Consider the following 60,948-nt stretch of genomic DNA (forward strand, 5'->3'; position numbering starts at 1 on the left):
TGACCTGAGCAGAAGGCAGCCGCTTAACCAACTCAGCCACCCAGGTGCCCCTCTTATGCTTGTTTTATATACAGTGTCCAGGGTTTTTAGTTAGCAGGACAAAGAAAAGAAAGATCTGCTCTATCTTCTTGGAAGAGTGAGTAAAGTAGGGTCACTTGACGAGCACCCCCCAACCCGGTCTGCATTTTCCTGATTACATTCCTATGTAACTTATTGTGCCTCTCCCTCCCCTGCATTTTCCATCTATGGTGGTTACATTTAGAGGCTTTGGTTACATTTAGATCTGACTTTTGGACACGAATATTTCCCGGGTGTGCTGTGTTCCTTGGCCAGGAGGCTCACGATGCTGAGCGGTTTTGCCCGCCATTTGCAGCCTTTGTCGGCCCTCGTGCGGATTCATTAACTGATCAGGGATACAGATGGCTTTTATATTATTAAAAGATGCCAACCTCAATTACAGTTTTGCAAATTAAATTTTAAAGCATGGGATACTATTTTTTTCATCCGCCAGACTGACAAAGATCAAAGAGTGTGGACAGGGATGCTGGCGAGGGTGCAGGAGACAAGCAGTTCCGTGGGGTGACAGCTTCGGCTGTCTCCATCGACACAACAAACGCACAGATCTTTCGGCTCAGCGATTCTGCCTCTATGAACAGCCCGTGGGTATACATGTATGTGTGCAAAAGGATGGACACGCCAGGTTGTTGATTGTAGTACTGTCTGGATTAGAGAAGGAACTAGGAAATTGTCCCTCCCTCAAGGTGAGTGTCCCAGCCGGTGTACTTACTACACAGCTTCACAAGTTGTGGCAGATGTGTTGCTGCCCCGGCCACGAGCCCTCAGAAGTCCTGTGCAACTTTGGTGATGGTTCTCATTCAAAGAAACAGTCACCTTGTCTTTGAGACTATAGGCTCCTTTGTGCTCGGCGCAAGCATGGGGCAGGCAGGACGAGCCAAATGCTGAGGAGAAATCACACAGGAGTAGCCCTCAAGCAAAGAGAGATGGGAATTGGTGGAGATATACCTCGAAGGTCTTGTCCCTAGAATATTCCACAGGTCTTTCAAAGGATCCCCTGGGAAGGAGCCCCGTTGGCTGAGGTGGCCATGTGTCATTGCGCCCTGTCTTGGCTTCCTGTCCTTCCCACTTAAACTACTTAAACCTGAATCCTTACTTTCAGGCTTTGCTTTCAGGGGATCTGCGATAAGACGCAGAGCTTGGGGCAGTCAGAGCCCCAAGACTAGTCCCCTCAGGGGTCTGAAGAGCAGTGGTAGCGGGTGTGGGAATGGTCTGACAGCATAGCCTAATAACACATTTATGGGGCCGATGTCATTCTTAAGCACTTAAACATAAAACCTGCATTTAATCTGCATAGCCACTCATTACTATCATCTCCATTTTACAGGTGAAGAAACTCTGGCACAGAGATGTCAAGACACTTGTCTAAGGGCTCCAGCTATCCCAGGAAGTATAGTTTTGGAGCCCTGCTCCCAACCACTACATAGCCTGTCTCTCCTCTGGCCTCATTGCTCCACCAGGATAGAGTGGAGCATGGCCAAGGTTGGGCTCTTCCTGGACATCTACTGCAGGGGTCACCCACAAAGCACGTGGCCAGCCAGCTCCCCAAGGAGCCTCCACAAAGTCTGTGGAACCATGGAGGAGTTTGTTTTCCAGGTGCCCAACGAGCTTGGCATGAAGCCCAGATGTGCCTAAAAGGGATGGCCAACAGCTGCAGAGAGATGCCCGCCACATAAATGGTTCGCAAATAAAGCCTTTATCATTATTTTCATTTATTGCTATTATGTTTACAAGGCAATAGGACAGGAAACAGGTTTTTTGTTTGTTTGTTTTGTTTTGTTTTTGGCAGGGGGTGGGGGCACTGTTTTTCACAGCAGCACTGCAATTTGAGCTAAGCCTTCCTGATGTGGGGACTGGTCATTTCCCTGCTCAGCAACAAATTTACAAACTCTCTTGTTGGCTAGCCACTACATTGTTCATATTCCTCTTTATTTAAGTATTCTCTACACCCAAAGTGGGGCTGAAACTCACAGCCCCAAGATCAAATCTCATGTTCTACTGACAGCCAGCCAGGTGCCCTTGGTACTATAGTGTTTTAAGAGTGACTTCCTTAGCACCTGGCTGGCTGTGGGTAGGGCATGCAACTCTTGATCTCAGGGTCAGGAGTTCAAGCCTCACACTGGGTGTGGAGCTTACATAAAAAAAGGATGACTTCCTCGAACTTTAAGATTGACAAATACGGGGGCACCTGGGTGGCCCAGTGGGTTACGCGCGATGCCTTCGGCTCAGGTCACGATCTCAGGGTCCTGGGATCAAGCCCCGCATCGGGCTCTCTGCTTGGTGGGGAGCCTGCTTCCCCCTCTCTCTCTGCCTGCCTATCTGCCTGCTTGTGATCTCTCTCTCTGTCAAATAAATAAATAAAATCTTAAAAAAAAAAAGATTGACAAATATGATCTCAATAAATTTATGTCTTATTTGATTTTTTAATAAATGTCCATGTACTAATGTTAGAATTCTGGTCATATTTAGTATTAATTCCCTCCTAAATTATTTAAACCACCTCATTTCAGTAGGTTCATGCATGATTAGCTTGAATAATTTCATGTAAAAAGCCTTGTGAATTCTTATGAAATTTACATGGTCTCAGTACATAGTCTGTCCCTTTCTTCTTTCCCTCCTTTCATACTCTTTCTCTTCCTCCTTTCCTCTCTGTGCGCTATTTGGCCTTGCCCAGGTTTAGTAACAGTTATAATTTTCTCCAAAAAAAAAAAAAAAAAAAGGATTTGAAAGCTTTATATCATTTCCTGTGTTCTGGAACTTATCATTAATTTAAAATACCTGAAATGAAAAAGTTCATTTTGATTTGAAATTCACTTGAATACAGTATTATACTTGTCAATTAAGTAATGGGAAGAACTGTGGAACATTCAAATATAATTTCAATTTTAAGTTTTGGATGGTTAAAATTTTTATCACCTACTTGGGGCTATGAAGTCTCTTGTTGATGCTGACTACCAAGAATGTGAATCAGAGATCATTATTAATAAGCCTTGATCAGGAATTGTGTGAACCATTTTGATTATAAAAGTTCATATAAAATAATGTATTCGTTGTTTCAATCAAAGTTAATACTTCTATGAAATATATTTCATTTTCCTCCTCATAAAAATAGTATATAGAAATGAAATGGACTTTCCCTTAGGACCCACAGTCTGAAAACCCTCCCAACTTTCCCTCAGTGTGCAATTCCAGTATTTTATGCATGTGCCATGGCATGTATAAGGTTGGAAATCACCGAGTTTGAGGTCTGGGTAAAACACTACACAGCTAGAAAGAACAATGAAGCTGCCATGAGTGTTGATAACTTGAAGCTGCAGGATGAACACACAGGGATTCATGTATGAATATGGAAACTTCTGTAAGATACCTTATTTAGGGGGAAAAGGCAAAGCAGTGTGTATCTGCTACCATTTGTGTAAAAAAAAGGCGGGGGGTGGTGGTGCGGTGAGGATCAAAATATATATATATATATATTTTTAAAGATTTTATTTATTTATTTGACAGAGAGAAATCACAAGTAGGCAGAGAGGCAGGCAGAGAGAGAGAGGAGGAAGCAGGCTTCCCGCTGAGCAGAAAGCCCGACGCGGGGCTCGAACCCAGGACCTGGGATCATGACCTGAGCCGAAGGCAGCGGCCCAACCCACTGAGCCACCCAGGCGCCCCGGATCAAAATATATTTGTATCTATGTATTTGCCTGTATGTGAAAAGATGTTTCCAGAGGGGGCGCCCACTAAGCCACCCAGGCGCCCCGGATCAAAATATATTTGTATCTATGTATTTGCCTGTATGTGAAAAGATGTTTCCAGAGGGGGCGCCTGGGTGGCTCAGTGGGTTGAGCCGCTGCCTTCGGCTCAGGTCATGATCCCAGGTCCTGGGTTCCAGCCCCGCATCGGGCTTTCTGCTCAGCAGGGAGCCTGCTTCCTCCTCTCTCTCTGCCTGCCTCTCTGCCTACTTGTGATTTCTCTCTGTCAAATAAATAAATAAAATCTTTAAAAAAAAAAAATGTTTCCAGAGGATCAAAAATCTGAAGAGGGGGCCTGAGTGGCTAAGATAAAAGGGCAGGCGCAAGGGACTCATTGTGGGGGTAGGGGTGGGGGGGGAAGCAGTACTGGAGACTTTGGTGTTGAACTACGGAGGATGACCTTGAGTCCTAGGAGAGCCCTGTGAAGCTCTGAATACGGTACCCCAAGAGTGGAAGTGTAGAGATCCCTCTGGCGACCAGGACGGAGGAGACACCAGAGAAATCTGGCCCGCTGGAGAGAGGGGTCTGGGGCGCCGCGGAAGGGCAGCTGCAGTAGGCGTGGCTTCAGGTCTCACCCCCCCCGCCCCACCCCCTCGGCCACCAGAGGGCAGCCAAGCCCGCTCCTGAAAGCGGGCGGGGCGGAGCATCCGAAGCAGGTCCCCGCCTCCTGCCCCGCCCCCGAAATCCTCGATCTTTTTCCCAGACCACTCCGGGACCACCCGCTGCATGGAGTCATCGCTGCTGCGCCTCCCCATGCAGTCCCCTGCCAAGCTCTGTTGCGTTATTTTAGTCTTGACCACAATCGTGTGAGATGGGTACTGCCATTAATCCCATTTAGAGAGGGTAAAGTGGGAGCATAGAGAGGGTCGGTAACTTGCCCAAAGTCAAAAGCCCAGGAATGGTACCTAGGAAATACACCTGGCCTGCCCACCCTGAGAACCAGCGCCTTAATCAAACCATGGCTTCTTCATTGGTCTCCAGGTTTCCACTGGGCTCCCTTCTAGACCTTCTCCACATAGGGTGTTTCTGTTTTGGGGGCTCTAACGGGGTATATCACTCCCTGACTTACAACTTCCCTTTGGCTCTCACTGGCCTCAGGATCAAGTTCACTCCCCTCACCCCACCTCTCTGGCACAGTCTTGACCCAGGAGCCTCTTCTCAACTCCACACACCAGCTATCCTTTCCTCTGTCTGAAGAACACTCTTACTCATCCTGTGCACTTGCTGCTTCTTGACCTGGACCACTCTTCTGGCTTCCCCCTTTCTTTTAGTTAACTCATACACTCTTCCCGCCCTAACTCACCACTTCTTCTAGGGAGCCTAGACAAGCTCAGGTCCCCCTGTTAAATACTGTTGGGCACTCACTATGAGCCTTTTGGGTTGTACTGGCCTCAGACACGTGTTACACCTTTCTAATTATAATGGTGTCACATCCCCAAAACTCCAATCACCTTTGATTCCTCTTTCTTTCTTCAACTACCTCTAATCCATCAGTAAATCTTGTGGGATTTACCTCAAGTCTGGAGGTGCCCAGGTGGCACAATCGGTGGAGTGGTGACTCTTGGTTTCAACTCAGGTTAAGACTAGAGTCATGAGATGGAGCCCCACGTCAGGCTCCCCGTTCAGTGTGGAGTCTGCTTGAGATTCTCTCTCCCTCTGCCCGTCCTGCTCATGCTCGCTCTTAAATCTTTTTTAAAATTTTTAAGATTTTTATTTATTTGAGAGAGACAGTGAGTGAGAGACACAGAAACAGCATGAGTGGGGATAAGAGGCAGAAGGAAGGAGAGAAGCAGACTCTCCTGCTGAGCAGGGAGCCCAATGCAGGGCTCGATCCTAGGACCCTGGGGTCATGATCTGAGCTGAAGGCAGATGCTTAATGGACTGAGCCACCCAGGTGCCCCCATAAATCTTTAAAAAAAAAAAGTTACCTCAAGTCTGACTCCTTCCTACCTCCTTCCCACTAAGTCCTTCGTCAGTCTTGCCATTCTTTCCTCATGGTCATCCGGCTTCCACATTTGCCCTCCAATGGCTAGACCCATCCTTGTATTTGTGTGTTTCCCCAAGAATGGGAGTTCCATAAAGGAAGAGCTTTGTTCACTGCAGGGTCACCAGTCCCTAGGAGTGTGCCTGGGCAGAGCAGGGCTCAGTAAACACTTGCCAAGTGGCTGTTCCCCCAGAATGTCAGTTCCCGAGGGCAGGGACTGTGTCCATCCTGTTCACACACGCCCCAGTGCTCAGCACACAGCAGGTGCTCAAAAAAACCCCATCAGTGAGCAGGTGGAGAACTTCAGGCCCAGAATGAAGAAGGGACTTGTCCAAGGCCTCTCCTGAGGGCAGCAGAGCCAGCAGTGGTGCCCAGCTCCCCTGCAGCACGTGCAGCCAGCCGCACAGCCCCCCCTTCCCCAGCCCGGGGCACACAAGAGCCCAGGCCCTTTGCTCACTGAGTCAACACAGTTTATTACCGAACTGCACTTTCACCTTCACACAGACTATTTCAAAGAGCTGGAACAAGTGTGGGGTGGGGGCTGGGGGGGACAGGTGCCCCTCAGGAGCCAGGACCCCCAGCTGGCTTCCCCAGACCAGGGCAGGGGAGGGAGCATCAGGCCGTTCAGTCTCCGGGCACCAGCTCTCCACGTGCACACGCACAGCAAGCCAGCAGCTCCTCACACATAAATACAGTCACGCTTAACAAAAATAGTATATCATCTTCACAAGGAATAAAAACTAGTCTCGAATATGTACAGCAGAGAGCCCGGGATGGCCAGGGGTAGGCCGGGACCCCCAGGGATGAGACAGGCGGCCATGGGTGGAGTAGAGGAGAGGGAGGCCTGAAGGACACCGGGCCAGGCCACTCTGACCTTGGCAGCCCTGCAGCCCAGGCTGAATGGGGGTGGAGCACACATCTGGCCAGGTAGGACTGGCCCCTCCTGCCACCCTCACCTTCATCCTGTGCATCAGGGTCTCCCTCCTGCCCTTCCTGCCTGAGGTAGGGAAGACTCTAGGGCTTCCGCAGCTGCTCCCTGTAGCTCCCCTTCACCTCTGGGCCAAGGCCCCCCAAATCCCTAGACTCCATGGGTGACAGCCCAAGGCAAAGATGCCACAGGCTGATCTTCTCGCAGGAAGTGAGACAGCTGAGGCCATCAACAGCTCTGAGGCACCTGCCTTGGGCCCAGTTGGTCCCTCAGTCACGGTCATGGGAGCCAAGGAAGGGGAAAGGGAAAGGAAGTGGGGTGGTGCTAAACTGCAAGGGCCACCCCAGCTTTGGCATGGGGCGCTTCCTGCAGCTACAGCCCCCTCCTTCCGGGGTGGGGCTGGCCTCTAGCCAGAGGCTTCTGGAGGACGTGGGGGTTGGGGTCAGGGACTCTGGCCAGGCCAGAGGTGGGGAGGGGGTCCTGGTCCTTATTTCTTTATTCCAAGCAGCTTGAATCCCTAATTAGTCAGAAGTGGCCCCTAAGTGGCTCTTGGGAAAGTGGGGATAGAAGGGAGGGGTGCCTAGGTCCTGGGAGGGGAAGGGAATGATCAATTCTGAGGCCACAAACATCAAAACGAAGGCAATCTAGTCTCTCCTTCTGGGGAAAAAGGTCAGAAAACTCACCAACTCCCTGGCAGGAAAGCATTCTTGGGGAGGCTAAGGGGTCGGGGCTTCCACCAATCAGGCAGGGCCCTCCAACTCCTAGCTACAAACACCCCCACACCTGCCAGCTTCCATGGGGCAGATTTTGGGGAAACCTTGTGGGTTCTGAGGCCAGGAGAACTGACGTGTAGGGAAGGCAGCTCTCACAGAAGCATGGTAGATTCTAGAAAACTAACTGCAGGGGACCAGGTCTAAGCCCAACCCTGTTATGGGTAGGTGGCCATAGATGGCATGTAGTGGTTCTCCTGGTGGCAATGGTGGCTGGACAAAGGGATGTGGTGGGGGCAGGACAAGGGTGGCAGGGTAAGTGGGTGGTCAGTGTCTGGTCATTTCCGACTGAAGAGTGAGCCCAGCAGAACCACGCCAGCCACAGTCATGCCTGTCAGGAACCAGCGGTTGAAGCGCTCCTGGCCCTTCCGGCTCTCGGCTGCTGCATTGTTACCGTAGAGTTCCACGAAAGTGTCCTGCAGTGGAGAGAAGAGAGAGGAGGGTGCTGTTTGAGTCCTCTGTCAGTAATGTGGATGGGTGGGAGAAGGGGCCTGGCCACCTGCATGCAATGGTGATTTGAAGATTTTTATTTTTATTTATTTAAAGACTGATTTTAGGTGATTCACACACCTATACCCTTGTGTCAAATAATACTTTTTTTTTTTAAAGACTTTTATTTTTTATTTATTTATTTATTTTTTAAAGATTTTATTTATTTATTTGACAGAGAGAAATCACAAGTAGGCAGAGAGGCAGGCAGAGAGAGAGGAGGAAGCAGGCTCCCTGCTGAGCAGAAAGCCCAATGCGGGGCTCGAACCCAGGACCTGGGATCATGACCTGAGCCGAAGGCAGAGGCCTTAACCCACTGAGCCACCCAGGCGCCCCTAAAGACTTTTATTTTTTAATTTATTTGACAGACAGAGATCACAAGTAGGCAGAGAAGCAGGCTGAGAGAGAGGAGGAAGCAGGCTCCCTGCCGAGCAGAGAGCCCGATGCGGGGCTCGATCCCAGGATCCTGGGATCATTACCCGAGCCCAAGGCAGAGGCCTTAACCCACTGAGCCACCCAGGCGCCCCCAAATAATACATTTTATGTTAATAAAAATTTTAAAAAAAGATTGATTTTATTTATTTGAGAGAGAGAGAGAGAGAGAGAGAGACAGTGAGAGAGGGAACACAAGCAGGGGGAGTGGGAGGGGGAGAAGCAGGCTTCTCTGCCCAGCAGGGACCCAGAACCCTGAGATCATGACCTGAGTTGAAGGCAGAGGCTTAACCAATAGAGCCACCCAAGTGTCCCTGCAGTGATAATCTGAAAAACTAAAGCCATCTATGCCCACTCTGGGCCAGATAAAGGGTTCAAGGCCGCCCTCGTTCCCGCCACCCTGCTGGGGACGGTCAACGTGCATTATTCCTGAGGTAACGGTACAAAGCTGGGAAGGGCTTTGTCCAAGGTGAGCAAGCTAAAAAGTGCTACTGGAGAACCTGCAGTGGGAAAGAGGCTGGGGAAGGGAAGCGACAGGAGGTTAGGTTAACGAGAGCTGACCCGTGTGTGGTCTGAAAGTTGAGAGCACGGAACTGAGTCTGTGCATACTGTAGAACCATTAGGCCTTAGCCTTCCTGTGATGGGACTGAGGCAGGGAGGGAGAGGGGACAGGGCTAAATTCCCAGCGATTCAAGGGCAGGCCAGGTCTGGACACTACTGGCCTGCGGCTCCTTCTCCCCCTGGAGAATGGAGGGCCGGTTGATGGGTACACAGAGAGGGCAGAGTAGAGGGACAGCTATTCTGATGCAGGACTGGGATGGGATGGGGTTTGTGAGGCCAAGTCCCTGCCCCCCCACCCCCTCCACCCAGGTGTGACTTGGGGCCCAAAAGGAGGTGAGCAACAGCCCTCAGCCCTGAGAGGAGTCAGGAGGGACACACAGGATATGGGGAAGGTGGGGCTGTGGCTTAAACTACGCAGCCTAGGGAGGAGCCAGCCTGTGGGGCAGGGAGAGGAGGGCTGCAGCACCCTTTAATGGGTAAGCTTCGCACCCCATTTGTCCTTTAGTTCTCCCAACAATGCTGCAGTGCAGGCCGTCTCTCCCCATTTACAGACCAGGAACCCCTGGGCCTAGGGAGCATGTGTGTCTAGAGTGTGAATGGATCACAGATGAATGAACACAGAGCCCATGCGTCCTCATTTCCACCTGGTCCCAACTGGCTGAGGGGTGGCTGTTCCCTCAGACAACACCTGCCATCTCCAGTTGTTTCCAAGTTCCACCAGGCCAGTCTGCTCACTGTGAGACCTGCCTGGCCCTGCTTTTGGTCTTATTAACCCACTCAGTTCACACTCCACATGGAGGATTTTTAAAGTCCATAGATCAGACCACGGCACGCCTGGGCTTAAAAGTCCTCCAACAGCTTTGCCTTGCACTTAGAAAGCCAGTGTCATTTCTGCTCACATCCCTGGTACCTAGAAGAATGCCATGCGCACTGAACGGCCACGATGACTCAAACACTCCTCGATATTTATTAAGCCATTAGGGAGGCAGCAGCAGTAAGCCAGAGCCCTTACCAGAATGTTTACCAGGTATTGCGGAAAGAAACACCAGAAAAAGCCCCTCCATTCCGACCACATCTCTCCTTCCCATCTCATCCCACGCTCTCAGCCTTCCCCAGGCTTCCTATCACATGTTGAATGAAGTCCCCACTCCTGACCATGGCCAGTGAGGTCAAGAGGGACCTGCCCCCTCCTTCCCCACTGCACACTCATCACACCAGCCTCCTTGCTTTTTCCTCAAACATCTGCTCAGGAGCTCGCTGTTCTCGCTCCCTGGTGCACTTGACCCCAGATCACCACCTGCTTCACTCATTCTCCCCCATTTCGCTCCTGAATCTGCTCAAATGTCATCTCCGTGGGAGGCCTGCTTTGGTCACCTCTTCTAAAATGATACCCATCCTCATCTCTCTCTACCTTGTTTTATTTTTCTTCCCAGCACTTTTTATAACCACATTCGACACTCTGTTTTTGTTTTGTCTCCTGCACTAGGCGTGGCTTGACAAGCGCAGAGATCCTGTCTTGTCTCTGTATGCTCCGTGCCTGGAACAGTGTCTGGCACATGCTGGTGCTCAACAAACATACGAGTCGAGTGAAGGTACTGCAAGTCTGCCAAGTGCCAGGCAGTTACCCATCACCTTCACCAGGTAGATCTGAGCCCCACTGTCACATTGCATAGGGAAGACCAGTCCCCCAGCTAATAGGCAGCAGAGCTGGGATCAGAACCCAGGGCTGCTCTGTTCCAAAGGATGTATGCTATAGCAGGACTCTTCCCTATGTGGTGGGGCTGGGATGATCTGTCCTGTCAAAAGGGCTAAAATGGATTCTAGGGGAGCACCTGGGTGGCTCAGTCATTAAGCGTCTCCCTTTGGCTCAGGTCATGATCCTAGGATCCTGGGAATGAGCCCCGCATCGGGCTCCCTTTTCAGTGGGGAGCCTGCTTCCCCCCTCCCTCTCCCTCTGCCCCTGCATGTGTTCCCTCTCTTGCTGTGTCTCTCTCTGTCAAATAAATAAAAATAATCTTAAAAAAAAAAAAATGGATTCTAGGAAGAGGGATGTGGGGTGGGGCTGAGAGGGAGCCTTGGGTCTAGGGAGAGAAGGGCAGGGGTGTGGCAGCAGCCGGCCACCTAACTCTTTGGGCTTGTTGCTGCCCAGGCGCCGCTGGTGTGGATATGATTCCCTATCTTTTCCCCTTCATCCTGGCTAGCCTGGGTGCTGGCGGACACCATAGATAATTCTTCTAAGAGTTACAATTTTTTCTGGTCCTAAGTAAAGTAGGCCCAAATGGAATAACAAAAAAGACGGATCCACAATGGGGGCGAGTCCTGGACTACTGGGAACATGGGAGAAGTGAGACCAAGGCCAGAAAGACCTGGCTATCCCAAGGGGCCCAATGTCTCACAAGAAACCAGGGACACTGGGGTTGCAGCCAAAGTGGGAGAGGCCTGGCTCCCTCAATGGGAACTTTCCTAAAGTAGACGGCTGGCAGCCACAGGAAACTTTCCTCTCTGGGGCTGAGTTGGAGTAAACAGGCCCTGTCCCTGCAAGGGCACAAAGCACTCACTGTCCAGGAACAGTCATTCCAGGGTGGAGGGAACATTCTCAATTCGGTGTCATAGAGAACAAGACTCTGACCTGCCCAGCCCCTGACTCGCGCATTCCTGGCCAGGACAAACTTCATCTCCTCTTCAGGAGCTCCTCCTCCTGGGGAAGAGGGGAGTACAGTTTCCAGAGGCTATGGATTCTGGGGACTACTTTTGCAGACAGAACATGAGCAAAACGGGGTGTGCTATTCCGGGGCGGGTGCTGGGGAGGCAGTGGTGTGGGTATATTTAGCTCAAGGTTCACACGACACACTTGGAAACAAACACAGCCATTTTCTCAGTGGGCAGTTGCCCTGGATAAATAAACAGCATTACAGGGCAGCCCGGTTCTGGAAAAGCAGAGATAAGCCCCAGTGCTCTTCAATGGTTCCCACTAGTTTCAGCCAGAGCTGGCATGGTGGGCAGGGGGGTAAGATCCTAGGGGTGGGTTGCAGGAAAGTCTCTGATGTCACAGAGGCTTTCAGGAGACCTAGGCCTGAGGTTGTGACTGCTGACATGGGATGATCCATGCAGGAGTTTTCAGGGCCACTGGAGACAATGGCTAATGACCTCCATGGCAGGATCAGGGACCCCCAGTCAGGCAGACCCCACAAGTTATTAAGGCCAACCCACCTGTCTATTCTATAGTTTCACACAGCTGAACTGTGGTTGAGCTTGGACTCGGAATTGCCTTCTGACCTGACATAAGGGCCCCTCGGGGGTGGGGGAAGCCAAGAACCAGGGTCCCCACGAAAAACCTAGGGTGGGACCACTCTCAAGGTCCTGCCTCCAACAAACAGTCCTGGCCACATACACGGAATGGACCGACATGACATACTCCAAAGTGTTCCTCACCCCTGTGTGTCCTCTAACTGGTCACCCTCCCCACATCATCTTCCTCGGTACCAATCCCTCCTCAGCTTATGAGACTCTGCAATGAGTGTCTCCTTTGTGCTTGCAGGGTTTTGGACTCTCACTCACACCATAAATATTTCTGGAGTGCAAACCCTGCTCCGAGCCCAGCACTGAAGACACAGCAGTGAACAAGACAAACAAGATTTGCTTTTTCAGAGCTTACGCTCCAGTCTGCACGCTCTCCATGGAGGGCGATCTCCTTCAGTGGGGCAAAGCAAAAAATTCCTGGACACTACAGTGGTTTGCGGTGTTCCATGGGGCCACAGCACATAAAGAGATACAGAGTACAGCTGTGGTATTCAAGTGTCATGGGAAGGCAATTAGGACAAGAATGTAGAAAAAGATGCCCTGGGGGTGGGGTGGGGATAAGAAAAACAGGTTGAGAAACATTGTCCTAGTGGGAAGCAGAGAGAATACGGAACAAGACAATTTCAGAGATGATGGGGTTTGAAGACCGTAAGTCATGGGGAGGTGATAGAGAACACCTGGGACGGACCGATACGGGAGGAGTGGTCCGAAAAGGTCTCTCCAGGGAAGTGAGGTTTGAGCGGAGTGAGAGCTGAAAGTCAAGCTGGCAGTGGCTAAGGGAGGATCAAAAATCTTGGGTAAAAAAGAGCATGTTTCGCAGTAGCAACAAGTGCAAAGGCCCTGAGGTGAGAGTAGGAGGCAAAGTGTCCTTGAACTGAGGCCAATTGGTGTGTCGGTTCCCCCCCTCAGTCTGGGGGCTCAGTGTAGGCAGGGACCAAGTCTGACCCATGTCTGAAGCCAGGCCCATCCAGACAGGCACAGGCGGATTACAGTTAGATCTCTGCCCAGAGGCCAACTGAAGAATGCAGGCCACAACAATTCCCCGAAGGCAGCACCCCCCCCCCCACCTGCCAGGGGCTGAAGCACAGTGCTTACTTGAGTCTGATCAGTCCTCTGATCCCCACCCTTCTCTCTCACCTTGGTTTCCATGATGCTTCCTAATGTGACCTTGAGAAGCCCAGGATCCTCACTTGCTAAATAATAATAATATAATAACAAGAGCTATTATGGCAACTGACCTTCATTACACACTTGAATGCTTTAGTTGTGCTGAGCACTGAGCTAAAGCACTTTACCTTGACTAGGCCATATTCCCTGATTCCATGTATAACCACATTCATTTGAGTGATTTTTTTTTCCTATCTCCCCCACTAGACTGTGTCTGGTTTTGTTCCTTGTATCTCTAGAACCTGATGCTGTACCTGGAGCACAGCAGGTGCCATTCTTAATGAATCTATTTTATAACTTTTAAAAAGGATTTTATTTTTAAGTAATTTCACACCCGACATGGAACTCGAACTCACAACCTTGAAGTCAGGAATCACATGTTCCACCTACTGAGCCAGCCAGGTGCCCCTGTAATTTTTTTTAAATAAGCTCTATGCCCAACATGGGGCCTGAACTCACAGCCCCAAGATCAAGAGTCGCATGCTCTACTGATTGAGCCAGCCAGGTACCCCCTAAATAAATCTATTTTATTTTTTATAATTTATTTATTTAAATATTTTATTTATTTACTAGAGAGAGAGAGAGGGAGAGAGAGCAGAGTGGGGTGAAGGGAAGAGGGAGAAGCAGAGCAGGGAGCCCAATGTAGGACTTGATCTCGGGACTCCAGGATCATGATCTGAGCCGAAGGCAGTCGCTTAACCAACTGAGCCACCCAGGCACCCCTAAAATTTTTTTTGTGGAAATTTATTTACTTGAGAGAGCATGCTAGTGCACACAAATAGGGCGGGAGCGGGGGGAGGGGTGGCGGTGCAGAGGGAGAGAATTTCAAGCCCAGTCCCTGCTGAGCACAGAGCCCGATGCTGGGCTGTGGAGCTCCATCTCACAACCCTGAGATCCTGACCTGAACTGAAATCAAGAATCAGACGATCAACCAACTGAGCCACCCAGGTGCCCCTAAATGAATCTGTTTTAGATGAACATTTAAATGAGGGACTATTTTCATTTAACCCCCTAACATTTATCAATGGCCTTGTTCTACAGATGTGAAAATGGACTTTTCCGAGGTCACTCACCCTCTATCTAGGAAATGGTAGGACTGGGGCTTTGTCTGAGTTCTGACCTCTTGCTCATTCTGATGTCTGATCCTGCCATCTCAGTCCCTGCTGTCCCTACCCACAGAGAACCTAACCTACACAGTGGCAGTGGCAGCAGATGCTTCCTGAGCACTTACCCTGCAAGGAAAGCACTCTTCTTCTTAGCCCTTACGGAAGATCAGTTCACTGAAGTGTCTCGCACTGCTGGGCAGTGGGCACTGCTGTTAACCCATCATACCGCTCATGGACCTGCAGCCCTCAGATCATCTGTGACTTGCCTGAGGTCACACAGTGACAGGGTTGCCTGCACTGGCAGTCTGGCTCTAGTGTCTGCTTCCAACCTCCAAAAAGGACTGTGTTCACTTTCAAAAGGATGATACTTTTCAAGGCCCCATAGTGGGCCAGGTGCAGGCACTTCTCATACTGGAGGACCCCGGCCTACACCTGGGTAAAAACTGAGGTTCAGAGATACCTCCTGCCCAAAGAGGGTATGTAGGGAAGTCAGCCGCAAGGTCCAGTATATGCAGCAGCAAACCCCATATTCCGGGCCAGGGCTACAGCCTGAGTTCCTCTAGGAGGGGGAAGGTTGCCCGAGGCCACTAGCTGAATGAATGAGCTCTGGCCCCCAGCCAGCTGAGAGGAACTGGGTGCCACAGGAAAAGGATGTGACGAAGACCAGGAGGGAAAGTGAAACCCTTCCGTCCTGGCTTCAGTGGGGGGGACAAGTGCTTGTGCCAGACGGGCCCTTCCTTCCTCTAGGGTGACTCTGGATGGCCCAGGCCCACCACTTCCTTCCTGCTTGGTTATTTTGGGAAAGAGGTAGGTGGAGAAGAGGAAGGGGCTCCTTGCAGCCCGGGGAAAGTGCCAGCGCTGTACATCAGCTCTGTACCTTGCCTTGGCCTTGTCATGGCCCACGGGCAGGCCATGAGTCACTTGCAGAGTCACTTTCTGCTGCTAGCCTCAGTTTCCCTGAGGGAAAGGCTGATATATGCCTGCCGGATAGATAAATGAGGCCTTGTTAGGAGATCCCTGGGAGATGGCAGGAAGGGGGGATGGGGCACGTGGAGAGGCCTTATCACTCTCTTAGCAGGGAGGTGCAGGCGGAGACTCGGAAGAAGTGAGGTTTGTGGTTGGAATCCACTTCCCTTGGCTTTCCTGGGGGGAGCTGTTGGCTTCAGCAATGTGAAAGGAACACAGCCCTCTCTCCTCCACTGGGGGTGGGGGCGGATTTGGATGTGGGCAATTTAGAGAGACAGCCCAGTTAGGGCAGAGGCAGAGATGGGTGACCACACTGTGCTAGGGCAACGCCAGTCCATCTAGCCCGGCTGTGGGCACCACAGCAAACCTCTTGACTTTGGAGCCTCAGTTTCTCCTACTGACCCTCCAAGGCAGTGGTGGTAAGATCAGGAGATGAAAGCACTTAGTAAAGCAGGGTGACCTCCGTGTTACTGGCTGAAGTGGGTGTCATGGGGGGGGGCGCTCAAGCCATTTGGGCTTTAGGGAATATTTGGAGACATCCTCACAGCAAACTTCAAGTTAATCGTTTTCCAACTCTGCCCCCGTCAGCTGCTAGCTTCTCCTCCCCCGCCTCCTCCCTCACCATTAGTTCTCAGAAGCTAAGCCTGACAGATGTGCTCATTTCTCAGAAAAGGAAGTGGTTGTGCCGGGAGGAGATAACACCTCCGCTGGGGAATTGAGAAAGCTATCAGGCCCAGCAGTACGTGTGGGCTCTCTACCTCCTCAGCTCAGAGCCAGGGTGCCAGTCTTACAGGCAGAGAGAGACAATTCAGAGAAGCATTTACTGGGGGTACAGATGCTTATGTAGGGGTTCACAACCTCTTTCCCTGGGAGTGATGACTGATATTTACTGAGCACTTACCATGAACCAGGCATGGTGCTAAGAGCTTAGTTCTGGATACGAATTTACTTAATCCATGGGATAACCCACAAAGTGTTATTGTTATTTTCCATGTTTCAGATGAGGAAACATGGGCAGAGAGGTCAAGGGACCCTCCCAAGGTCATTATAGTTCATAAATGGCAGAGCTGGGATTTGTATGCTGCAGTCTGGCTCCAGAGCACAGCACTTAATGGCTCCTGGGAGGCAGCTACATGCTCATATGCATGCATTCTCTGGGATTCTGAGGCCTCCCGCATCTCAACTCTCTCCTCTCACCCCTGATGATGCTGTATTTACTCATGAGTAGATGGCCACAGCCTTTCATTCTTCTCCCAGTGTCCTGGGTGAGGACCAAGGCTCACACTTAAGAAGAGTCAGAGACTCAAAGTGATCTTATAACATAATCATCCAACTTCCCACGTGATGCACAAGCTCATTCCTAACATCCTCATTTCCTAGACAGGGTTGGGAAAGGTGGAGTGCCAAGGTCATGTAGTAGTTCTGTTTCACTCCAGATGGTCCATACTCGTGGGAGTTCACAGTCATCTCTAGGGCATCTCTGCTTGCACACTTGCAAAGCACTTCACTCTTGGACAGCTCTCTGAGAAAACATTTGCCTCTTTCACTCTACCTCCCCACACTGGCTGGCATCAAGTTTGGTCCTCTTTCTCTGCCGCTTTCCTCCAACTCTGTCCCAAGGGCTGCTCAAGAAGTCAGAGGAAGCTTTGCCGGCCTTCCTCTGCGCCTGGACCAGGTTGTGCTCCTCTCCCAGCAGAACTTCCTCACTGGTAAAGTGCCAGGGCTACCTGGATGAAGCCAAGGCTGGTGACAAATTAACTTCTATTTCTCTACTGAGCTGGGCTGCCAGAGCAAAGAGTAGGCAGGTACCCAGTAAGTCTTGCAACGAGACTTACAACGTGTTGGCTTTTGACATCATCTATAAAATGGAGATTAAAGATGTGCTTATTTCACAAGAACACCATGAGGATTCAACAGTAATACACGATAGGCTCTTACAACTCTGCAGGGCACAGAGCAGACTCTGAATAAATGTTGGCTATTATTACTGTTCTTATTTTTAGACCAGGGCCCAACTTCCACCTCAAAAGCTTTCTCCAGGGTCTATAAGACCCTGCAGGATTTCCTCAGCTTTGTCTGGGGCCAGACTGCTTCATTCCTCATATATCATGTTCTCTTCAGCCTCAGGACCTTAGCCCATGCTGCTCTCTCTGCCGAGGTCTCTCCTATATATCTCTTAAGTCTTCACCTCCAGGTCATTCTTCAAGGAGTACTCCTGCTTTCCGCCTCCCGGGCTCCTTGAGCTCTCTTGCCAGTTTGTTGAGCTGTTCATTTTTTAAGTGTTTTTGTTTACATTCTGGTTAACATACAATGTAATATTAGTTTCAGGTGTACAATATAGGGCTTCAGCACTTCCATACATCACCCTGTGCTCCTCATGACAAGTGTACTCCTTAACAAGTCACCTGTTCCACCCCCCACCCAACCTTCAGTTCTCTGTATGTTTTTTGGTTTGCCTCTCTCTTTCCTCTATGATCATTTGTTTCTTAAATTCCATACATGAGTGAAATCATATGGTATTTTTCTCGGACTTATTTTGCTTTGAGCTGTTCATTTTTGACCATGAGCTCTGTCTCTCAGGCCTAGCCCAGTGCTGGGCCCAGAGAAGGTGCTGATGATTATAGCTGCCTATGCGGATAGTGAGGAGGGTAGGGAAGAAAGGCCAGTTCCCTCTCTCTTCATCCCCATCCTCACTGCCCGGCAAAACTAGGGGGCGGCCCTGAGATACCAGGTGATTGGGCAGGGTGACCAGGACTCCCCAGATACCAAGTTCTTCCAGGTTCAGGGAGGGGGACAGAAGTTTATGAAAAGGTTCTGGAAAAGGCATCTTCTGCATTATGTTGAGGCAACAGGCAGAAGGCACTGGGGTCAGCAACCTACAAAGAATAGGGACTTGGTCTCTAGGGCCAACCCTCTTCCTAAAACTGTTTCCTTCTGGGGTCTATGCCTCCAAGTACTCCATGATCCAAAGGAGCCATTTGCTTCTCATTTCCACCCAAAGCTATCCCCACCACCTCATCTGTTGCTGTGAACAATGCTGCATGCTGTTAAGAAGGGAACACTAGGCAGAGAGTCAGCAGATGTGGTTTCGTGTCCCAGCACTATCACTGGCTTGCTTATGTTGAGTCTGTTCTCCTATCTAGGATAGGAGGAAAGTCTGGGACTTCCCCCAGCTGAAAAATGAAGGGGATCATCCCAAGCACTCCTACTAGTGCTGCAGCACGAAGAGGATGTAAGTGGCTCAAACATGGGTGGCTGAGTGACTACCTGAGTTCTGTCTCTAAAGGGTATTCAGCAGACCCAGTAGTTAGCATGGAACGTAAGAGGCAACATTCTGGAGTGAAGGACATGTTGCCATAACAAGAGTCTGATCCTTCTCCACCTAGAGGCCTGCTAAGTCTTGCCCTCAAACCTGTAGGATTCTAAGGGAAAGGGCAATGGGTACATCTGTGACCCAGGGCAAGCTCCTCAGAGAGGCCAGATCCTGCCGGACTCTGTCCCTGAGGCCTCAACCTCTTCACCCCAGCACCACCTCCAACTAGTCCAAACAAGTCCCGGGTATTTTCAGCCACCTTTATCTGATCGGAAATGTTTGGAATTCCACAGCAGAAGGCAACAGTTCTGGAGGATTTGAGGAAGGGAGCAAATTCCTCTAACACCCTTCCCTCCCCTCTATACATATGAATGCGCACACACACACACACACACACACACACACACACACACCCAGTAACCAAGAACTCAGAACTGAAGGTTCCTGCTGGGTTGCATTTCCTCCATTCTGGTTCCTTCTAGTCTTCTCAGTTCATCCCCACCCAAGTCCATCAGTCGCCTCAAGATACAGAATAGCAAGATGCCCGAGATGGTGCTAGAGCCAGCCGGACTATCTGCAACAGGGTGATGCAGGGGTGGGGGCCAGCAGGAGGTCTGCTGTTCAGTCAATACCCAGAGCACCCCTAACTGCAAAAGATCACCACCAGGAGGCCCCAAAGCAACTTGCTGTCCCACCTGATGCGACATGTGGATCACTCAAGAATTCATGGGTCATGATCCTGTGGTTCTACCTAGCTCAACTCCTTCCCTAAACAGATGGGAAACTGAGACCCACAGGAGGGAAAGGGACTCCTCTGCAAGGCCTCCTGCCTCCTGGAGGATGGGCTTTGGCCTCAGCTCTATGATTGCCTACTTGACGGACCTGGGCAAGACCCTTTACCTCCCCAGGCCAGAATTCCTGGCTGTAAAGTGACAGCACCATGGGGCACATGGGAGGCTCAGTCGGTTGAGCTTTGGACTCTCGATTTTGGCTCTGGTAGTGACCTCAGGGTCAGGAGATGGTGCCTGCATCAGGCTCTGTGCTCAGCAGGGAGTCTGCTTCAGACTCTCTCTCTCCCTCTCCCTCCGCCACACCCCCATCCCACCCGCAGCCGCCATGTGCACATTCTTTTTCTCACATAAGTAAATAAATAAATAAAATCTTAAAAAAAATAATAAAGCAAGAGCACTGTGCTTACAGTCACAGGCTTGGCAGCAAGAAGTAAATGGTTCACAGAACTCAATAAAGGCTGAGTGGCCTCATTTGTGGTTCCAATGGCGCATCTCAATTTTTACAGCTACAAACAAACGCGTAACACAGCTAATACCTACCAAACTCCTGCTTGAATTCTCAAAACCTTACAAGTAACCATTGTCCCCATTTTACTAACTAGGAAGCTAAGACTCAGAAAGGTGATGAGATTTTGCCTAAGTTGACCAGCTACTGAGTGAAGGGGTCTGACCCCAGGACGCGTTAAATTTGCCAGTGCAATAGGACGGATGCAGAGCGATGTTACCAAAGCTCTTCCATCCTTCCCCCTTTCATCCTTGCACCTGCCCACTATTTCATGAGGATCTGCTATTTTGGGGCCCTAGAAGTCAGAGATAATTCTGAGGACAGGGAAGAGAAGAGGCATGCTCCCTGGGTCCCTGGGTGCTTTGTGGGTGGGAAAGGGAGAGGTGTGCTGTGGCTGCTCAGAGCTGCCCCCAACCCAGCCTCTGTAGGGCCAGTCTCTCCCTTTATCTGCCATTATCTTGGAAATGAAAGTGATGTCAAGCAGCTCTGATGGAGCTCTTATCTGAGTTTTCTAAGACAGATCATGACCCCTTTGTGGGCTGAGCTGTGAGGTTGCAGGAAGGACCAGACAATCTGCCCTGCTAGCTCAGGACACTCATTCATTCCACGAATCTTTAAAGTACCCACTAAATGCCAGGCACTATGCTAAGTACTGGGAATAAAGCAGTGACTAAATCAGATGAAATTTCCCACCTGCAGAGTTTATAATTTAATGGGAGGAGACAGGCAATAAATGTATGTTGTCAGATGGTGATACGTGCTAAAAAGAAAAATAAATGAGAGAAAAGGGTTAGACAGAAACATGGAAGAGGGGAGGATTAGAACTCTAGTCAGGGAAAGCTTCTTGAGGAGGTGACATCCTATCAGAGCCCTGAATGAAGTGAGTGTACAGGCTCACAATTATCTGAGGAAAAGCAGTGGGAACAACAACTGCAAAGGCCCCAAGGCAGGAACACAGGCACTCCAGGAATGCCAGTGTGACTACAGTGAAGGGAATGGTGGCAGTGCGGTCTGGCAGTAGCGAAGGGACTATGCAGGGCCCTGAATGCCATTTAAGAACTTAGTTTTGTCCTTTGAATGACATGGGAACACAACAGGCGACATGCTCTAACTTTTTTTTTTGTTTTTTTTTTTTAAAGATTTTATTTGTCAGAGAGAGAGAGTGAGCATGAGCAGGGGGAGCAGCAGGCAGAGGCAGAAGGAGACTCCCCGCCAAGCAAGGTGCCGCATGTGGGACTAGAACTCTGGGATCATGGCCTGAACCGAAGGCAGATGCTTAACAGACTGAGCCACCAAGGCGTCCCACTTTGGTTTTAACAGGTTTCCTCTGGCTGCTGGGTGGAGACCTCCAGGGTCAAGGGTGGAAGCAAGAAGTCTGTGAGAAGGTGATACAGTCATCCAAGAAAAATATGATAGCAATTTAGCCAGGATGGTGCCAGGGAAACTGATGAGAAGCAGTCAGATTCAGTATTTATTTTTAAAAGTAGAGGGGTGCCTGGGTGGCTCAGCTGGTTAAGCACCTGCCTTTGGCTCAGGTCATGATCTCGGGGCTCTAGAATTGAGCCCCGCATCGGGCTCCCTGCTCGGCAGGGAGTCTGCTTCTCCCTCTCCCTTTTCCTACTTCAGGCTCTCTCTCTCTCTCCCCTGCTCATGCTCTCAAATAAATAAATAAATAAAATCTTAAAAAAGAGCTGAGGTTGGTAGAGCATATGGTTCTTGATCTCAAGGTCATGAGTTCAAGCCCCACTTGGGTATATAGCTTACTTTAAAAAAAGAAAGAATAAAAAAGAAAGAAGTAGAGCTGAAAGGATCTGCTGATGGACTGGTTGTGGGCTAGGAGAACTGCTAGTCTCTCTGACCTTGTTTCTCATCTACCAAAGGCAAGGCGAAAGGCCTCTAAGGAATTTCTTTTTTTTCCAAATTGATAACTATGGGAACTCTTTGGGATGAAGAGAGACAAAAATCACTGTCTCCCATGGAAGCAAAGCCATTTGCTCTCCAGGCCCTAAAGGGTGGATGGCAGGGAGAGGAGGAAGGCAGGGGCTGCCCAGAAACAAAGGAAGGGCAGGGGCTGCCAGGCCTGGGGGGGATGGAGGTAAAGCTACTTTGCTTTATGTTAAGAGAACAGGGGCATCAGAGCTGTGCCGTGTCCAGGGCTTACAAGGCAGAAGGTGCCCAGTGGGTGAGGGAGTGAATGAGGCAGTGCCTGCAGGCCAGGATATGTGCAAGAGCTTCCCAAGTCGTTCCAAGGGGTAAGCCTGACCCAAGGGATTCATCTCCTGTCATTCCTTCTGCATTGATCACATTGTACGCGGAGGCTCCAGTTCCCATGCTGCATGAACAGATGACTGCGCAGTCTGCAATCACCAAAGTAGCCTTTTAGGGCTGAAAGGAAGCACGGACACATCTGGTCCACTCTCCACAATTTCAGCCATCACGGTTTTGGCCTTATCCATATATCACTGTTCTTATTAACATTTTCCTACCAATTGATTTAATTAAAAATATGTAAATAAATGTACTGAAAATTCTCAACCCCCTGTCTCTACTCCCAAAAGAACCCTTTCTGTAATCTTTTCCCTTTTATTTATTTATTAAATTTTTATTTTAAATTTCTACACCCAATGTGGGACTCAAACTCACAACCCTGAGATCAAGGCTGCATGCTGCACTGACTGAGCCAGCCGGGTGCCATTGCAATCTTTCCCCCATTTAGCAAATGGTGGTAGTTTCACCCTTTCAGGTGCTGAAGCCTGGAACACCTTGGAGTCATTGCTAAATCCTTCCTGGTTCTGGTCTGTTAGCAAATTCCTTTGAATTTATCCAGAATCTCACCACTTCTCACCACCTCCACCACAGACATTTGGTTCAAGCCAATGCCATCTTCTGCCCACACTGTTACAACAACCTCCTTCCTGGCCTCCCAGCTTCTCACCTCCCACTATGGTCCTTCACCAGAGCAGCCACATTCTGTCTAATCAAAATACTCCACTGCCTTCCCATTTCACCCCAAGGAGGAGGAAACGTCCCACCATGGCTCACATAAACCTTCATCTTCTACCACGTTCTCCTCTGTTCACTCTGTTTAGCCACACTCACCTCCTCTGCTCTTCTTCAAACTTGCCAAGCTCATCCTTCTTAGCTTGGGGCCTCTGTAATTGTTCCCTCTATCTGGAATATTCTTACTGCAGATTAATAACATGGTTTATTCCCTCAGATCATGTAGATCTCTGCACATGTGCCTCCTCCTCAGGAAAGCCCCTCCCAATCACTCTTTATTTAAAACAAGAAACAAAAGGGACGCCTGGGTGGCTTTAATCAGTTGAGCATCTTCCCTCTGCTCAAGTCATGATCCCGGGGTCCTGGGATCAGGTCCTGCATCAGGTTCCTTGCTTGGCGGAGAGCCTGCTTCTCCCTCTGCCTGCTGCTCCCCGTGCTTGTGTTCTCTCTGACAAATAAATAAAATCTCTAAAAATAAATTTAAAAAAAAAGAAAAGAAACACCCCCCCCAAATGGTGCCTCGCCACTGTCCATTCCCCATGATCACTCAATCTTTTTAGACTATAAACTTCAGGAAGGCAGATATTCACAGTAGCTAGAATGGTGCATGGCATGGAGTAAGATACTTAGTAAATATTTGCTAAATGAATTAATGAAATGAAAAGGCAACATATGTTATTGCCACTGTAACTAGAACACCAGTATCATTTGCCACATATGGAAATCAACATAAAATAAAAACACTATTAGAAAAATGTCTATTTGCAGTTATCATATGATCTCCCTGATATGAGGAATCTGAGAAGCAACGTGGGGGGTTTGGGGGGTAGGGAAGGAAAAAATGAAACAAGATGGGATCAGGAGGGAGACAAACCATAAGAGACTCTTAATCTCACAAAACAAACTGAGGGTTGCTGGGGGGAGGGGGGTAGGGAGAGGGTGGTTGGGTTATGGACATTGGGGAGGGTTATGTGCTATGGTGAGTGCTGTGAAGCGTGTAAGCCTGACAATTCAGACCTATACTCCTGGGGCAAATAATGTATTATATGTGAATAAAAAAAAAAAAAAGAAAGAAAAAGAAAAATGTCTATTTGCATATCACCTATAAGTTACCTTGAAGGTCAATGGTACATGTATTGATCTTGGTCCCACACTTTTACAAAAGAGACACATGAGGTCCAGGGAAGGAAAAAGCTCAGGACAGAAGCAGCCAGCCAGTTGGGAGGTCAGTCCAGAGCAGCCACGCAAGTAACCCCTCAGTGTCTTGAAACCACAGCCCCTTCCCCCCAAAGCGTACACAAAGTGACTAAGTTCTTGGGAAGGGTACAGTAGGTTGAACCAACAGAGCCTGAGAGAGGGGACAGGAAAGCTCTTCTCCGGGCCAGGCATAGAACTGGAGGTTCTGTTGGAGAGAACAAAGGCCAAAGAGGAGTCTGCCAGGCTGGAGGAGTCTCATGGGGCTGCACTGTGGGGGACGGGCACGCACAAACCTGTAGGTGAGGTCCATGGAGACCAGACAGCTGAGAGCAGAAATGAAAACAGGCTGGGTCCCAAAGGGTAGCAGCTTCAATCCCGTAAACACCAGACAGGCATGGGGGTTCAGGTGCAGGACTGAGGCCCAGCTGAGCTCAGGGGGTTGGATGGGACCTTCCTACCCTCCTCTGTCAGTGATGATGACTCTAAGCTGAGTGGAGCAGAGACACTGCCAATCGTGCCACTAGTCACAGCTGACAGCAGACGTTTAGGCGGAAGAGACAGAGAGCTACCCTCCTAGTCCCCACATTCCAGATGGTCTTCTCCAGCACCCACTGAAGTCCAGCCAGCTCCACCCACATGGGCCCTTGAGGATTCAATCCCTGTTTGGAGGGGAACATCCTTTTCCTATTCTCATGGGGCTTAGCAAACATGGCTGCAGGTGCAAGGCGTAAAGCTACTGCTGTTGTAACTGCCAGGCCAGCAATGCCTGACCTACATCTCCACGGTTGGTTGCATGCAAAGAAAAATACCAGGGATTTCCGTTGGTGTTCACCGGCTGCAGCTGCCAGGGAAGGTGGGCCTTCTGAAGGCCGGCTGTGAGCAGGGCAGGACAAATAGTGAGCGGGCTGGGAGAGAGGAGGTGGCTGGCTTCTAAATTATTTTCTGGCTCTGAGGGCCTCTTTAGATTTCAGAGACTATCAAATGTTTATCTTTTTTCTACCAAGGTCTTCCACTGAAGCTTCTTCCCCCTCCTCTTCTAGTATATTGCCCTAAGATTTGAGGTAAAAAAAAGAGAAGGAGAGAGAGAATACGAGATTCTATTTGGGAAAAAAACTCCCCAAACTAAACAGTTGTTCCAACTGTAAATTATTGGCACTAGAGTGAGGCTTTTTAGATCTGCACGGAAAATAAGCAATTGGGAAGTTTTGCATGGCAGCATAAAAAGGCCCTGGGTATTCGGAGTCAGGACACATGACTCTTACTCTCGCTCTGTGGTGGTTCCATTTGGCTGCAGACATGTCAACTGAGGATCCTTGGCCTCACTTTCCTCATCTGCCAAGTATAGACAAAGGACCAGATGATCTCTCTGGCTCCAAAGGGCTGAGATCCTATTCCTAGGCCTTCGTTCTGATCCCTGTCAGGGGTTCAGTGTTGTGTAAGGAAAACCCTCTCTTAGGAGACAAGAGACTCAAGTTATAATCGCAGGGTTGCCTTTTAATTAACTTATTGTGTGATCTTGGGCAAGTCACTTCACTTTCTTCCTATGTAAACCAAGGACTTGAAAGTGCACTGAAGAAAAGCACCACAGGGGCGCCTGGGTGGCTCAGTGGGTTAAGCCGCTGCCTTCGGCTCAGGTCATGATCTCAGGGTCCTGGGATCGAGTCCCACATCGGGCTCTCTGCTCAGCAGGAAGCCTGCTTCCCTCTCTCTCTCTCTCCGTCTACTTGTGATCTCTCTCTGTCAAATAAATAAATAAAATCTTTAAAAAAAAAAAAAAAGAAAAGAAAAGAAAAGAAAAGCACCACAGGACCTCTGGTGTTATTATGTCTCCCTTATGTCATTCATCCCTTAGCATATGCTTGCTTCCCAAAGTGCTTGTTCTTTACTTGGAATAGCCCCAGTTTTGCAAACCTTAAGATCCCAGAGACACAAAATGGAGGAGGTAGGGGGTTCAAACCCAGGTCTATCTGCAGAGACTGTTCTCCCAATATAGAGATGTGGAGGATGGCATGGATGGTGGAAAGGGCTTGGGATTTAAAGTTAGAAGACCCCAGTTCCCTCAATGGTAAGAAGACTTTCTGCTTCCTAGCATAGTCGGAGGCTCAATGAGATAACGTGTGGATACAAAGTAGTACTAGACAAACCTTAATGATCCTGTGCTATTACTTTATGACCCAAGCCTGGGTTTCCCCACATTCAAAAGGAGAGCTTAAAGTGCAAGCCATAGTATTTTAGGAATATTACAGCTCCACATCTTAGCCTTTTATCCTACATCTTGACCTCCCTTCTTATCCATATGAGGCCCATCCTTCCAGACTCCCTTTACCTGGAGACCCTAGGTCACCTGGCATAGAGCACATAGTGCTCTGCCCTCTGAGGCCGTTTAGGGCGCAGAGTCCTCGTTCTAACATTTATTTGCTGTACAACTCTGGGCTAATCACTCAAACTCTGAGTCTCAGAGTCCATGTTTATAAAATGGGCAGAAGACTTATCCTCTCTCCTATGAACTCTTCTGATCCTTTTAGTTTTTTCCATTTACTTTGGTATTTGTGGTCTCATCATCTGAATTATTGAGAGCTAGGCCTGTACTTTATACTCCTCTCTCACTGAAGCAGTGAGCACATGACAGGTGTTCAAAGAACACGTGTTACACAATTGGGAGATGAGTCCTTTCTGAGGTAGTATCAGTGGGGGCCATCACCAACCCTGAAGTGTCACGTGGCAGCCTACTCTTTGGTTACCTTGTGCTAAGCACTGGTGGTAGGGGTGGGCGATATGGGGCAAATGGAAGCTAAAGGGCCATTTCCTCTAAAGCTTTCAGTGTGAACTGGAGAAGCCAGAGTCACCTTCTGGAGAGGGCACCAAACAATATGGACAATTAGAAGAGGCAGAAAGAGCCAAGGGAAACCCATGGACACCAGAGTGAGTGAGTGAGGGCTTGTGAGCCTAACAGACTGGATTTGGATTCTGTTCTTATTAGCATTTGACCTTGGGACTATCATTTAACTTGTTTTATTCCCACTTTTCTAATCTGGACAACGGGAACAACAGTATATTTCCCTGGCCTTTTACAAAGCATCTTACACATGGTAGGTACTCAACAAATCGCAGCAACTATACTGTCATTAGTATTATTTATCTTAGACGGGTTTTGTCTATGTGCACCTCTAACAGGTGAGCATAGAACCAGTGACTTATGGCTCTGCAAAGCAAGTGGAACTCTGGATGAGGAAAGTTCTTTTAACAGAATCCTAATGAGATCTGGACATTCTTTCCATGGAAGGGAGGCAGCTGAGTACATACTATAGGCCTTAAATGGACATATGCAGGGCTCCCCTGGGGACTCCAGAACTTTATGGCTGTGTGTTCTTTTGGACAGTTAGTTCTCTCCGAGCCTGATTCCTCACCTGTGTTAGACTCTGAGACCCTATGCTATTTCTCCTGAGAGGCAGTCAAGGGTCTTCTTCTTCTTCTTTTTTTTTTTAAGATTTTATTTACTTGAGAGATGGAGATCACAAGTAGGCAGAGAAGCAGGCAGAGAGAGAGGAGGAAGCAGGCTCCCCACCAAGCAAAGAGCCCGATTCGGGGCTCGATCCCAGGACGCCGGGATCATGACCTGAGCCAAAGTCAGAGGCTTTAACCCACTGAGCCACCCAGGCGCCCCTCAAGGGTGTCCTTTAAGAGCACAGGTGTTAAGAGGATTCAAACCTGCGGTTAAATCCTGCTCTGCCACTTACTAGTTTGGGTCAGTGGCCATGGCACACTATTTAACCTTTCTGAGCTTTAGTTTTCTCATCTAAAAACCTTCCTTGTTGGGTTCCTTGTGGTATTGCCAGATAACCGTGCTTGTGCTTGCTTGACATACAGTAACAATTTTATTTGATACGTGAAAGTGTTATCTTTTGTATCCAGTGCTTGGCACTCAGTAAATGTTTTGAATCAAACCCAGCCCCAGTGGAAGGGGTGCAGAGAGAAAAGATGCTCCTGTAAAGTGGCCTCACTGCCACACGCCCAGGTTAACAATATCTACCAAAATCATTAAGTGCGCACATCCTTTGGCCCTGCAATTCCACTTCTAGGAATTTATCCCCCATGAGCACCCTGTACTCACACATGGGCCAAATGACAAATACGACAGGGCTATTCACTGACTATCACTATTATAACTGCGAGAGACTGCAAAAGAAGGGCCTACCCATGGGACCTGGTTAAATACAGGACAGTACCATGTATGGAATAATATGCAGCTATCAAAAAGAATGAGAAACCTCTTGATGGACTGATACTGAATGATCTCTGAGACACTATCAAGTGAGAAAAATCAAGGCACCAAACTGTGTGCATTAGTACATGACTATCTGTGTAAAAACTGGATGAAACATACAGGTGTTTGCTTGTGTCTACCAAGGCTATTTTCCCAGGGAGGGAACTGTAGCTAGGAGACACAGGTGGAAGAGAGACCTTTTGAATTTTGAACCACATGAATATATTACCAATTCTAAGAAAATATATCAAAATTTAAGAGCAAGAGAGAAGGAGTTTGACTCTCCCATGATAAGCATTTGACAGAGACTGACGCTCTGGCCAGTTATTACACTATAAGAAAAATGACAACTCTGGTGTTTGCATGCTGTGAAGCCAAAATAACACCACTACTATGTGATTAATTGCACTAGGGTTACCATCATCTCTGGGACAAATCCCAGGATGCTGTTAAGATGGGGGAAGACCAGAATGCATAATGAGGCTCCACTATCTTCTGGGTTAAGGGTGTCCAGGTAGAATAACAGGGAAAGAAGGCTCTGGTTAAAATAAAAATTATCCTTAATAGCTTGGGGGGGGGGGGAGGTGGAAATGAACTTAGTCCTAGAAGGAGTGGCGGTGGCCTGGCTATTGCCTGATGATAATGGCACATCCCATCTTTCTTCCCCTGAGCCCCTCCTGTTTTCCTCAACAATTAATCTCCTGTTTGCCTGCTCAGAACACTCTACTGGGGACTCCTGGAAGTAGACAGAGACCACTGGCTCTGAAATAAATACAAATGGCTAATAAAGTATAAGAAAAGATGCTTTAAGGGACCTGGGTAGCTCGGTTGGTTGAGCATCGGACTCTTGGTTTTGGCTCAGGTCTTGATCTCAGGATCGTGCGACTGAGCCTCATGTTGGGCTCTGCACTGAGCGGGGAATCTGCCTCAGATTCTCTCTCCCTCTCCCCCTGCTCCTTCCCCGGCTCCCATGCACCATGCATGTGTGCTCTGCTCTCTCTTTTTCAAAATAAATAAATAAATCTTAAAAGGAAAAAAAAAAAGAAAAAGAAAAGATGCTTTATCTCATAAGTAACTCTGGAAATAGTCCCTGGATATTTTACACTTATCATAAGAATACTTAACATGTACAAAAGTAGAATGATAAAAACGAACCATTATGTACCTATCGTTCAGCTTCAATAATGATCAATTCAGTACCAATCTGATTTCATGTGTTCCCACTCTCTCAACCTTGTATTATTTTGCAGCAAATTCCAGATATAGTTCAGTATATGTATCTAAAAATAAGGAATACTAAATAGAAAAAAAATAACCACAATACCATTATCATTTCTAAAATCTGAAAAAAAAAATCTAAAAAAATCTTAGAAGGGCTTTAAATGTGATCACAACTCTTTCCCAAAGAGGGCACCTTTGTTCAATATGAAATTTTAATGCAGTATACATAATAAGCTCTAGCTGCAACCAAGGTATAAATAATTCAGGTCTGTAGATGTTTAAAACCTACTGAAATAAAGGTATCCCACCAACAAAAACAGTAAGGTGACATGAGTCAATTCCAGATTAAGGACTTAAATGTGAAAAGTAAAATCTTAAAAACTTTTTGAAGAAAATATAGGCAAATGTCTTTAGGACCACAGGTTTGGGGAAGATTTCATCAACAAAACATAAAAGGTGTAAATCAGGGAGTGGTGGGTGGCTTGGTTAAGCCTCCATCTGCCTTGGGCTCAGGTCATGACCCCTAGGTCCTGGGATTGAGCCCTGCATCCAGCTGCTTCTCCCTCTCCCTCCTTCCCCTTCTTGTGCTCCCCACCCCATCAAATAAATAAACAAAATCTTAAAAAAAAAATGTATAAATCATAGAAGAAAACACTTAACTAGAATAAATTAAGAAATCTAGGCGTGAAAAGACACATATAGAAAGTGGAAATACAATCTATAAACTGAGAGCCTATATTTGTTAACACATGAAGACAAAAGATCAGTATTCATGTATATATTCAATATACAAAGAATATATTCAATATATTCAATATACAAAGAATTTCTACAAATTCCTAAGAAAAAGCCAATCAAAAGAAACAGCAATGACCTGAAGAAGTATTTTACAAAAGACAAAACATTGAATGGTCAATAGAAGTAAGGAAAGATTCTCCACTCGACTTGTAATCTGAGAAATGCAAATTAAAACCACAAGACACCATCTCACACCTACCAGCTCTATAAAAATTTTAAAGTCTGGCCTTACCAAGTATTATCAAAGATGTAAAGCAATGGAAACTCACACGCAGCTGGTGACAGCGTAAACTCTTAAAAACACATAGGAAAGCAATCCAGGCATTACCTTCCATCAAGCAATTCCAATCCTGGGTGTACACCCTACAGCAATGATTCTCATGGGGCGCCTGGCTGGCTCAGTCGGTAGAGCATGCAACTCTTGATCATAGGGTTTTAAGTTTGAGCCCCATATTGGATACAGAGATTACTTAAAAACAAAAACAAAAACACCAGAAATACCAGCCCTCCAGGTGATTCTGATAGGCAATCTAGGCTCTGAACCACTGTGCTAGAGAACACGAGCATGTGGAGGAGACATACACAGAATGTTCAAAACCACATCTGGATAGCAAGAACAGGGACACTTGGGTGGCTCAGTCAGTTAAGCGCTTGCCTTTGGCTCAGGTCATGATCCCAGGGTCCTGGGATCGAGGCCTGAATCGGGCTCCTGCTCAGCAGGGAGCCTCCTTCTCCCTCCGCCTGTTGTTCCCCCTGCTTGTGCTCTGACAGATTAAAAAAAAAAAAAAAAAAAAAAAAGATAGCAAAAACAAGGGAACAACACAAGTAACTACTGACAGTGGAATGGATGCATAAACTGAGACATAATCATACAAGGGGATATGAAAATGAACAAACTAAAGCTATACACTTAACACTGATGAATAAAAAAAGGGAAATTACAGATGAATACACAGTGTGATACTTAAATGAAACTGAAAAGCCCACAGAATATTCTTTACTTATAGGATAACTATTATTATTTTTAAAAGATTTTATTTTTTATTTATTTGACAGAGAGAGAGAGAGCTAACAAGCAGGTGAACAGCAGGCAGAGGGAGAGGCAGAAGCAGGATCCCTGCCGAGGAAGGAGCCTAATGTGGGGCTCGATCCCAGGACCCTGAGATCAAGACCTGACCCAAAGGCAGCTGCTTAACTAACTGAGTGACCCAGGCGCCCCAGGAAAATTACTATTTTTAAAAGGCAAGGGAGGGGCACCTGGGTGCTCAGAAGGTTGAGCATCTGACTCTTGATTTCGGCCCAGGTCATGATCTCAGGGTTGTGGGATTGAGCCCTGCATGGGGCTCTGTGCTCAGCAGGGAGTGAGTTTGAGATTCTTTCTAAATGAATAAAGAAAATCTTTAAAAAAAATAAAAAATAAGGCAAGGGAACAATAAACACAAATCTCAGGAGGATGGGTGGGGGATGGCTGTGACTAGACAGGGGCACACAGGAGTTGAAGGTATTCATAAATGTTTGATTTCTTAAACTGGGTGGTAAGTTTACAGGTGATAATTTTTCCCATTCCTAAAACTTTATACATGCGTTACATATTCTGTTGTATTTATAATAACTTTCTTAAAAACAGTGTGCTGGGATAGTGCAATACTCAGTCTGAACTGCAACCACTAACTCTGGCTACATGTGTGGTATCCAAAGGGTTAAGCCTGTTTCTCTCCCTGTGGGTGGGAGGGCAGGCAGCAGCTGGGGCACAAAGGGAGTCCCCGGCTCCAGCTGGCTCCAGGCTCCAGCTGGCTCCAGCCTGGATCTGCCTGGATCAAGCACCACGCCCAGGATCTGGCACCTGGGGGATGGTAGGGCTCTGGACAGGTGGCACCTGAAGCCCTTGGTGACCTGATACATGGGAGGGACTCAGCTCAGTCAGATAGATAGATGGCAGCTTCCTCCTTTTGGAGCTTCTCCATCTGGTAAGGAAGTGTGCTGGTGACAGCTGGAGCTGGTGAGAGGGGGAAGAGGGTCTGGGACTCATGGTGGGGACGGAAAAGGAACTGGGTGGGCTAGTTTCAGATACCAAGGGAGGCTGCTGGGATTAGCACCTGCTGAGAATGAGATTAAGTTTCTTGGGAAGGGCTCATCTATCTAATGCCCCCTGAAAGCTGTCTCCCTGTGGCTTTTCTCTGCTGGACAGATGGTGTCTGAGCTGCCTCTTGGAGGGTGGGCTCCTTGAGGGGTTGGTGGAGGTGGGGTGGGACCTGCTCCCTGCTTGGTCATGGGATTCCCTGCCTCCTACAATAACAATAAGAGCTAACTCTTACTGAGGACGTAGTATATGCCAGGCAGTGTCCTAAGCCCTTCAGAAAAATCAGCTCCATTTAGTTTTCACAGCACCTAAATGCCAGTGGCCCAGAAAGTAGGTTTACATTTGAGGAAACTGAGGTTTGGAGAAATCAAACACTTGCCGTAAGTCAAACAGCAATCAAACTAGGACTTGAATGTAGGCAATCTGACTCTACAGTCCTTTCAGGAACTACTACTGGTCATGACATCTTCCCATTCTCATTAAATGGAAGGAAGCTCCTTCCCGTTGCTCAGGCCAAAAATTTGGGGACTCCTGTCTCACACCTCTTATCCAATCATCAGCAAACCCAGTTAGCCCAACCTTTAAATTATATCGAAGCTCTGACCACTGCTCCCCACTTCTGCCACACCTCCACCCTGATACAAACTAGCACTATCACCCGCCCAGCTTCTTCTTTTTTTTAAACTTCAAGGTTCTTAAAGATTTTTATTTATTTGACAGACAGATCACAAGTAGGCAGAGAGGCAGGCAGAGAGAGAGGAGGAAGAGGAGAAGGTAGGCTCCCTGCTGAGCAGAGAGCCCGATGTGAGGCTCCATCCCAGGACCCTGGGATCATGACCTGAGCCGAAGGCAGAGGCTTTAACCACTGAGCCACCCAGGCACCCCGACCTGCCCAGCTTCTTACTGGTCTCTTGCTCCTGCCCTTGCTCACCCACCCATTTTTTTTTTTTTTTTTTTACGTCTCCTGCTTCTGCCCTCACTTGTACAGTGAAAACAGGGGCTTTGGTTAGTTCACACTGTATGCCCAACCTATAGTGTAGTGCCTAATGCATGGCAGGCACTCAATAAATATTGGTTAATGAACAAATGAATGAATGACCAATATTTCTCAGGAAATGACTCAAATACAGAGGGGAGGAAGGCCTTCCTGAATGCCCTCGGCTTTCTCAGCCCTGATGACCTTCAAGAGTCCCAAGGCAGTGATCAATGTCCTTCCGTATTGTGAAATGTCCTGGGTACACAGCATCATCACTGTGTCATCCACTTGTGCCTGCACACATGCACACGCGCAGGGACATGGGAGCCGGGCGGCATCTGAGAAGGCATAAGCCTAGGGCACTTATTTCTAGGGAACTGTCCTCCATCTGTCTCTGCACTGTATCCACTTTTATTCTTGCGAATGATGAGTCACTGGAGGGTCTTGAACTGAAGACAGACAGGATCTCACTTCTGTTTTACAAAGATCACTGGTTGCTATATGGGTAAGAGATTAGAGGCGGGCAAGGGTTAAAAGAAACACAGAGAGCTGATCAAGACGTAGAGAAGGAATAAGCAACAGCTAGGCCTTTCCACATCCCACTTTCAGGCTTTACCCAGGCTAGTTCCCCTGCCAAATTAAGAAACAACAATAGCACATGCTGGAGAGGGACTCTATTCAGTAGTTTCCATTATTATTATTTTTTAAAGATTTTATTTACTTATTTGACAGATCACAAGCAGGCAGAAAGGCAGGCAGAGAGAGAGGGAAGCAGGCTCCCCGCTGAGCAGAAAGCCCAATGTGGGGCTCGATCCCAGGACCCTGAGATCATGACCTGAGCCGAAGGCAGAGGCTTAACCCACTGAGTCACCCAGGCGCCCCAGTGGTTTCCGTTATTAATATAGCACCTTATTAACCCCCTCAGTAGCCCTGTGAAGTGGGTTCTAACAGGACCCACATTTTACAGAGAAAACCGAGGCTATGAGAAGTGAAGTCAGCTGTCAAAGATTACACAGCAGACTATTAGCATCTATCCACAGTGTATCCAGGCTCCAAAGTCCAGTTCCAAGCCCACCTTTTCCAGGAAGCCCTCCCTGACCTTATCCAATGGCCTGGCCTTCTTTTGAGAGCCTATCTATAGGGCTACCATTTATTGAACACTCCCCGGCTTCCAAATGCTCTAGTGTGTTATGTAATATTCTAATGACCCAGGGAGCCATTGCCCTGGTGAAATCCGTTTTACCTGTGAAAACAGTGAAGCTGAGAGAAGCAGAGTCACAGAGCAAATAAGCCATCTGTTGTCCTACTCACTTGGCACTGAGCCATCTTTTTTATTATTTTCTTCTGATTTTTTAAAATGTATTTCATTTATTTTTTTCCTTTACGGTCACTGGGTCACAGGGCAGAGGCTGGTATCCAATATAGCACAGTGTGGTGGATGCTCTGCATGGAAATCTAAGTTTTTTTGTCCCCTTGACCAGACTCTAAATGCCATAAGGCCAAAGTCCACAAATAACATTTTTGTTTACTCATCCTATAGTGCTGGGCCTGGGCCTCAGACTTAAGCAGAAGAGATCAGAAGGGTGAGGAGTTCTTGCCGAGGTCACAGGGCTAAATGAAGGTGGAAGAGAGGCACTGGGACTCTCCTGTGAAACCCTCTCTCTCTTAAGGACCCTCTGATCCTTTCGCTTGAGCAGCTCTCCAGACAGCTTTCCCCAAGAAGATGAGCCTTCCCGCTCTCTAGAAGTAGGGAGCACTGTTCTAGCCAAGCCCCTGCGGACAGGTGGACCACCTGTACTCCATGTTCATTCTGGGGAGACTTGCAGAGCCAAAAGGAAGGGGCAATGACTTTCAGTTCCTGTTAATGTGTCTAGAAGCGGCAGCTGATTCAGCTAGATGATGTCACCTTCCCAAACCTCCTGACCAGCAGCTGAGATGGTAAAAGCAGGAAACTGGGGGATACTCAGCTGGTTAAGTCCAAACATGCCTCTGGCAAAGGCCGAAAGTAACCCCAGGCTTTGGGGGCATCCTCCTGAAGATAAGCTAAGAGAGTCTTCTCAGTTGGCAAGGATAGTTAGTATCTTTTAAGATCCTTATTCCAAGATGCTTCCCCAACTCTCCTTTTGCTAAGCAGCTTTCTGTACATCCTGAACTAACAGTGCTTCATTTATTCTAAAGGTGGGGCAACGGAAAGAATTCTAGTTTTAGAGTCAGACCAATATGGATGTGAATCCAGATTCTCCTGTGTACAAGCTGCAGGATCCTGGGCACAGAACTTCACCACTCCAAACTCATTTCCTCGCTGGAAAAAAAAACTGGGGCCAACAGACCACTTACCACATAGGCTGGGTAGAAGAATAAAATGAGAAAATGCATAGCGTACCTGACATGGGCTACGTGCGCCAGTAAATGGAAGTTATCATCTTCATCTCCAACATTTCCAAGGGAAAACAAAGGCCCAGATTGGCTTGCCAGTGTCAGAGCTAAGTATCTGTATTGGCCAAAGCTTGGACAAGCCAAGTTCAACGCTGCTTTCTTTTCTTTTCTTTTTTTTTTTTTTTAAGATTTTATTTATTTATTTGACAGACAGAGATCACAAGTAGGCAGAGAGGCAGGCAGAGAGAGAGAGGAGGAAGAAGGCTCCCTGCTGAGCAGAGAGCCAGATGTGGGGCTCGATCCCAGGACCCTGAGATCATGACCTGAGGCGAAGGCAGAGGCTTTAACGCACTGAGCCACCCAGGCACCCCTCTGCCTTGCTTTTCTGTTTGCAAAATCTTTGCTTCAAATCTTCCCAGGCTGGCTCTTTCTCCTTAATCTACTCTCAGGTCAAATGTCACCTCCTTGGAGAGGCTTTCCTTGATCTCCCTATATAAAGTTGTTTCCCTAGATACTCCACTCAGTTTCATTTTCTTTACATTGTTTAAGCTTCTGTTTAAAATCATCTTATTTGTTTTTCAGGCTAGCTATCTCCCCCACTAATGTAAGAGTTCTGTGACAGCAGTGTCCTTGACTGTCTTATTCATCACAGCACCCCCAGCACTTAGCACAAGGCCTTGGCATGTAAATGGTGCCCAATAAACATCTGCTGAATCACCAAAATGAATGAATGCACATGGGATGGCCAAAGTCTGAACTGACAAATGCCCCACACTTACTCTTCTGTTGTCAGTTCAAGGTCCTGGCTCCCATCTCAGATGCTGGCATCGCTACCTAGGAATCAGTGGACCAACAGGCGGTCAGGATGGGCATCCATGTCAGGCGATGACTCATCTCCTGGGATACCAGGGCTGCCGAGGAGGGCCTCGGAATCTTTCCTTGGCACTCAAGGCTCCCGCAGATCTGGCTCCAGTTGACCTTTCTGGCTTTATCACCCAAGAGGGGCCCTTCCACACATACTCCAAACTGGACCACTGCTGCTTCTGGGTCTCATTTTGAGAGTCCATCTCAGCTGGCGCATCTTAGCTAACATGGACCCCTTGCTGGGTGCACCAGCCCTCCTTTTCCCGGACTATGCTAAGCCCTAGCTCTAATGGTCCCTCTGCTGTGATGTGTTTCTCTTACTTGGCATTTAGCATTTATTGGTGGGTTTCATAAGATCTCTTTTCATGTGCATTATGTTGTCGCTTTCTGATTCAGTTCAAAGTGTCTTGAGAGAAGAAATGGGTCTTCAGTGGCAGTATCTCAGTGAATCAATCTTCTGGGGAAGAGGCTCTCTGAAACAAAGTTGGCTGGGTCCATTGAGGGGCTGCAGGCTCCCTACTGGACTGGCTCTTTTAGTAAATGAGAAAGAAGAGATCATGCTGCCTTAGTCCAGGAGCCCAGCTGATGAGGTGGTGAGGGAGCCAACAAATCCTGGACTATTATATGCAGTCTGGGACAACCCCAAGGTCATGTGTGTGCTTGGATTTTATTTTATTATTATTTTAAGTAGGCTCCACCCCCAAAGTGGGGCTTGAACTCACAACCCCAAGATCAAGGGCTGCATCTCCACCAACTGAGCCAGCCAGGCACCCTGTGGTTAGATTTTTAAAAAAGGGACAAAAAACATTTTCAAGAATCTGGACATAATTTAGTTATCAAGCATAGCAATAGTAGAAAAACTCTGCTCAGTTCAAAATGACTCATGTATCCATTTTTGTGGACTTATTTTAGTTCTGGATCTTGTTTTCTTACCTACACTTTTCTTTCACCTGACACCCCTAGCTAAATCCTTCTAGTTACATGAATTTTCCTCAGTTGCCTCCAACTCTGCAGAACAGAATGAGGTTCCAAAAAAAAATAAGAGTTGGTTTAGTTCTCTTTTAAATGCTACAATGTGGCAGGGTGGCGTCTGGGTGGCTCAGTCATTAAATGTCTGCCTTCTGCTCAGGTCATCCCTGGGATAGAGCCCCATGACAGGCTCCCTGTTCCTCAGGAAGCCTGCTTCTCCCTCTCCTACTCCCCCTGCTTGTGTTCCCTCTCTTGCTGTCTCACTGTCAAATAAATGAATAATAATAATAAATAGCAGTAAACAAATGAATAAATAAATGCTGCAATGGTATACAAAAAATGGTGTTCCAAACAACTCATTATACCAATTAAAGATAAGTGACAAAAATAATGCATGTAAATCACTGAATACAGTGCTTGGCACGTAGTGACAATTCAAAAAGTGAACTGAAACAACACTCAATTCTTAATGGCTTCATTTCTCTGGGCCTCAGTTTTTTCATATGTAAAATGAAAACAATATCTCAGGTTTATTCATTTATTCAATCATGCATTCCAAAATCATGCGCTGAATAGTATTTACTACCTGCAAGGAATAATTTTAGGAACTACAGATAAAATGATGAACAAACCAAAGTCCTTATAATCATGAGGCTTGTATTCCAGTAGAAGAGACAGACAAAAATCAAGTAAACACACAAAAGGAACATGTCAGATAGAGGTCAGTGCTATGACAAAAAATACAAGCAGGCAAATGACTAGAGAATGATTTAAAAGTAGCTCAGCGGGGCGCCTGGGTGGCTCAGTGGGTTAAATCCTCTGCCTTCAGCTCAGGTCATGATCCCAGGGTCCTGGGATGGAGCCCCACATCCGGCTCTCCCCTTGGTGGGGAGTCTGCTTCCCCCTCTCTCTCTGCCTGCCTCTCTGCCTACTTGTGATCTCTCTCTCTGTCAAATAAATAAAATCTTTAAAAAAAAAAAAAAAGTAGCTCAGCTACGTTAGACCAAAGGTCAAACAGAATCTCTCAGAGGAGGTGACCTGAGAGCTCAAGGGAAAGAATCAGCAAGGCATACACCAGGGCGAGCATTCTAGGTAGTGGGAACACCAACTACAAAGGCCCTCAGGCAGGGACAAGTGTCACAGAAACCAGAACAGCAGAAGCCCCTGCCAGAGTACAGAGGAGGAGCGGTAGAGTGGATGGAGGATGGAGAGGCAGCCAGGACCACATCATGCAGGCCTTAAAGGACTTGGTAAGGACTCAGGGTTTTATTCCAAGTGGGTGGAGAGCTGTAAGCAAGAATGTCGTAAGATCTGAAGCTGGTTTTTATTTTATTTTATTTATTTATTTTTTTAAAGATTTTATTTATTTATTTGACAGAGAGAGATCACAAGTAGACAGAGAGGCAGGCAGAGAGAGAGAGAGAGGGAAGCAGGCTCCCTGCCGAGCAGAGAGCCCGATGCGGGCCTCGATCCCAGGACCCTGAGATCATGACCTGAGCCGAAGGCAGCGGCTTAACCCACTGAGCCACCCAGGCGCCCTTTATTTTATTTTTTAATTTTTTTTAAAGATCTTATTTATTTGAGAGAGAGAGACAGACAGAGATAGTGAGAGAGAGAATGAGCAGGGAGGAGAGGGCGAAGCCATCTTCTTGCAGGAGCCTGATGGAGGGTTCCATCCCAGGACCCTGGGATCATGACCTGAGCCAAAGGCAGACGCTTAACTAACTTAGCCACCCAGGTAACCCATGAACCTGGTTTTTAAAAGACCACTTTGGCTGCAGTGCTGGGGCAGTAGTGATTTTTTAAGGTCCCTTCCCAGCTCCAAACTTCTGATTCCTTCCCTGTCATTCCAGGCACCCACAAACCGGTTCTAAGATCAAGAAAGATGCACCCTACTCACTCCAGAGGGCGCGAAGACAAGTGGTTTCTGCCTATGGCAGAAGTAGGGAATCTGTACCACCTCGTTCTGCAGGAGATGGAGGGAGTGGCCCAGTGAGGGAGGGGTGGGAATCCCAGTTTGGAAACATCCCCAAGCCACCTGTATTGTTTCTGCCTCCTCTGTGGAAGTTTCTGCCAATGACACAGAGCTCTGGAATGCCCCCCCCCACCATACACACACCCAGTCTTCCGTTTACAGAGGCTCAGTTGTACTTTGCATTCCTCCCAGGATTTAGCTCAAATCTACCCTACAGGAAATGGTCGATAAAGAGCTACTGATTGATTAATGAAGACAGGGAATATTCTCAGCCATTAAGCAAATATTAATGAGTTCTATGTTGGTCTTTGGGGAGGCAAGGTGATTAAGATGGGTTTCTGGCCTTCAGTGAGGTCAGAATTCAGTAGACAGACCAAAAACCACAGACAGCTACAATGTTGGATACAAGAGTAACAGCAGCAACATTTACTGGGTCCTCATGCAGCAGGGGAACGTGGGGGCTTTGGAGCTGGCAGGCCTGGGTTCAAATCACAACTTCACCAATTAGTAGCTGTGCATCTTTCGGCAAATCCCTTAAACTTCCCTATGCCTCCCCTTTCTCCTCTGTAAAATGAGAACATTAAGAGTACCTACCTCAATAGTATTGTTTTGAGAATTCAAAGAGTTAATATATATGAAACACTTTAAGTATAATTGCACAAGAAATGTTAACTGTTGTTAAAGTTACGCTAAATCTGTGCTGAGTATCACATGTATGAGGAAACCCTATGAGGCACATATTACTGTCTCCATTTTTCAGAGGCTCAAAGAAGGGGGGGGAGGGGAAGGTGCCCAAGATCAAACAGCTGGTACATGATGGAGCCCAGATTCAAACTCAGCTGTGACTCCATAGCCCATACTTCCAGTAACAAAATGATCTCACTTTCTTTTCTTTTTTTTTTTTCTTGATCTCATTTTCTTAAAAAGCTCCCACCATAGTGCTCAACCCACAGCAGGGGCCCCATAAAGGGAGCTATGACTATTACTACATTGCCCTTGGAAACTTTCCAGTAGGAGTGCTGTGGAGCCCAGAGTTAGGGCTTCTTTCAACCTGAAGGGGGTCTGCTAGGTGTTCAAAGATACTAACCTGGGTGTGAACTACAGGCTTTGCTCTGGAGTTCCATGGGTTTCCTCACTGAGGCTTGGGGTACTAATTTGGAATGCCAACTTCCACCACTAAATCAGACCAGAAACTGCCCCCAGGTGCCCAGACACCTGTGTGGACAGGCAGGCAGTTTCCTCTGAGTTGACTTCTTGTCTGGCCCTATACATCTCTCAGTTTCATCACTTAGCCACCAGCCTGGGGCCTCATGCCTGCACCTGCTGACTGACCTGGTCCCAGGAGACCCTGAGCCTTAGACTCGGGCTCCCTCCCTTGACCTTGCCCCAAAGGGCCATTTCTGATGATTCCCTGAAGATTTCTTTGATATGGTAACCCCCAGGATTCCATGTGAATGTGGGTGCTATGAGCAAAGGGAAATTTTTCTAGCTGAGTAGCAGACGGAGAGTGGGTAGAACAAGGAAGGGGTGTTGTTCTTGTTCTGAATCAGAGGTGAGCGTGGGGTGAGGCCCGCTGTGCCTCACAGTTTTATGCTGAAGCAGCGCTCATCCTAGCTGGGTCAGGCTTCCCACTCAACAGTCCAGCCTAGGTCGGCAAGGACCTCTGAGATTAGGAGTTAATTAATACTCATTTCTACTTCCCATCTGAATCACACTCAGAATCCTGGCCTTGTCTGGTAATTTGACTACTGAACGCAACCAATGGCTTAATGTCACTTAACACTCAGCCACCAACTGTGAGGCTGAACAGTAGTTGATAACAGTGAATGAGACAGTTTTCAGCCTCAATAAGCTCAGAGTACCTTACTTTAGTCCTTCTCCCAACAATTCTGTGAAAAGAATATTATTTCCATTTGACAGATGTTGAGACTTAAAAAACTAAAGTAACTGTCCAAATTCATGAAGCCAGATAAGTGAGAGAACTACCTATCACTCCCACTTCCAAAAAATGTTGGTTGAATGAATGAATGAATGAATGAATGACACAGCTATGACTGTGACCTCCTCAGTCAAAGAGCTGCAACAAAACCAAATATTTATAGTTCTCAAAGTGCTTTTTCATCTATCATCTCCTGGAGTCTCACAGCTAGCCCACGAGGGAGGCAAGGCGGGTGTTATCTTTCTACAACAGATGAGGCAACAGGCAGAGCTTGGGCAAGAGGCTTATGGCCACACAGCAAACAAGGAGTGAAGCCATTCTGGAGAAACTCAGAGTCCTCAGAATACCTCGTTTAATCATTCAAGCACGTGGCATGCAACTACTAAGTGTAGCTATGCTCCCATGTACTTTATTTTTATTATTTTTTAAAGATTTTATTTTTTTAAAGATTTCATTTGTGTGTGTGTGAGAGAGACAGAGACAGACAGAGCAAGGGGAGGAGTTGGGGGGGAGAAGAAAGAATCTCAAGTAGCCCCCGAGCTGAACTCATCACAGCCTGATGCGGGGTTCAATATCACGACCATGAGATCATGACCAGAGCCGAAACCAAGAGTCGGATACTTAACTGACTGTGCCACCCAGGCACCCCCTAAAGATTTTATTTTTAAGTAATCTCTACATCTAACACAGGGCTCGAATTTACAACCCTGAGATGAAGAGTCACATGCTCTACCAACTAAGCCAGCCAGGCGCCCCAAGTCATGTGTGTTTTAATGTTCAACTCACTCAGTCTTCCAGTTAGTTGACAATAATGACTGAGTGCTTTGTATGTTCCAGGTTCTGTGGCAGGTTCTAGGGACACAGCAGTAAATAAAGCACAGGAGATCATCTCTGCCTTCTTGGAGGCACTTGGCAAAGATCGAAGAAAATATGCCCTATTGCCAAATGCTGGGTCAGCAAGAGTCACTGTGTACAAAGCATGACTTGGGGTACTTGTGGAGGAGGTGGAGGACAAGGTTATGGGCCATAGGGCTCAGCTTCAGGAATCCTAAAATCTCCAAGCTCTTGGTTCAAAGGGTATCCACATACTTTCTCAGCCTAAAAGTTTGCTCTTAGAGAGTAGCTCCAATAGCTATCACAGCAACTTGGTCACCTGTGAAGACACTGATAACAACAGCAGTAATAGTAGCCATCTACTGAGTAACTACTATATGCCAGGCTCCATGCTAAGTGTTACATGTATCCTACCAGTTACTTTCATGCTCCCAAGAATCTTTCAAGAAAAGCACTAAAGGCAGCCTTTTCTGCCTATGGGCCCTGTCCCAGGGCTTTAATAAAACCACCTTTACACACACACACACACACACACACACACACACACACACACACACACATTATTATCTCTTTTTTATAGAAGAGGAAACTAAGGCTAGAGGAGACTAAGTAATTTGTCCAAGGATAACTACAGAGCAAGTAGGATTCAGTAATTGGTTTGGCAAATTTTGTACCTAACTCTTAACTGATGGAATTTATCCTAGGGAGGCCATGGAGAGGCAGACAGCAGGAATACCAGGAACAGCTACTGCCTGGAACAGCTCTGGAGCCTCCAGAGCCCCCAAAAAGATTCTTCCTCACTGCCTTCCATCAAGTCTGAAGATCATACAGATGAGAAGGTAAAGAGGAAATGGGTAGGTATCCTCAAGCTATTTCTAAGGCAATAGGAGTTTTCTCTCTCTCCCCACTAAACCTCCAGGGAAGAAGTCTGTGACCTCTATTTGTCACCCATCAACCCCCCCAGAGACAGACAGAGGTAGGCATGGATGGGGGCGGGGCACTCTTTTCTGCCTGGGACTGGGTAGGTGAGAGGCACATCAGAGAACAAGGGAGAAGCCTGACTGGACAAGAAGCCTGTACATGTGATATGGTACATGTCCTTCACATGGAACCCACGTGGGGGAATGCCAGGACACCTTTTGGACCCAGGAAGCCTCAGAGAGAAGAGACCAGTACAGCCCTAAACTGCAAGCTAAGCTAACAATTTCTAAGCACTGTAACTAGGTCATCAGGTTCCTAGAGAAGCCAGCTGTGGCTGGGGGATGGGGAGGGAAATTTTGTAGTCTACCAAGATCCCTACTTCCCTTCAGGCCCCGCCCTCTCTGAAATCTGCACCTGCTTCCAAACTGACCCCTTCCCCCAGCTGGGCCCAGCTGTCAACGGCTCCTAAAGCCCTGCCCCTGCCTTCCCTGGGCCAGAACCACAGGGGCCGCTTGGACCAGAGGTATCTTATTGCCACCTGAGCCCTTCAGAAAGGGAGCTGTAGGACAGGAAAGGAGTGGCCTCTCCTGGTGGTATTTCTTGCTCCATGAGGGCAGCCAAGAAAGTTGGGCCCCTTTGGGCCTGCCTAGGGTACCTTCCTGGCATTGTTGCCACAGGTGGCAGGAGACAGGTGATGTTTACCCTGCTGAGACAAGACTTGCCAAAAGGCTTCAATCAAGCCTTTGAATCTGCACCTGGCCCAGAGCCCCAAAATAACAACCAGGACAGTCTACCTGATCCACAGGTCGCAGGTGCCTCTGGCTTTTATCTCCGTGCTGTTCTGCCTGCTGTGCCCCAGCTGGAAAGGGATTCTCTTTCCCAGAAGTTACAGGAGACCTGGAGGCATCCCTCCAGAGTTGGGCCTCTCCTCACTGGCCCCACCTGTACTGTCAACTATCCCCATCCCTCTGCCCTGAAGCCTCTACCATTAGTCACTACGCCCTTTTTCCTGACCAGCATTACTGACAACTCAGACCCTTTTCAGCCAGTCTGCCTTCTCACTGCCTCCCAATGCATCATACCCTTTCTACCCACCAGATCTGCCTGGGTGGTTCTTACCTCCCGAGGCTGCCCTTGTCACACTCTTTCTACCTACCGAAAACCTTCCAATGGTCCACATCTTCCTAATAATACTGATGCCTAACGCTGACTGAGTATACTACATCAGGCACTGTGCTAGGTGGGCTACAGGGTCACTCTCTCACTCATTCAATATTTGCTCCTATGTGTCTCCTATGTGCCAAGCACTCTGTTAGATGCTAGGGATGAAGGAAAAAATGAGACAAAACCCCTATACTCTGGGAGCTTAGATTTTACTAGAGGAGACAGACAGTAAACATGTAAACATGGGTGGCCTCTTGAGAGGTGATAATTTATTTATTTATTTATTTATTTAAAAAAAGATTTTATTTATTTGACAGAGATCACAAGTAGGCAGAGGGGGCAGGGGGAAGCAGGCTCCCCACGGAGCAGAGAGCCTGATGCAGGGCTGGATCCCAGGACCCTGAGATCATGACCTGAGCTGAAGGCAGAGGCCCAATCCACTGACCCAGTCAGGCGCCCCGAGAAGTGATATTTAAATTGAGACCTAAATGGTAAGATGACGGTCCTGATCAAATCTAGAGAACAGTGATCCAGGCTGAAGAAACACAGCATGCCTATGAGAAAGAGATCGCTACCATCTTTGTTAAGGGATGACTATTATCTTCCTTTTACAGATGGGGAAACTGAGGACTCAGTGTGAACTGCACAAAGCTACACTGCTGAGAAAGCTATTCTTCAAGCCTTTGGTGATCTTTCCCTTTCCTGACACTTTCCACTATTGGCACAGAAAAGTGTCTGGGCTGGTGATGCAGTTGGCAAGGGAGAAGGTGCATACTGACAATGCAGCCTGAGACAGAGGCCTTGAGACAGAGTCATCAACTGGAGAGCTGATGGTGGAAGTGGGCTGGTTTGGCAGAGGTCCAGGGCACCTGTGGGATGCAGCCAGCACATCTGTCTTCTTCTACTTCTGGAAACTGCACCACAGACATGGCACAGTTTGCCTGGAGTGTTTCAGGTCTATTCCTCCTGCTGCAAATGAGTTTGCTTCCTTAGGGACAGAGACATTTTTGTCACCCAACCTGCATCTAATAATAATCCTTCATGTTCATTGAGCAGATGCAGGCTGAACCCTTACCCAACCTCAGGCAGTGTGCCAGGAACTCGGGGTAAAATAAGCCAGTCCGGACCGGTGAAGAAGCAATGACACAGTGGCTTGAGGTTAGGCTTTGGCACCAAATACATCTGAGTGCAAGACCCAGACCTGCCTCTTGTAAGGTATGTTAGTGTAGGCATGTTAGAGAGCCTCTGGAAGCTCTGGATGGATTCTCTGTCTTGACACAGCTGTGAGGATCAAACAAGATGATTCTGTCAAGGGCATAAACACAGCACTTGGCACAGAGCAAACACTCAACACACAGTATCTGTTATCATTACTAGAAAATACTTCTGCATTTCACTTTCTTGCTTACTCTGATGGGCTGATATTCTTCTCTCATTTAAGGGTGAGAATTTGAAGCTGATATGCCTAGTACTACACCACAAGCAAGCAAACAAGCTAAACTTCAAATCTGAGTCCAGACTTTTACCCATGGGTGTATGGAAGGCGATCAATACACACCAACCATAACGAACCTTGCCTGGTGTGTCCTGCAACAGAGGGAGTGGATGGGTGACACACATAGCCTGATTCAGATGGCAGAAGGATACCAGTAAGGCCCAAGGTATGTGGCATGGAAACAGACCACTGAGGGACAGGACCCAGATCCACTCACCACAGTATCCACAGTATCCCCAGCGCTTAGCACATACAAAGCTTGCACCAGTATTTGCTGATTTAACAAATGAAACACAACTCTGAGGACAGCTCCAAGCGATGAACAGCCTTAGGGAAGACAGGCATGGTCAATAACACTGCGCTCAAAGTCAGAACACGGATCCTAAGTCTGACTCTTGCCATTTACTGTGGGACAAGCCCGCTTGCCTTAGTTTTTCCTCCCTGAAATGGGACTGAATGTACCCACCTCACCTACTCGAAATGATGAATACAAAGGAGTCTGGTAAATTATAAAAAGGCGTCCACACTCACATAAAAGCTACTATCATCATGCTACAGACTACTAAGGCAGTAAAGTGTTGAAGGTGTCCTCTTGAATCTGAATCCCAGATTGCCTTGGTATTAATTAGCTTACAAGGCCCTGAGCACATGTCATTTTTCTCTGAGCCTCAGTTTTCTCAACTGTAGAATGACGATAACCTTGTAGGTTTTAAAGGAGGGTAGAGATAAAGAACACAGGCTTTGGAGTAAGGCAGTCTTGGTTTCAAATCCTGACCCTGCCTCCAGCTAACTAAGCCCTCCAAATCTCGTGTCTTATAATGATCAAATTGTTGGGATAGTAACACAGAGATCATGTTGGTAAAAGGCCTGTCATGTAAGTGGCCCTGGATAAACACTCACCATCACCTAGCTGGTACCGTGAAGGGGAAGGGGCAGAACGCAGTATTTGAAAGTGGGAGCCTGTAAGTGGCTATGCCGCTTACTAACCGTGCTACCTTGCATAAGTTGTTTAACCTCTCTCTACCTCAGTTTCCTCATTTGCAAAATGGGGATAACTTCAAAGTGCTGCTAGGTGAATGGAATAAATAAATACATGTAAAGCACTTTGAACAATGCCTGGCATAGAGTAAGCCCTTGATAAATGTTAGGTACTATTAATAGTAATGTTAACAATAATATTAATCACCAAGTGGAATAAGAGGGAGGGACTGTTTAATCCTGGGATGTGGGCATCCCACAGAGTAATTCCAGGGAAGCGCTTGGACAGCTGTTTGTAGGCAAGTTTTCAGCCTCTGAGAGAAAGGCTCTTCCATGGAAAGGACAGGAGACTGGGGGGTTCCTGAGCTAAAATCCCAGTCCTGCTGACCAGGAGGCCAGCCTCTGGGGAGGCAAGTCAGGCTCCTTGGAAGGGACACTGTGTTCCTGGCTCCGCCTGACCAGGGGAACAAAGGCACGTGTGTGGCCAGGGAGGAGGGAGGAGAATGTTTCCCTTTCAAGAGCGGAACAAAGGATCTGAGGCATAGTTGAATGCGTTCCAATCCCCTCCCAAGCTAGCTCCCATTCCTCAGATGATTGTCCAACAAGGTTTTCAACCTTTCTAGCTTCCTCCAGAAAGGTGAAGGGGGGAGGGGCAGCCCCACTTCACTCTATCCTCTGTCACCAGTCTCCAAGAGGCAGGATTTACATGTGCCAAACCTCCACGATCTCCCTTAGGAGTCTCCATCCTGTGCGGGGGGGGGGGGGGGGGGACCTCTGAGGGAACTCAGGGTTAATGGGTGATACAAGGCACTGCAAGTGACAAGCTTAATGTTCCTCTAGGGGGAGTCCCAGACTGAAACTGCTACTGAGTGATGGAGCCATGAAGAGGTAGGAGTTCTGACCAGCCCCCCAGCATGGGATGGGGGGGAAAAGCCTGACAGAACTAAGTGGAAATGTATTTTCAAATCTTAAAGGGATGATCAAGGGCTGGAGAGAGAAGCTAGGTGAAGGGTCAACAGGGAGGGAGGAAAGAAAGTAACTGACAAGAGGAAAGGGAGGGACATGTCCAAAAAAAGCAGTTTGTGGGGAGGGGGGAGCCTTTAGGGACATGACTTTCCAGTTTCTACACTCTTGCCAGCAGGAATCGGCTGCAGGGCTGGGACAGGAAGCAGTCCATGGAAGTCATTGCAATGGCATTTCCTGAAGAGCGAGAGAAAAACCTCTAGTTCCGAGGGGAGCTCTGGAGTCTGCCCCAAAAGCCCTGCAGCTTAGAGCTAGCTTGTAAGGCTTCAGCTTGGACTGGGAGTCTCATCAGGGATGGAACCAAGTACCAGAAGGTCCCAAAGGCAGTTTCTTTCTGCAAAAACACTATTTGCAAAAATCAATACGTAATAAACGGAAAGCCAGAAGGAGCCCTAGGATGCGGCTGCAGTTTACTGCTGATATGTACAGTCACTGTTCTGAAAGCCTTAAGACATGGATTAACTCACTGAGTCTTCAGAACAAGGCACTATTATGATGGCCATTTACAAGTTAACAGACTTGCCCAAGGTCACGCAGCAAAAAAAAAGTGATCAAGTGCAGATCCGAAAATCCAAGCCCTGCATCTTCCCCCTGATGTGTGACCTTGGCAAGCCATTTCACCTTTCTGAGCCTGCCTTCCCTCCTGCTCACCTCCCTGGGTGGCTGTAGGCATCAAAAAGGCATGATGGATAGGAAAGCGCTTACTGAGCTGCTAAGTACTACATAAATGTGGTTTAGTATTATTGAAGGGTCCCTCAGAAACCACCCTACGTTTACACTGGGATTATTTAATTTTTGTAGTTAAAGTATAGCTGTTGATAGAAAAGAGACATCCTTAAATGTAATTAATGTGAAATTGGGCCTAATGGAGGAACTGGCCTGGGGGTGAAGTGAGTCGGCTAAGGCAAGACAGCGAGTCTGAGCAGACTGACAGCAGAACAGGAATCCCAAGACCAGTGCTTGTACCACTGTGACACAGGAACACCAAGAGCTCCTGCCATGACGAACACTGCTAGGACCTGTCTGCCTTGAGAATGTGTTGGAGGGGCACGCAGTCCAAAAAAGGAGAATGGATGTTGAATGAGTTTCTGATATGAGTTCTGTGATGAAGATGGTTAAGAATTATGATACCAACATACGCCAGGCTCTACACATCACAGGCATGCCTCATTAGGTCTTTGCCATGACCTGATGAAGCAAGTATTATTTGCCCCAAAGTTCAGAGAATTCAAGGAGCTTGCCCAAGGTCACACAGCTAGATGTGGGTGAGCTAGGACCTAGGCCTGACAAGCTGCAGTTACTCAGACCGAACTACTGCTAGAATGGAGGACCATTCAGGATACCAAATTCAAAGAGAACTATCCCTAAAGAACATTTAGCTTATTTAGACTTGATTTCATAACCTCTAAGTGGTTAAAAAATGTGGCTTCCATCAATACACCATGTGTAAGCCTGGCTGTATTCTCTAGTCACTTCTCACTACTTCCACCTCAACCTCTTGGTTAAAACCACTCTTCTTTCTCACCTGGCAGGTGCACCAGCTTTGTCACGGGTTCCTCCTGGCTGCAGCCCTTGCAGAATTCAGATTACTTCACCCCTGCTGCAAACTCTCTTCAGGCCTTTCTCTTGTTCATCCACAGCCAAGTCCTCAGCATGGTCTATAAAGCCCTACGCGATCTGGCCTTTGGCTACCTCTCCCCTCTCAGTCCCAACCACTTTTCCTCTTGCACATTCTTCAGGTCTTGGCTCAAACACTATCTTTCCGTGATACCCATCTCTCAAAACTGCAGTCCCACCTCCCTTGCAAGGCATGACCTTAACCCACTTAATTTTCTTCAGAGTGCTTACTATCACCTGATGTTTTATACATGTAATTTCATGCTTATTGTCTATTTCTCCCCACTGGACTGTGAGCTTCACAAGGACGGAATCTTAATTTTATTTAAGGCAATAGTACTCTTAATACCTAGGACAGCCTAGACACAGGAACTCAAAAAATATCGTTTGACTCAATGACTGAATGATCAGGTCAGTGAAAATTCCCATTACTGTTATTCTGGTGTGATAACTGTCTGTTTCTTCAGAAATTTGTTGGGCATCTCTTTCATTAGGTACCTGCTATGCCCAAGACCTCTGCTCTGTGCTGAGGAAGTAAGTGTGGACAAATGTGGACTCCACCTTCAGGAAATTCCTAAATCTGGTAGAGATATAATAGTGTGAAAAATATCTTCTTTATACTAAGTTCATGCTACCAACGTTACTTTCATTTATCCAAGTTCTGTTGGGTTCTCTACCAATAAAAAAGGCACAGCCCCTCTTCCTCCAGATATTTGAAACTGGTGATCATAATCTCTTGAGTCTTCTCTTCCCCAGGCTAAACAACAAGACCCAGTGGATTGTCTGACTCAGGTCTGCCAACTGGGAATGGGGAAGAAAGACTGTCGGCTGGAGGGACAGAACAGAAGCTGCTCCAGGAGCAGAGTGACTCCTTCAACAAGAAAGGAGGCGTCCCTAGGGAGGACTCTGTGGAATTAGGTTGGGTGTGGGGGTAGGGAGGGCCTGTTAATTAAGGTAGTAGGAGATTATACTTCTTCTTTTTTTTTTTTTTTTAAAGATTTTATTTATTTATTTATTTATTTGACAGAGAGAGATCACAAGTAGACGGAGAGGCAGGCAAAGAGAGAGAGAGAGGGAAACAGGCTTTTTGCTGAGCAGAGAGCCCGATGTGGGACTCGATCCCAGGACCCTGAGATCATGACCTGAGCCGAAGGCAGCGGCTTAACCCACTGAGCCACCCAGGCGCCCGGAGATTATACTTCTGTCGAAGAGCAGCTCACTGAGAATTACTCCTAAATCCATCCATGCCAAACCCAGACAAGACCACGGTTGCTGAACGAAAGCCCCATGATGGAAGGCTGAGGACACTGGAAAATGCTGAAGCCCACTGGCCTCAGGACAGATACTTGCTGGGGAAAGGACAGCTGACAACCACTGGTTCCTTCAGCCCAAACAAATCTGGTGACTGCCCACACAAAAGTCAAGAAAACCCTCTGGGTTCTGTTGGGACCCCCTGAAAAAACACCTGGGTAATTTTCTACCAGAAGCTGAAGGGCTCTATGGGGGCCACTGGGGAAATTAGTCCCAGGACGTTTGGAAAATCCTGTGATGGTGACAGAGTTTCAAGAGCAACCTCAAATGTACATGCAGAAGAACTGAGTGTTTGAGGTGGAGTCCCTGAGACATTTCTACCTCACTTTGGGACCTGAATGAGATTACTAAAAATTTCCACGTTTGGGGTTTCTAATGGGGTTTCCCCAAGAAAACCACAGAATTGCCAACAGCTGCTGAGATCTACAAAGGTCACTGAGGTGCTTCAGCTAGCAATACCCATGACAAAGAAGCCAGAATAGACAAGAAGAAACCTACAAGATCTAGAAGACCACAGAACCATGCAGCCTGGGAAAGGCCAAATTATGTTTCCTCTCTCCACACAACAGTTCATTGCTCTCGACAATGGTTTTCCATCAAGCTAAGGAGTTTCCCAGGGGCTGCGATCCCAAAATGCCTTGCCACCTGGGTCTTCACCCTAAAATTGTCCACATTCCCATTGGAAAGCCCCCAAAACACTCTGTCCCTACAGAGAAGATCGTATCATATTCCATTCTAGATGAGTATCTCAGGAGTTGGCTTTGTTTCTTGAGAGACTCTGGGGCCAAAGTTCAGTTTTCTGAGGCAGATGGTCCACTCATTAAAAGAAGTGCTTCCACCCTACAATTAAGGCCCAGGAAGGGCTTTTGTTCTAGATTCTTTACTAGAGTCAAGCTCTGGCAGGTGGCTGTCATTATTCTATTTTACAGGTAGGAGAGATGGATGGACGAGACACAAACAGGTTCCGCATCTTGCTAGGTGACTCTGGGCAGGCAGTGGTGTGGCTACATGTGGAATTCCAGTCCTTGGAGCTCACCCACAATCAAGAAGATATAGCCAAAGCAGGCCACCTTCCCCCACACACGCACATGATTCTTATCTACTGGCCGGGCCTGAGAGGGTTTAACAACGAAAGAACTAACAAGAAGGTCACTCTGACTGGGCAAAACCCTAATGCCTTTACCAACGCCAGAATCTGAGGCTACTACACACATACCTTGGGGAACCTGCTACTGCCAACAAAGGAACTGTTCTACCTGTGGCTTCCTGAACCGTGTCAGGATCACAGACCAGAGCAAGAACCTCCATGGGCATGTCTGTGTGGCTCAACAGCATTTCTGCCTTTCTGTGCCAGGATATCTGGGTCACTTTACTACTCCTACAACAACCTGATGTGGACGGAAAAGACTTTAGGCTTCAGACTCAGGCCGACCTAGGTGTAAATTCCCATTCAAGTCACTTAACTGGCTGAGGGCTCCCTGGAGCCAGTCACTGAGCTACCCAGAGCTTCACATATAAACTGGGAAGAAACGCACCTGCCTTGAAAAGTTACTTTGTGGGATATATGAAATAACACATCATTTCCGTGAGGGAAGGTATCGTGTGAGGCTTACTGCCAGCGCCTAGCACAGGGCCTGCCTCAGAGTAGATGCTCAGTCAATTTTGGTTGCGTGAGTAAAAGACCAACACCAGGCCTCAGACATGGGATGTACTCCGTAAACGCTGATTTCCTTCCCCTTTTCTGCAGGGATGCTAAATTTAAAGCATTATCCCAGGGTAGTAATGGCCCGCAAGTCCTACACTCGTGGATCTGCCACAGCCTCCAGGAGGGTTTTGAGATGCCACTGCAGGAGCCAGTCAGTGCAGCGCAAATACCATGGTACTTGACAGGGACGTGTGTGGGTAGCTTCTATCCAAAGGATCTCTACTCTCATATTCTTTACCTCCTGGCCTCAAGGAGCATGTGTGCCCCAAAATGGTGCTGATAGAACTGGCTTCTGCACACATCCCCTCTGTTCACCCATAGGAAGTAACATATGGTATGTTGTCTAACGGGCTCTGAAAATTCTTGAGCAAAGACACAGAAGATGGAATTTCAATCCAGGGGTGATCTAATGAACTTGCCCAGTGTCGCTGTGTCTAAAATCTCTTTCTGGATATAATACTGGGCGACTGGGAAGTCTCTGATCCAGGCAGCCCTCTGCAGAGGCTGCTGGACAGAACAGGCACCTTTCCCAGACTGCTTTTTGTTAATAGCTGGCAATAACCCACCTGGCATTAGCACCCCTAGCCAAGGACAATAGTCAGGCAAGGTGGGCACAAGGCCCACGTCTCTACTAGGAGATGCCTCAGAGGCTGGGTCTGAAGTGCTGGAATCCTGTCCCTCCTGTAATCAGCTGAACAAATATTTGCCCCCAAAGAGAATCAAAGCAGGAGGGAATAGGCGAGGTCATCACACAAACCAACAGGAACTATTTAATCATTTATCCCCCCAGGGAGTTCATTTACAGAACGGCTTTCAAGTCCGGTCAGCCTTAGCTCTAGAGCTCTCCACCTTTACCTCCCCCAACCCCACCCCAGTCATCTGACCTCCACTGACTTGACCCCTTTGTATTTTACAAGAACTGGCAGCAAGAAGAGTTAATGAAGTTGCAAAGAAATGGGAAATAAGACAGGGGGAAGGACAAACTAGGCGGTCTCTGGCTCAGAGGTAAACTGAAGTGCCACGCCCTAGGCCCGCCTATGGATAATTTGCATTCTTGACATTCCTGAGTCCGTGGTGCAAGGCCCCTTCCATCTCGGCTCCTTCAATAGAGGACTTATTTTGCCCAGTCTGCTCAATTTTCTGGGTGTGCTGAGGGGACCCAATACGTCTCATAAGCCCTGCATCTCCTCTAGGCAGGGAGATCAGCAAGGCAATTAGGACTGAGTACATTGTAGAAGAGCAAAAACTGCCTACAATGACCACTGGTAAAGAACTCTCACCACTATCTGCTCCTAAGTTGGTGATGGGCGAGAGAATTCTCCCTCCCTGGGAAAGGAATGGGGGCACGGCGCGACTCCTGCGTCTGGAACCAATAACAACTACCACAGAAACTTGCTGTTTCTGTAGTCAGCTCCAGTCACTGCTCGCATTAGCTCCCAGATTTACAATGCTCTGCCAGGCAAAGAGGGCTTGCCACCTTTCTTTTGGGGGGTGGGGACCTGAGGCTCGAGGTAAACCGGCCTGTCCAAGGTCACACAGCTGGTTGGATGACAGGCCTGGCACTCACACCTATGTCAGCTTGTTTCTGAAGTCTGTCACTGAATCTCCATATCCCAAAGGGCCCCACAGACCAGGTTCTTGCTTTGCCAGCCAACAGTGCTCCCTGAAGAGGCCCTAGGGCCCTGGCCGGAAAGCAACAGGCAGAACAGCTGGAGCTCCCCAACCGACCCCAGGCAGTGAGGTGCAAAGTCCCCGGGCTTAATGCGTGACACAGCAAGAGCTCCACAAACAGGCCAACCGTGCAGAAAGTTGCACCCTTTAGAGCAAATGAACAGAGGGGTGCAGCACAAACACAACCGGCCCACTGGCACAGCTTACACTGCCCTAAAATCTGACAACCCTCAACCATCCAAGCCAGAGGGAACTTCTGCCTGACCGTACCCTGTTCTGAGACGAGAGGAACATGTATGCAAACTCTGAAATAAAGGGAACTTGATTTGTGGGAGGGAAGCCCACGACAAGACTGACATCCCCGGGGGAGTAAGAATGGAGGGGCTCAGAGGCATTACACTCATCAGTGGTGAGCCATTTTGTCAGGGTGAGGGGGAGCCCTGGAATAACTTCCCACTTGCAAAGATTTGGGCCCAAATGAACACACAGGCTGTGTTTTCCTGTAGTGAGAAACTGGAACACAAGTAAGAAAGAGTGGGGTCATGAGGGTGACCAGAATGAAAGATGCCCGGTCCTTCAAGAACTAGGTCATCTGTGTTTGAGAACAGTTAACCTCTTGTGGTGCAATGAGGCTGGTCATATCTCCTTAACAAACAGTCTCCAATAACCACCTAGCACAACAGAAAGAGATATGGGGGAGAGGCTGTTAGACATCTCCCGGATGGGAGACCAAGAGAAAGGTACACACAAGGGGCGTGGTCCTTACCCAGCCGCCGTTCTCCTGGATCCAAGGCTCTAGGTGGTCGTTCAGGTAAGTGGCCATCCAAGTTGCGATCCGACTCACCAATGCCTGCATCTCCTTGTCTACGCTCTCCACGCACAGAGCCCCACCGAAGGAGAAAAAGGCCACAATGCGACCCCAGTTCACCCCATCCCGGAAGAGTTCGTTCACCACCTGCTCAAAGCTCTGATACGCTGTCCCTGGGGTGATGTGAAGCTGAGATGTCAGGTCGCTGAATGCCCGCCGGTACCTCAGTTCAAACTCATCCCCAGCCTCCCTCAGCGCTTGCTTTACCGCTGCCATGGGGATCACCTCCCGGGCATCCAAGCTGCTGCTGTGGCCAGTGGCTCCATTCACCGCAGGGCTGTCCGCCAAGTGCCAGGATGGGTTGCCATTGATGGCACTGGGGGTCTCCATCTCTGATTCAGTCCCTTCTGGGGCCTCAGTTCTGTTCTCTTCTGCATCACTAAACTGACTCCAGCTGTATCCTTTCTGGGAAAGCTTGTAGGAGAGAAAGTCAACCACCAGCTCCCGGTTGCTCTGAGACATCTTTATAATAGGGATGGGCTCCACCAGTCCATTGTCCAAAACACCTGCTCACTCACTGAGTCTGGTCTCTGCTTAGTGCTTCTCTTCTGAGATCCAAAGCCAAGATAGGGTTCTGATGGGAGAGAAAGAGCTTTAGGAAAAAAAAAATTAATATGCATGCCCTTTACCCTACAATATCCTATTCCCCTTTCAGATACCAGAACTGGTTTCTTTGTGGCTCTTAGGAAGGTCTGGGTCTAGCTTCCAAAAGACTTCAATGAAGTCAAATTGAAAGCACCCGTGGACTGTTTCTGAATCACTATACCGGCTTTTTTTTTTTTTCCACCCCAACCATCCCCTTTTCTCCGAAATGCTTTCCTCAGAAAGTCACCCCCACGGGTAGTCTGCCTCTCCACCCCCACCTCCGCACCACCTACATTCAAAATCCGTCTCAGGCAGCCGCAGGCAGGTGCAACCCCCGGAAGATCTTTTGTAACATAGGTCGGGAGAAGAGGTGGCAGCCGGGATGCCGGCAAGTCAGCCGGCCTCACGGCGGCGGGCAAAAAAAAGGAGCTCCGGCTGGAAGGATCATGCGACCCGGCAGGCTGGGAGCCCAGAAGGCGACACAGGAATTACGAAGCTCAGGAACCGGCCCCCTCGCTTGCTTCCTCCTCCATCGCCCGGATCGAGGGCGGCCACTCGGCAGCGGCCTCCTGCCACCCGGGAGCCCAGCCCCCTCGCTCTTGCACGCCCCTTGGCTCTCCGCCTCCTGCTGGGAGCCAGAAGAACTCTCCCGGAGGTGGCTGGTTGTGGGGTTTAGGTTTTTTGTTGTTGTTGTTTCTATTTAAGTACCAGCTCAGGGTTAGGCTTCCGAAACCCTGAAGGGACTTCTCAATGGGGCTCAAGGTTTCGAGAAGGGACAGAGGGAGGGGGAAACTGCCTCGGATCTGCGGTCTGACTTCGGAAAGGCCATCCCCGGGCCTTTCCGGGAAGCTGACGGCCGGGGACCCCCCAGAAACACCGCTGATTTTCTTTGACTTCCCCAACGGCCCTGGACGTGGCGGCGGTGGGGGGGGATTGCCGGGTCCTCCATTCCCCGCACGGACACAATGGCCGCCGGCGCCCTGCACAAAGACCGGGTGAGGGTGAGGCGCCGGGCCTCTCCTCGGGTCAGGGAGAGGGACTGAGGCCTGTTCGAGCCTCCCCCCCCCCCCGCCACCCACAACAGCTGAGACCACGTTTTCCTGAGAACAGGCCCAAGGCGGCTTCCTGGCGCCCCCGGGAGGGCTTGGGGGCCGGGGGCTGCACCTCTCCGGGGCCGGGAGCGGGTGGGCTGCGGCCTGGCGGCTTCTCCCGCGTACTAGGCCGGGTACCCGCCGGGCCACCGCCCCGTTGCCAGGCAACCGCTCTCCCTCAGGGGCGCCCCCTAGTCCTTTCAGGGAGGAGGGGTCTCGCCCCCGGCGGCCCGCCCCGGCGTGGCCAATCAGCGAGCCCAGTCGGCAATGAAGCGGGACGGCGAGGGCTCCCATTGGGCGCAGGGCCTGCCACGCACAGGGGAGGCGGTGCTCTCACCTGCGAGCCCCGCGAGCCGTGGGGGGCCACATCCCCCCTTCATCGGCCAGGTGGCTTCCAGACGCGAGGGCTCTTCGTGGCCAAGTTCCGCGCCACGGACCCGGGCCGGCCTACCTGGCTGACGGCTCGCGCTGTCTCTTCCGAACGAGCCGGCCTCAGTTTCCCCTGAAGAGACCGGGGGAACTTGCAAGCTCAGTCACTTCCGGTGCCGCGGCAGCGCGCGCGAGCCCGAGACGCAAAGGGAGTGCGCGCCTTGAGGACTGGCGTCAAGACCTGGGAGCGAGCGCCCCCTTGCGGCAGATCTGGGGACTCTGGAGACGCAAAAAAAAAAAAATCAACGTTTATATTCATTTTTCCTTGAGTTCACTCATTTAATCAGTCAATTTTATCCATCTGTGAGTTTATATATCTAAAAATTGTCGCGTTGTAGCTAAGAATCTTGTGTCTTGGATGCCAACTCTGTCAGTTGGGCCAGTTCCTCAACGGCTCCGTGCCTCAATTTCCTTAACTGTAAAGTAGGTAAAAAACCAATTTCCCTCATTCAGTTATTGCGAGGACTGAAAGAGTTGTTATTTATGAAATCTGTAGCACAGTGTGTGGTCCATAGTATATGTTGCATAAATCTATCCCACAAATGTTTATTATTTGGGTTGCTAAAGATAGAAATAAGACAAGACATGGCCCCTGCTTTCATGGAGACAAACCCTTGAGCTGGAGAAAGACAGTAAACAACTAAGAAAATACACAAGGTAATTTCAAATAGTGGCTAGTGCTATGAAATGAGTGAGTCAGGGTATTGTCATAAAGAGAGTGAAGGGAGGTACTTCTTTAGATTGGGTGGTCAGGGATGTAAACCCGCCCTGCCTGCCCAGCGAGAGAGAGAGAGAGAGAGGCATTTATTCAACAAATTGTATATGTAGGGTGGCCAGGGATGGCCTCTTTGAAGAGATGGCACAGAATCCAAGACGGGAAATAAAATAAAATGCGGACCCATGGTAAGAACCTAGGGAACAGCAGCTTGGGAAGAGGGAACAGTTTATGCAGAATGTCCTGAGGCGGGAAGATCTTGGCATGTTCCAGAAACTGAAGGAGAAGCAAGTTGACTGGAAGGTAGTGAGGGAGAGGAAATGTGGCATGGGAGGAGATTAGAAAGTCAACCATGGAAGTGAGTTAGACTTAATCCTAAACACTGAGGGGTGTTTTATGTTAATTTAATTGATTAAAAATAGGTATACAAGAACACCGAAAATTACAAATATGCAAAGAGCACAGAATGAAAAAGTTAATTAAATCTTCTTCCCACCCCTGCTTTCCCCACAGCGTTCATCACTTTCTTCTGAGGTCTTTCAGAGATGGCCGGTGTATTCACAGGCTAATTACGTGTACATATTTTTTTATTCAAATGATAGCTTGCTATAAACACTTCTACATCTTGCTTCTATGACTGAGCTCCACATTTTCGGTGTGCCACAGTTTTTAAAATTAACACACAGCTTATAAAGACATGCCATATAATTTCCTTGCCTAATATTTTATTTGCGAACACTTAGGTGGTTTCCATTCCTTTCTTATTACACGTATTGCTATAACTTGTCCATTTGTTATTTTGCATACATGGGAGTTTATCTGTTAGGTAAATTCTTGGAAGTAGAATACCAGTAAATGAGTATATGAACTTGATTTTGTTTTGTTTTAATGGATATTGGCAAAGTACTCTCCCTAGCAATTGTACCACTTTGCCTTCCCATCAGTAAAGTATGAGAGTGCTTCTTTCCTTACATCCTGAACTACATGTGTTATCAAACCTTATTTTCCTTGCCAATCAGATGGATAAAAACCAAGAGGCACTTTTATTTTTCATTTCTTTTTATTAAGAGAGAAGTCGAGCAATTTTTTGTATTTATGAGCCTGTTAGTGGGGGTAGGGCTCTCGTTCTTTTTCAGGCTCCCCGCCAAGCAGGAGCTGGACACGGGGCTGGATCCCAGGATGCAGGGCTCCCATCTCAGGAGGCTGGGATCGTGACCTGAGCTGAAAGGCAGATACATTTAATGACTGAGCCATCCAGGTGCTCCTGGGGAGGGAGGCCGGTTCTAGCTCTGGTGAATTCTCTGTTCACTTCATTTGCCCTTTTTTCAGTTCTTCTTTCCATTGAGCTTTTGCTTGTTGATTTATAGGAATTTTTATCTTTTTTTTCTAAACCTAAGATGTAAATATTTTTCCAGTTATCATTTATTACTATGGACAAACTTTGATTTCTAATGCATCTGAATTTATCAGTCTTTTACTTTGTGGTTTCCAGGTTCTGTGTCATTCTTATGAAAACCTCCAACTCAATATTAGAAAACAAATTCTCTATTTTCTTCTGGTTTTTACATGACTTCATATTTTACATTTCAATGTTGTGCCATCATAAGGTCACTTTGGTGTGAGGCAGGAATCTACAATTTTTTTTCCCAAATAACCACCCAGTTATCCTAATATTATCATCTTTTCCCAACTCGTTTGAAATGTCTCTATTATCATAATCTTCATTCCCAAGTGTATTGGGGCCGATTTCTGAACTTTCTATTATGTTCCAAGGAAGAGCTTTTTTTTTTTTTTTTTTTTTTAAAGCTTTTATTTATTTATTTGACAGAGAGTGAGAGAGCACAAGCAGGGGGAGCAGCAGAGGGAGAGGGAGATGCAGGCTCCCCACTGAGCAGGGAGCTGATGTGGGGCTCTATCCCAGGACCCTAGGATTATGACCTAAGCCAAAGGCAGATGCTTAACCGACTGAGCCACCCAGGTGCCCCTCACCAATGGAAGAGCTTTAAACCAGGGCAGGATGTGATGATTTGTGTGAATCTGTGAAACCTCCGGTGTCAAAATTATTTCAATGTGAAAATTATCATTATGGAAGTCTATGATGTGCTCTGGGGGCCCAGCAGAGGGCAGATCAGCCCTGCCCAGAGACATAAGCTTTATTGAACTGGTCCTTAAAAGGAGAATAGGATTTTGCCTGGAAGAGAAAGGAGGTAAAGGGCATTTTAGGTGGAGGGTGCTGCCTGAGCAAAGGCATGGGGGTCTAACGTGAGAGTCCATGGTGTTTCCTAGAAATAAATTGGGAAGGCTGAGAGGGGAGAAGTGGTAGTGGAGACTGAAGGTAAATGTGTATTCGCATGTGCCTGACATTGCATGGACACCAAAGAAGCCAGCCAGGTGTCTTGAACAGAAAGGACGTGAAGAGATTTATATTTTGGAGAGATGGAAAGAGTCTTGGGAAGGGAACTTTGCAATATTTACCAAAAGCCTTAAACACTGGTCTGGAAAGATCATTGAGAAATGATCTTTGATTCCATGCATCCAAAGATTTATCCTCAGAGATGTCTGTGCAAGGTTATAACACAGGAAAGAAAATTAAAAATTAAGAAGGTCAATAAATAGGGTGACGGTTTACATGGGTTAAATTCTCACATTAAAATTGTAATTGAGTAATATTTAATGAAGTGGAAAGATGCTCCAAGCATAACACTTAAAAAAACAAATTGCAAAACTATACTGAGAATTACGATTTATAAAG

General features: G+C 48.0%; 1 protein-coding gene across 6 annotated transcripts; it reads right to left on the bottom strand.

The window, feature by feature from the left end:
- Positions 1 to 6,255: 6,255 nt before the first annotated feature.
- BCL2L1 (BCL2 like 1) lies at positions 6,256 to 57,614 on the bottom strand. Of its 6 annotated transcripts, none has more exons than XM_047743829.1 (3): positions 57,504 to 57,614; positions 55,275 to 55,968; positions 6,256 to 7,916 (listed from the first exon to the last, which is right to left on the bottom strand). In XM_047743829.1, the coding sequence occupies exons 2-3, from the start codon at positions 55,836 to 55,838 to the stop codon at positions 7,779 to 7,781; spliced, it is 702 nt and encodes a 233-aa protein (XP_047599785.1). In that variant the 5' UTR covers positions 55,839 to 55,968; positions 57,504 to 57,614; the 3' UTR covers positions 6,256 to 7,778. The 6 variants fall into 6 exon arrangements, with proteins under 6 accessions (XP_047599785.1, XP_047599787.1, XP_047599786.1 ...); XM_047743831.1 differs by having other exon boundaries at positions 55,275 to 55,950; positions 57,504 to 57,612; XM_047743830.1 differs by having other exon boundaries at positions 55,275 to 55,950; positions 57,390 to 57,538.
- Between the last annotated feature and the right edge of the window lie 3,334 nt (positions 57,615 to 60,948).

Source organism: Lutra lutra, chromosome 9, assembly GCF_902655055.1.
Source record: "Lutra lutra chromosome 9, mLutLut1.2, whole genome shotgun sequence".
Classification (NCBI taxonomy): domain Eukaryota; kingdom Metazoa; phylum Chordata; class Mammalia; order Carnivora; family Mustelidae; genus Lutra; species Lutra lutra.

Bases quoted from the DNA above. Each gene is read 5' to 3' on its own strand.
- BCL2L1 (XM_047743829.1), bottom strand. From the start codon at position 55,838: ATGTCTCAGAGCAACCGGGAGCTGGTGGTTGACTTTCTCTCCTACAAG. The intron at 7,917-55,274 runs GTAAGGACCACG...TCTCCACTGCAG, and splicing joins TCCAGGAGAACGGCGGCTGG to GACACTTTCGTGGAACTCTA.